Source organism: Gadus chalcogrammus, chromosome 14 (genome assembly GCF_026213295.1).
Source record: "Gadus chalcogrammus isolate NIFS_2021 chromosome 14, NIFS_Gcha_1.0, whole genome shotgun sequence".
NCBI classification, from domain to species: Eukaryota; Metazoa; Chordata; class Actinopteri; order Gadiformes; family Gadidae; genus Gadus; species Gadus chalcogrammus.
Genome location: NC_079425.1, coordinates 24,052,372 through 24,124,460, shown reverse-complemented (window position 1 = coordinate 24,124,460; position 72,089 = coordinate 24,052,372). Strand labels below are relative to the sequence as shown.

At 48.3% G+C, this 72,089-nt stretch overlaps 2 protein-coding genes across 5 annotated transcripts; both read right to left on the bottom strand.

Annotated features, from left to right (window-relative positions):
* Positions 1–1,305: 1,305 nt before the first annotated feature.
* Positions 1,306–23,779, bottom strand: cylda (cylindromatosis (turban tumor syndrome), a). Of its 3 annotated transcripts, XM_056607439.1 has the most exons (17): positions 23,126–23,779; positions 21,196–21,739; positions 18,529–18,837; positions 17,467–17,572; positions 14,647–14,748; positions 13,884–14,000; positions 11,933–12,330; positions 11,620–11,785; positions 10,764–10,905; positions 9,679–9,801; positions 6,211–6,302; positions 5,994–6,060; positions 5,288–5,420; positions 3,725–3,833; positions 3,121–3,239; positions 2,012–2,228; positions 1,306–1,490 (listed from the first exon to the last, which is right to left on the bottom strand). In XM_056607439.1, the coding sequence occupies exons 2-17, from the start codon at positions 21,685–21,687 to the stop codon at positions 1,306–1,308; spliced, it is 2,877 nt and encodes a 958-aa protein (XP_056463414.1). In that variant the 5' UTR covers positions 21,688–21,739; positions 23,126–23,779. The 3 variants fall into 3 exon arrangements, with proteins under 3 accessions (XP_056463414.1, XP_056463412.1, XP_056463413.1); XM_056607437.1 differs by lacking the exon at positions 13,884–14,000 and having other exon boundaries at positions 23,126–23,776; XM_056607438.1 differs by lacking the exons at positions 13,884–14,000; positions 14,647–14,748 and having other exon boundaries at positions 23,126–23,721.
* Positions 23,780–35,631: 11,852 nt separating this feature from the next.
* Positions 35,632–68,880, bottom strand: nkd1 (NKD inhibitor of WNT signaling pathway 1). 2 transcript variants are annotated; one of them, XM_056607441.1, is made up of 10 exons: positions 68,733–68,880; positions 68,561–68,593; positions 68,201–68,340; positions 46,939–46,996; positions 42,662–42,762; positions 42,287–42,382; positions 39,377–39,530; positions 37,825–37,906; positions 37,231–37,520; positions 35,632–36,225 (listed from the first exon to the last, which is right to left on the bottom strand). In XM_056607441.1, the coding sequence occupies exons 1-10, from the start codon at positions 68,755–68,757 to the stop codon at positions 35,663–35,665; spliced, it is 1,542 nt and encodes a 513-aa protein (XP_056463416.1). In that variant the 5' UTR covers positions 68,758–68,880; the 3' UTR covers positions 35,632–35,662. The 2 variants fall into 2 exon arrangements, with proteins under 2 accessions (XP_056463416.1, XP_056463415.1); XM_056607440.1 differs by lacking the exon at positions 68,733–68,880 and having other exon boundaries at positions 68,561–68,722.
* Positions 68,881–72,089: the final 3,209 nt, after the last annotated feature.

Sequence of the window (72,089 nt, the reverse complement as noted above, 5' to 3'; positions counted from 1 at the left end):
CCTCCACCCATATACAGCCGTAGCCATTGTAGAATAACCCCTTTTCTTGCGTTTAATAACAGAGATTTTTTGTCTCGAAAGCTACGGTGTACGATAAAACCAAACCCATATATATTAAAATACACAACTCTGAAATATCATATTTGACAAATCACAACCGCTGACTGGCGTAAAATTTAACCAATGGTCTTCTGTTCGTCCCCTCCTGAAATGCAGCATTGGATTGGTACTCATGCAATTAAGTGGGACTCATACAATGGCTACATCTGTACAATTTCAGCTGCAAAAGAAACATGTTATAAAGGACATCTACTGGGCACGATGGAAGAATGTCGTTGTCGAACATGGTCGATGCGGTTGTACAGTGGGTCCACGTTTATACTGTCGACGGCAAACATGTTACACAGTGAGAGACTTGATGCTACCAGGGAGAGTTCCCACACACTCGCACGCGGGCCGGGTGAAGGTGGTGGTTGGTGGAGTTGTTTTTGTTCTTGGAGTCCTAATGGAAAGCCCTCCCTTCCGAACAGTGATGAAGGACGGCAGGACCTCCCTTCTCCTCAAGGTAAATGAGGTGGCCCCCGGTCATCACGTCTTGTTTTTTTTCCACGTGTCTGGTCAGCAGAGATGAGCTCCACAACACCTCCCACACACACACTAATATTTATACACACACACGCACGCACACACACGCGCACACACACACACACACACACACCTCCTTCCTATTCGGAAGGACTGTGGAGTCCCCATCGGCAGAGTCCTTGCTCTTTGTCCCCCAGCGGCAGCCTGCATGTGAGGCACAGGGAGGCTGGTATGGCCTCAGCACGAAGCGGGCAGACACTTCCTCCACCTCCAGCCAGTGGCTGCTTCCCCCTCCTGCCCAGCCCTCTCTCTGCTGCTGCTGCTGCTGCTTCTTCCCCCAGCTCTGAGCGGCCCTCTGCCCCACACCAGGCCCTCTCTGCTGCTGCTTCCTCTGAGCGGCCCTCTGCCCCACACCAGGCCCTCTCTGCTGCTGCTTCCTCTGAGCGGCCCTCTCTTCTGCCTGACACACCGGAGGGAGGGAGGATGAAGGGGATCTTCGGCGGAGAGGAGAGTGAACGGAGAGAGAGAGAGAGAGAGAGAGAGAGGGCCACTCTGAACCACACCCAAACCCCCCCTACCACCCCCACACCGAAGGGGCCCGGCGGGTCTGGTTCCCTTCGGCCTTCCTCGCGTGTCTCTGGACGGGGCTCTTGTCCTCGAGGGTGGAGGGGGTCGGGGGGGGCGGTGGTGCTGGGGGGGGGGCGGGGGGGAGGTGGAGGTCTACTTGTACAGGCTCATGGTGGGGCTCTGGTACATGCACATGTAGGCGTCGCAGAGCAGCCGGCGCGCCTGGCCCTGGATGCTCTTGGGGTCCAGCGCGTGAAGCTCCTCGGGGCTCATCTTCAGGTAGGCCCCCACCTCGGGGCACGCCGACACCTGGGGGATGTTGAAGCCGTTCTGACCGCCTGGACACGCACACAGAGACAGACAGACTTAAAATATGGAAATTTGAACATTTCTGATTTCATATTGTTGTATCGGCACAGAGCAGGATGGGGATGGTTTGCTGCAAAATAACAATTAATACATTTGATCAATTCACATTTTCAAATCAATTAAAATGTTCAACCTTATTCTTCCTAAAACACTGTACTGGTAAAAATAAAAGATTAATGTAATTGATTTTAATAACTTTTTTACACATTTACCATAATACAGAGCAGTGTCAAATAATCTTCCATCTTCCAACAATATAATGTGGCCTGAATGTCCAATGTGGCTCGAGCTGCTTTTCCCTTTGCACGTCCTCAAGGTCCCCACCACCAACACCGCCACAGCCACACTCCCCTGCTCCAGGTCATGACGCCTCAAGGGGCAGCCCCCAATACACCTTCACAACCCACCACCTCCAATTCACCTTCACAACCCACCCCCCCCCCCCCCCCCCCCCCCCCCAACGCCGGCCCTACGTCACGGCCCCACGTACCGTCGCGGTCGGCCATGCTGTCGAAGAAGAGCCAGGCCGAGTCGGCGGCGCCGTACTTGACGAAGGCCACGTAGTGGCTGGTCTCGATGCACAGCACGGCGAACAGCTCCATCCGCTGGCGGGGGAAGCTGCCCTGACGCCCCAGGCCCTCCTGCAGCTCCTTGGGGAGGGACAGCTTACCGTGGCGGTGGCTCTTCCTCTTGGGGTGCAGGTGGACCTAGGACACACACACACAAAAAGTGACAGGGACAAACACACACAATTATGCAGACCAACATGCACACAACCACACAGACAAGACCACGGAGAGAGACAGACACACAATAATACAGACAGACAGACAAATAGACACACAAACACAACCACGGACAGAGACACACAATCATACAGACCGACATACACACACAACCACACACATAACCATGGACAGGATTAAATCGTGTGAGGGAAGCAAAATGGAATGCAGCCCCTTTTGTGTGTAATTTGTTTATTAATGGAATGAAATAGGTAGCAAAATGTTACTGTTCCATAATAAATAAAGAAAAATCATACATCTTAGCACATAGCGGTTTTTTTTTCATGTTGGGAATAAGGATGTTGAAGCCAAAATAGGAATGTGGAAACATTTAAAAGAGCGAAGGGATTATTAAGGGTTAATGACAGATACATCCGTCGAGATCGTCCTACAAAAAACATCCTGTGGTAAAGTGATGAGTAAATAGACTGACAATAAATAGATATAAACACAGAGGCCAGACTGTCTGTTTAGTCTGGTCCGTGGAGTAAAACTAAGTTGTTAACATCTGCAAACAAACAGAGAGCATGTTCTGTTTCAACTCTGTAAGAAGAGAATGGTGAAACGTATCGCTGTTTAAAGGTTTGTGTATTCACCTCGTAAACATCAAGAGGCACAGAAACAACAACAGCACAAGATAATCGTACACAGGACTCCGTTCGCGGACCATTGTGTGAAACTATATCGTTCGAACAAACAGCCCGTGACGTGAGACGAGTTATTCCCTGGAGTTTGGCACCACCAAGTGGCCGAGTGCGGTACATGAGCCACCTCTAATTATCTTTGCCACTGCGGCGCCCTCTGTCTCCCATACCTGGGTATTGCACTTGTCACAGAACTGTTTGATCTTCCCGGCGGTGATGTCTCCGTCTTCGTAACATTCGCGGCATTCGTGGAGGGCCAGACCTCCGCAGATACGGCACTCCCTTGGGGCTGGAGGACATAAAACACACCGGATTAGACAAGTCTGACTGGGAAACAGACAGTGTTAGACCAGTCTGGCTGTGAAACACAAAGTGTTAGGGTCAGTATGGCTGTGAAACACACACTGGTAGACCAGTCTGTCTGTGAAACACACAGTGCTAGGGACAGTCTGAATGCGGAACACACAGTGTTAGTGCAGTCTTGCTGTCACTCTAGAGGACGGCCCTTTGAAAACACTGCTGGCCCCTGTCGTCGGGGGGCTGGGAGGAGAGAGCTACCTCATCAGCTGCACTGCAACTCAATGGAGGCTTGTTGGTCAGGTAATCACCCCCCCCCACACCACAAACACACACACACACACACACACACACACACACACACATATAGGCAGACAGGGTAGAACACACACATGTATCTTCTCTCTCTCCATCTGAACTTTCCTCATCGTCAGTATGAAGCAGTGACAGCCTGAGACAGACACTGAGTGATCTTACTGTCTTCCAGTAGGTCTGTGATGTCCAGCTCCAGCGAAGGGAAGATCTTGTTGAACATTTTGAATTCCTTTCCAAAGCGGGGCATCTGGATGATAAGGCAGGAAGGGGCCTGAGAGGGGAACGAGAGAGGAGGCCTCGTTAAGAGGTCTCAGTACATAGAGAACACTTCTCACTGCATCCAGGGGAAATTAAACTCATTTTGAGGTTCAATAGGGTAAAGGGATATTTTCTGATAGAAAGTTATATCACGGTCGTAAAATAAAATGATATGATAAAAAAATGAAAACTAAAAATTTAAATACCAATGAATAAAAAAATATATATGTATCGTTTTAAGCATTCATTTCGTTGTTAAAGACCCATATTTCTCGTCCTGCGACTGATGTGGTCGTGGTCAGATGTGGTCATCTGATGCCGGAGCAACAGTGGGATGTGTGGCTGAGCACGAGGCAGCAGGCGAGAGAGTAAAGGCCAAACAATGGCAGCTAGTGTTACTGCTGAGAGTTCCCACTGGGAACGGATACAATCCCATGGCAGACATTCAGAGTAGAGGAAGAATTTATCACAATTTGGAAAAACATATCAGATGTGATGTGCGCTAAAGAGTAAAATTATGTCTGGAACTATATTTGGATACATGCAAATCATTAGCCTCATAGCAAAATTGCCTACATCATATTTTAAGGTTAATCTTGTTATAAGTGTCAAATATGAGGCAAAAGGATTACTTATGCAGGTAGTGATTATGGTATGTAAGAAGCATGCTGATTGGCTTAGGATATAGCCAATGAGGCTCAGTGAATCGGCAGGTTCGGATAGATATTACAATTTGGCCAAAATATGAATTTTGTTATGAGGCTAACAATACAGAGACATATGGAGAAGCCACGTGATAGACGAGTCTATGGCTGTTCTGAAGCTGGCTGCGTGGCTCAATCTCCTGGTGAAACTGCTAGTCAGAATCGCCCCGATATAATGAAATAAGGCTAATCCATGGACAATGCTGATTTAATAACTCCTTTTTGCTTGCAGGCCTAGCCTACTAGTACAACGTCTTGAATAGCAAGCTTATACAGGTCAGTATTAATAGCTACTCTATCACTCAAACAAGCCTAGCTGCCTTATGCTGGATTCATGAATAGGTTTAAGAATGAAACAAGACCGGGGAAGAGAGATTTTCAGATGAATGCTTCCCCCCTGTGGCAGGAGAGAGCATTGCAGCTCAAGCCATACTGGAAACAGACAAGATTTGCTATCGCTTAATTATACCAGTTGTTTTTTTGATGGTAGAACCATTAACCTCAACGTTTTTAAGAAATGTATATCGGCCAACCCTGGTGATTAAAAACAACTGCAAAACGTTTTTCACAATACACAGTATATTAACAACATCTCCATAACTACACTAGATGTGAAAAAAGGGAAGTGGAACTTCTCCAAGATGAAATTGTGTAACAGATCAGGTTTCATCCAGCCAAGAATAAGATTAAGGTTAAATCGGGGTTATTATTTTGTAACTGATCTTGCATCATCCAGTCAAGGGGAAGCCAAGACGAGCCTCACCTCGGCGAACTTGAGGTCGCTGTTGATGAAGGACCACTCCAGGAGCTGCTGGCTGGTGGGGACCCCCACCTTGTCCCTCTTGTCCATGAAGATCTGGTAGAAGTAGCAGTCCTGGACCTTCTGGCCGGCCGACCTGCAGGGCACACGTCTCCCTTTAGAGGGGTTCACCGGGAACCTCTCATGGACGTTCAGGAACCTCTCTGGAAAGGCTCTCCACTTCAATGCCCGACCCACAACAGTTTGACTAGAAACGCATGGAGGCTCTGCTTCTTTTTACGACTCATGTGAATCAAATGGAGGCGTTTCATCAAATCATGAGCACTAAAATATTTTATTTGGGATGGAAAGTTTGACCAACAGCTGGTGGCCAGTTTTTTACTTATTTATTTTATGAATTGTATGGGCTGTGTTGACTACTGTTTGCAAACTAAATTACCACTCGGGGAAAATAAAGACTATCCTATCCGTTATGAAAAAGCCTGCCACGGCCACCTGGGTATGAGTTTGCGATGGCCCAATATCCTGTTTTGTTCCCAATATATAAACACATCTGCCAAATTTGGTGCTTTCATCACAAAATGACCAACTGCTTTCTAATGTTGAGCTTTGCAGCCCCAGTACTGGGAGTGTGACGGTCAGGAGAAGGTCGGGGCCTCGGTGTCAGACACAGCCCTACCCCAACGAGACGGAGCGTCTGCCCACTGACCTCAGCTTGAGGAGGGGGTCCACCCTCAGAATGTGGTGGAAGAGGATGTTGAGGAACTCTTCCGGGTCTGAAACACATATAGGTTCAAAAATCTTTAATATGATCGACAACCACTCAACATTCAAGTCAGTTGGCCTTCGATGGATGAATGTAAAATATATATAGATGGAAAGCTGACTGATATTGGGTACTTGTAATCATTGTTTGTATCTGTCACCTTTCTCTTCCGACGTGAACCCAGACGCTGCCTCCATCTTCTCCAGGATCCTCCTCAGCTTCATCACCTTAGTGGCACACACGTACCCATGACTGAAACACACACACACAAACACTGTAAGCAACACACGTAGCCGTGTCTGAAACACACACACACACACACACACACACACACACACACACACACACACACACACACACACACACACACACACACACACACACACACACACACACACACACACACACACACACACACACACACACACACACACACACACACAGTACATTACATCTTCAGCCCTACACATAAGACATATTTTTCGGACAAGACACAAGTATTTAAGTAAGGAAATCGACACGTCTGCAAGACAAAGTTACTGTCTCACCTCTGCTGCAGTGAAAATAAGATTAAACCTTCAATCTTAAAGCTATTCTCCAGACCATTTCTTACTCAAGACATGAGGTGAGAATTATTTGCCATAATTGACATAGATGTCTGTTGGGCCAAATGCACGTCATGTGGGTTATATTAACTCATGCTACAGTAAAACACACCATATGTTATTCCCCATGACAGCAAGGAAGGCTGTTAGCCTGTAATCCACTGTGCTCCACTGGTTCACACAGGGGGAAACATGTGTGGGCCTGAATTACAATAAATCATTATTGGAGGGTCATGCAAGGACATATATACCCTTCTATCATATATATGTTTATATCATAGAGTAGTAGTTAAAAGGTTCTATAGGTGAGATTAAAGAATCATTATTTGAGGGTCATTTGTTAGAAATGCCACAGCCATCCATCAAAGTTTAGTGAGTGAAATGCCCTGACAGATTATCCACTTCAGGCGTTCTGCACCTGCCTCTGCATGAGACAATTTTGACTTTGGACCGCCACTGCGCCCTGATTGGTACAAGGCATCTCTGCCCTGATTGTTTCGGAGCCTCTCACCCCTGATTGGTTCAGGCCATCTCTGCCCTGATTGGTTCAGGTCATCTCTGCCCTGAGTGGTTCTGGGAAACTATCGTACCTGTCAATCAAATGTGTATGAACGAGAAGACTTCTAACAGCTGAGAAACATAAAGACGGAGGCAGCAGAGTGGGAGGGGATGATTTGTTGGCGGTTTGGTTCCAAAGTCTCGCTCTCCTGCTCTTCTTCTGCTCACTCTCTATCCACTCGGCTCTCCCCGACTGCAGCCTCAAGAGCCTGCTACCTACTGCAGCTTTAAGAGCCTGCTACCTACTGCAGCTTTAAGAGCCTGCTACCTACTCCAGCATTAAGAGCCTGCTACCTAATGCAGCTTTAAGAGCCTGCTACCTAATACAGCTTTAAGAGCCTGCTACCTAATACAGCTTTAAGAGCCTGCTAACTACTGCAGCTTTAAGAGCCTGCTGCCTAATGCAGCTTTAAGAGCCTGCTACCTACTGCAGCTTTAAGAGCCTGCTACCTACTGCAGCTTTAAGAGCATGCTACCTAATACAGCTTTAAGAGCCTGCTACCTAATGCAGCTTTAAGCGCCTGCTACCTAATGCAGCTTTAAGAGCCTGCTACCTAATGCAGCTTTAAGAGCCTGCTACCTAATACAGCTTTAAGAGCCTGCTAACTACTGCAGCTTTAAGAGCCTGCTGCCTAATGCAGATTTAAATTAGGGCTGTACGGTATGGACTAAAATGTATATCACGGTATGATTTGAGGCAAAGACGGCAACTGTATCAAATCACGGTATGTTGATTTTATCTTCTAATTTCGATATAAATGCTTCTGAATGGGTAAAATACTGGTTGGGCAGAAAAACTGCATAAAACTGCAGGTAGAGCCTGCTACCTACTGCAGCTTTAAGAGCCTGCTACCTACTGCAGCTTTAAGAGCCTGCTACCTAATACAGCTTTAAGAGCCTGCTATCTAATGCAGCTTTAAGAGCCTGCTACCTAATGCAGCTTTAAGAGCCTGCTACCTAATGCAGCTTTAAGAGCCTGCTACCTAATACAGCTTTAAGAGCCTGCTAACTACTGCAGCTTTAAGAGCCTGCTGCCTAATGCAGATTTAAATTAGGGCTGTACGGTATGGACTAAAATGTATATCACGGTATGATTTGAGGCAAAGACGGCAACTGTATCAAATCACGGTATGTTGATTTTATCTTCTAATTTCGATATAAATGCTTCTGAATGGGTAAAATACTGGTTGGGCAGAAAAAATGCATACAAAAATGCAAAATCTTTTCTCAAGTTACTTCCATTTCTGAAAAACATTGGCATCGCAATTTGGCTGAAGTGTGTGCGGGCAGGTAACGCGTACCTGGGATAGAGCGTTTTGACCATCTCTTTAAAGCCCTTTCTATCGACATTTTGAAAGGGAACCATGTCCTTACACAGGAAAACAGTGACCACAGGAAAATAGGTATGTCTCGTTCCACATCTGGCATTTTGTCATAAGGACTGGCTTTGGAAAATACCATGTCTTGTCTGATATGCAGAGACAGCTTCATACTACCAGCGTCTGTCTCGTACGGTGTGGAATGAGAGCTCGGGAAGGGTCTATTGCGCAAGCACGCAATAGCATGCTGAGAAGGCAGTATCGCTGTCAAATCTGTCCCTGGGAAAAGTAAAGTTGCGCCGAATTGAAACAGGAACTATGTTTTGTTACCATATTTTCAGTAGTTGCGCGTAACTTTACTTTTTACATGAAAAATAAGTTTGGTTACTGTATTTACGCGTTACACACAACAATGTCTATGGGTCACATCGGTCTCATGGTAACGTCAAAATCCATACCGTAGCGCAAATTCACACCGGTGTACTTTCTATACATACCTGGCCATGTTGTGTCAAATGACCTGTCTGATGACAAGGATATCTATAGGCAGCGTCGGACCCCGTATGCACAAGCGAACATGCTGTGTCGTAAGTTTAGTAGGTGCTCTGTACCTGTCAAAATCTCACTCTTTAGAGCGTATTGTACACCGCTGTATACTGCCCACCTGTGGTGTCGTTATAAACAAGGCAGCATTAGAAAACTTACAGTGGCTTATAATGAAAGCACGAGGCTGCTGCTGAGAGCTCCAAGAAGCTCCAGTGCCAGCCATATGTTTGTCAGTGTTGGGGTACCTACCTCCTCTGCCGTGTTATGTAACCTGATGCATAGATTTATGTGTAGGGCATCAGAGTCAGAAAACGACTTAATTGCAGTCTTGGCTAACCCTGAACGCAGTTCTGTCAGATTTACTTCCAGACTGTGGAACCATTGGCGAAGAGGTCTGTATGCTAGACACTGAATATTGTGGAAGGCTTTGTATTTTTTTTTACTCTGTGTTTGTGTTTGTTGATGTTCTTTGTACTGATATGGATCCCCCTGGGTCTGAAATAAAGAATTATATATATACCGTTTATACCGTACACCCCTTCTTTAAAGGCCTGCTACCTACTGCAGCTTAAGGGCCGGTGTTGGGGTGTGGAGACTCACATGCGTAGCGGGTTGACGATCTCGGTGCGCAGCAGCTCCTGGGTCTCGCGGTAGTACTCCACGTCAGCCTTGGAGCGCGGCCGCAGCAGCACCGTATCCAGCACCGAGCTGAAGGAGAACAGACTGGGGGGGGGGGGGGGGGGGGGGGGGGGGGGGTGACAAGGTATGTCAACACCGCCATCTTCACTGGAACATCAACAACACTGGCTAAGGAACCTTGAGCTACACAAAGAGAACACACCAGACGATTTTTGTTTGCTTCAACAGAGCCTGCATTTCCAACCTTCACTTTAATATTTCCATTTCAACTCATTTAAACTTCTCAGGAGGCACGAGGAGAAATAAAACATCAGAAATGGGAAGGGTGCTGTGTTGGGTGGGTGATGATCATTTTCAAACTACATTGAAGACACATAGCTCTAGCCCAGAGGAGCTTTCAATTACTAAAATGAAATGTGAACAAAGGAAGCACTTTTTGCTATTTTTGTTTGTTGCTTTCACAAGAGACCTCAATACGATATACCTTAAGCATTTCCCACAACACATCCTTATCACAGTCCAAATGGCCACTGATTGGACAAAGAAAACTTCCGAAGACCCCCACATCGGGAACATCGCTGTGCATTCCTGTGCATCTGTTTACAATAAACAATGGAACCCTGGTCCACTTCCTGTTTCCTCTGCTGGATTTAGACACAGATGGCCATGAGAGAGGAGAGAGAGGGGAGAGAGGTTGGATAGTCAGAAGAGGGTAAAATCCTGGTAGGAGGAGAAGAGAGAGAGGGGAGAGAGTGGAGAGAGAGGGGGGAGAGGGGGAGAGAGAGAAGAGAGAGGGGAGAAAGCAGAGAGGGGTGAGAGAAGAATGAGAGAGGAGAGAGAGGGGAAGGAGGGGAGAGAGAGGGGGAGACAGACCACAAGAGGGTGGGGTCCAGGTAGCAGGAGAGGAGGATAGAGAGGGGAGAGAGGAGAGAGAGGGGGGAGAGAAAGGAGAGAGAGAGAGGAGAGAGGGGGCACCCACCAGAAGAGGGTGGAGTCCAGATAGCAGAAGAGAGAGGGCAGAGCAAAGAGAGAGAGAGAGGACCGACCAGAAGAGTGTGGAGTCCAGGTAGCAGGAGTTGTAGTGACCCTGGATGCCCTTCTTCTTGCCCACCATGACGTCCAGGCCGTCGTGCTCGGTGCGTGGGGGCGTGTTCTCATGGACCACCTCGCTCAGGTACCCTCCGAACGCTACAGCAGGAGACGAAGGGGGTCAGCGCTCAGGAACTACAGGTTGATCGGGGGGCTAAGAACGTTGGATCATTTGGGTTATTTATTTTTTTCATGCTAATTTACTTTATTTACAGTGTTTTTATGTTGTTGTGCTCTACCCTTTAGAGCTGTTGTTTTTTTGTGAGCTACTTACTTCAAAGCGGGTTAGAACAGGAAGTTCAAGGAAGTGCAAGACACATCAAGTTTTTGCTTTTGTTATTTGGCAAAACATTTGAATGAAGATTTGCATAAATGTCAAAAAGTAAGTATGGAATTTGTTGTGTTTTCTCTCTCTAAAATATTTAGTTCTGCAAAAGTACAACCATTAAATAGTGACTTTACTGAAAATAAATGTGAAACATGTTAGAAAGAGACTGTTTTAAATTGAAAAAAAGGCGACAAATTATAAAAAATTTACTAATTACCTATACAAAAATTTAATGTCTTTCAGGCTACGTCAAGAATACATGAATGAGAACAATAGTGAGAAAGTAGGATCTGAAACACACTTGTATTTTGATTCTATTTCAGTGTACAAATGTGTTCACAGGTGCTCACACCTTCAAAAGGTGCTCACACCGTCAGTCAGCAGCCACAGTTACATTTCCGTTAAGTATTTTCTAATCTAAAACTCTTGCGAAGCATCCCGGTTTGAAAAAAAACACCATGAGACTGTCTGAGGGGACCACTCACCGATGGAGTTGCAGCGCTCAATAGGGTTGGAGGAGTGGTGCAGCGAGGGGAAGCGGGAGTCGGGCCGGCAGCACTTGAGCTTGACGAACAGGGCCTTCTTGGGGGGGCAGGTGAAGTATCGCGTGCCCTTGAAGGTCCCGTCGGTACACCCCACGCACTCTTCCTCCTGGGATGGGGGGGGGGCGACAGGTTAACTCAAACATCAACCGGATCCTGCAAATTCCCATCCCTATAACAAAACATTATTTCATGCGTGTGAGTGAATAAATAGCATTGCCTCCATTAAGTGCAGAACAGAGGGCCGCCGACTCACCAGCTCCAGGCCAGCCAGGGGCTCCAGCAGCCCGGGGGGCAGCCCCACCCAGCGGATCACCCCGCACAGAGGGGGGTTCTCCTTCACCTCCACCAGCGAGCCCACCTCCAGGCCCGGCTGGCCGCGCGGCGGCGTGGAAGGCCGCGGCGAGGAGGGCGGGGCCCCGATGGACTGCGGCGGCAGGTCGGGCTGCTCGCCCATCACCGACCCCACCGACAGGGAGTTTGGCCCCTGGCTTATGCTGCCATTGGGCCCCGGCTTGCGGTTCAGGCTGAAGGGCAGCGAGTGGAACTTGTTATCGCTGGACAGCGAGCCGGGCGGCGGCACCCTGGAGGGCGGCGAGGCCTGGCTGAAGTCCGGGGGCGTGTCCGTGAGAGACTTAGCAGGGTCCTCTCCGACTGATGGGACGGGGGGGGGGGGGGGGGGGAGAGACAACCGGGAGGAGAGTCAGACGCTCATCGTCTCAGGATCGGCTGAGGTGTATTCCCAAGACGTTTATCTAAGGTGTATGTTACAGAAAAATGAAGAGGCTTCATGGATGAGCTTCAAACATTGACACGAGACACAGCGGAGCTTCACGACACCAAGATAAGGAAACAAAAAAAAAAAAAGCACCAAATGAAAAGGAATGGCAGTGATGACGATGCGATGAGGAAACAATAAGAACCGTTAATGGGGAACCAAAGAAACAACACCAAGTGGGAAAGATGGAGCCGGTTCTTCCCCTGTAACCCCCAATTACACCCACATACACCCACACACAAACGCTACAGATGAATCCTCAGGGAGATATAGAAACACATACATTTGATCAATTGTTCAATTTTAGATGCTTGGTTTGTTACAGGGTATATATGGACCGCTTTCTTTGCATGTGCCTTTAAACAGCTCATGTAAAGAAATGTAATGCAGGTTTATGATGCACCGTATTTAGCTTGGAGTTCTCATCCGTCTCATGGTTGAGAGCGCGGCCTACATTGCAGTGTTTTCCTGCGTTTTGACCTTTACAGAAGAGAACAGCACGTCCATTTTCGCCTCTAACAAATCAGAACTCGTCCGTTGTGATTTCAATGGTGATACAGGCAACGGACAATACCAGGATAACGTTCTGCCCACACCACTTTAGACGTCAACACGAGACAAAGGCTTTTACTCATGAGATTTACAAAAAGGTTTCGTGCTCCACATTTCTAGACTTTCATTGACGTACAGCATTTCACAAATGTACAGTCTTTGGACACATACCGCTTTGCCTGAGATGCGAAGATAAAGACAGTCGTGTAAAAAGTAGCCAGACATTCTTAAAAGCCTTTGGGTGGAGATGAGGAAAGCGCCACTGGAGAAGCTCCATGCGGGTGGATGCTTACTGTGCATGGACATGAATGACTGGACCCTGATGGGAGGGTCCTGATAGCAAGCTACTGAGAACCTCACGTTGCCCAACTCATGTGTTTTCTGGTCTTTTACTGTGTAAAGTCCATTTCTCCAATACGCGTCCCAAAACTCCCAGATTTGCTGTTGTTATGTTGGGTATAGGGCTTGTACATCAGATGCATATTTATTTTGAGAGTACTCAAGTAAGTTGCGGTAATGTAAAATCCTAAATAAACTTAAATATACCGTATCCTAGGCTAATCAAACGTTTGTTAAGCTAACGTCTTGCATGAGAATCATGTCACCCATTATGACGAATAATTTCAACATTACCAATGTCATTGCAGGATGATTACAAAACAATGGCCAAAACACTAATAATACCATTAATATTCTTATGCTATGTTACGCCACGATGTACAAGCCCTTCTCCCTCTGTGATTCAGGTGAAGAGAACGCCGAACCAACCCCATGTTTATAATGTTAGCCAGATGGTGAAATCCTTTGAATGAGCAGGAGCTTGCTACCAAGACAGTGACATCACGTGGACAAGTGAACATCTCAGGTCCGGTTTTACCTTCATCAATGTACCATGTGCTTTTGGATTTGGGCTGGCAAGGGGGGTCAACAGAGCTGCCATTTAAAGTATAGTAAAACTCAGACTTGCTTCTACTGCCACACTGGTGACCTAAGCCTGCAAACAACACACGCAAATGTAGAGGAAGATAAATAAATACAGAAGTTATAAATAAAATGTGTATGCTGGTGTCACATCGGTGCAGATAACAAAATGACAGGTAAAAAAAAAGTTTAAAGGATGGAGGAGGATTAGAAGATGAAGAAAGCATCAGGGATTAACAAATGTGGATAGTTGCAATGCACTTATATTTATAACACAACCTCCCTTTCAACGATATCAATAACATAAATCAAACAGGAAATGGATTGAAGATCACAAAAAAAACAAGAAAAGGAAAAATGTACAAGTTAAAGAAAGATTTTACTGACATTACATTACAAAAGTAAAAAAATAAGTGGGAAAGAGACCGTTTGAAATTAAACTTCATGCAAAACGTAAAAAACAAGATAACTAATTAACTATACAAAATTGTAATATAGCTTTCGGGATAAGCCATATTACATACATAATTGATCAATATCAAGAAATGAGGATCCTGAACCAGACTTGTATTTTTATTCAAGTGTGCTCACACCAGTCAAGTGCTCACTTGACTGGTGTGCTCACAGCATTCAGTCAGCAGCCAAAATCGTATTTCTTTATATTTCTGTAATATTTCTGTAATATTTGTGACATTTCCGGTAAATCAGCCGTGCAGTACCTTTGCTCTTTGGTCTGCTTTGGCCAGAGGAGGACTTGTCACTGATGCTGCCTTTGGGGGCAAAACTGTGCTTTTGCAGCCTTTGGTCCTGCATGGAATATTCTGCACAGCCGAGAAACACAGCCCCATTAGGGCCTGTCCACACTGAATCAGGCGCTGCTGCGATAATACCAGTTCGACAATTCATTTGAACGGGGGGTCGTTCATTTAAGATGCGATGGTGGGGGGCGCGTGCCGTTTAAAGAAACTCAGCCGGCTTACGGCGAAACTTTGAAACAGATCAACTTCTGGAGATGTGAGCATTCCGCCGTTTACCGAGCAACTGTGACGATGGCCGCCATGTGGCCTTTCCAGAGCGGTACAACCCAGCCATGAAAGGACTGCTTTAAGTTCACAGCATGACGTCACACCAATGAGCCATGGAGTGACCCCCATACATCGTCGCAGCAGTTTGCAGTGATAGCCGCAACGCCGGATTCAGTGAATGCGCCCCATTTGAGTCAGGAAACAACCAGCGACCAATATGGTCTTACACTGCCTGTATGACCTTACAGTACCGTCCATTTTATTAACTGAACTGATATATTTACAATTAATATATCAATGTTAATTTTTATATTTAGATATATGCAGTGTGCGAAATACGGGGGGGGGGTCCAGGGGGTCTCGACCCCCTCGATTTACCCATGAGAGCTAGCCTGGCTATTGCCAGACCAAGCTCAATCGTAGATGCACGTTGGGGAAGCTGCACTGTCATTTTCCTCAGCTCAAGAGGCGTTATCATCGGGCCTAGTTCAACTGACTCTGTACACAATTGGCTGCTTGCTGCCGCATCCCTGTCGTGAATGTGATAAACCAGCCAATAGCGCGCCGGGGGGAGAAGACAGCTTGGTGTTTGGCTCCCGCAAAAAAATATCGGAAGCAGAAAGAAATGCATTGCTCTTCTCCAGACCCTTCTGCAGGGAGAATTCAAATCGTAGAATGGGCAGGGCTTGGGCTACCCAGTCTACATGAGATCCCCTGGAAGCCTCAAAAGCCAAATTTGATGGGGGTCTCAAACTTTGTCAAAAAATTACAAGATAAAGTATTTTATTGTCACTTATGGTCACTTAAATGTTTTTAAGCTCACCATGTCCAGTATTCAGACCTCAAAACATGTATTCGCAAATATGTTATTTTTTGCTGAGCCCTGTGTGTGTATGCAAATAAGCCATGTTCGCCAAACGTAATGTTGACAAGTCATACTAAAAACGGCTAGCAAGCGAAAGCTAAACCAGATTGTATCAGTCACACACTTTGGTTCTATTCCAACTTAAAGTAAGAGACTATCTTTTTTAATCTTTGCAGTGACTAAATTGTGATGATAGAACCGATTGTTGTGCATACGATGAGTGTGTGCGACTGTGCGCCTGCATGTCCTTTCCGGCTTCGGCATACTGCTCGGTTTTGATGGCCTTGTGGTTGGTTGTGGTCTCAGTGAAGCAGCCTAGCCTTGGAGTTGTATAAGTTGGAGTGATTGTTTACGTGCTTGCGAGAGCGAGAGAGAGACCGCGAGAAAGAGAGAGAGAGAGCACCTGCCGTGGTGATGTTTGGCTTGTTGTGTTAAATGTTGTCAGCATCCGCCGTGGTTGGACGAATGTGCTTTGTGTATGTGTTCTATGATGTATCTATCTGATTGTTTTTGCGGTAGATGGATGGTTAAATAATGTCACACGATCGGTCATACTGCAGGCACTCATTTGCAAGTGCACTGATTGCGTGCTAGTCTCCGATAGTCTATACCTGGCATTTTTTCAGTTGTTGATTGCTCTTCTAAGTGCGCCATTTTGGTGCCAATTATTGTTGTGTTTGCATTGTAATGCACAACTTTGCCTCTCCTTGTTGTAAAACAACGTGCATCCAAGTTTTGCTTTTCAAATAGGCTACTATAGCATTTCGGATTATAAAAAAAAAAGTGTATGTTTTGTCATGTAGGCTATAGACTGATTGCTTGCATCCATGAAATATTGTAATGTGATAAGACTACTGCGTATTGAGAAAATTTAGATCGGTATTGAGCAACAATCTGGGGATGGGGGACCCCCCCGAATATTGACGGGTATTCCGCACACTGGATATATGCATTGTTGTTTCTAGTCTTAATATAAGGGGCGCAAATATTTGAACTAGTTTAGTTTTAATAGCGATTTTGCTTCGGATGTCAAACTAAGTTTGCAGTTTTCCGCACTGTTCTCTCTTGATTAAGACACACGTACAGTCAGCTGAACACACAAGTTATATCTGTAATGATGACACTGAAGTTGGTGCAAATTGGCAAGGGTTACAAAAAATGTCAATCAAAAAATAAAATACACTCATTAAACTATAATGGAGCACTATAGTATCCACTCAGTCCCCGACCTCTTCAATAAACAAGGACAAGGGGACTTAAGGGAAGTCCAAAAAACGGCCCAAAACAAAAAGCTTTCTTTGGGTTTGATTTCCTCCTTGTGCTCCGTAAGAGAGGAGAGGCCAAGGCAAACATAAACAAATCAATACGCCAATGCAAGCAGAACAAAGAGCCTCAGAGGCGCTCTCTTGACTTAAAAAAAAAAAAAAACACACATGCCAGCGAGGGGCCATCATGGCCACAAAGGGGCCACTGTTCCCTCGCTGGCTGCGCAAACGCAAAACCCCCCGCGCCGGCGCTTGCTCCGGCCCCGGCGCCGCCGCCGTAGAGGCTCCTACCGGTGCCAAAGGCTCATGATTAGACATGTTCCATGTCAAATCACGAGCCATCGATGCCGATAGGCTGCTGATAGAAAACGCTGGTTGGCTCACCTGGCATCACGTCACAGATGGGCACCAGGAGGGTGTGCTCCAGGCTGGCGAAGTTACACAGCAGCTTCCCCTTAAACACGCCGTCCCAGTCCCCGATGGGATTGTCCTGAAACAGCATGCGACACCTTTAAGACCCGCGGCGGCCGGTCAGCATCTCGCAGGAACACCATGCCGTTTGGGTTAGATCCCAACCGGAATAACGAACAAGAAATCGACGACAAAACGACTGAATCCAACGCAGTGTAAACATAAATAACCGCAGCTGGAGCGAGCTCTGCTCTAAAACACATCCCACTGAGGTTCTCTTGTCAACGCTGCTGTGCTGTGCTGTGAGCCCTCTCTACGGTCAGGGTGGTCTAACGGAGTACGGTTGGTGGTGCCACTATCAGGCAGAGGCAGCAGGGAGAGGCTGGGAGCAGAGAGGGAGGCAGAGCAGTGGGCTACTCCTCGCCTCGCTGCTGGCCTTCTGCCACACTGTTGGGTCATAGCTAGCGCTGAGACTACACCTCACACTGCGCGTGACTCTCCTTTCTCTGGATGGCTGCGATGTAATGAGAAGGCTGCTGCTGCTGCTGCTGCTGCTGCTGCTGCTGCTGCTGCTGCTGCTGCTGCTGCTGCTGTTATTGTTGTTGCTATTGCTACGGCTCACTATCATCAGTCTCCGTCAAATGCCTCGGCGTGTGTTTGCCTCCTCCGATGGCTACGTTCCCGAGCCCTATTGGAACGGGTGACTGCAGACATTAGCAGCTCACAAACACAAACAGAAGCAGAAGAAGAGCCTAGAAGAGCGGGTTACCGCTCTTCAGAAAACTGGGATCTGTAAACAGGACAGGGGTTTCCCTGACCAACATATTTATGGATTTTTCACATTAACATATTCTACGTATATTCCGGCTTTGGTAATAAAAAAAAATCGATATCTTCCCAAAGGTCAGGAAAATCATTTTGCACAGCTGTGGGAGCCATTAAGTTGCATATTTAATTGATGGCTTCATCACTTCAGCATAACCAGCTGCATTAGCCACAACTCTTCCATCGCTTACTGCAGCTCCGCTCTCTTACCATGTCGACGCCCACATAGTAGCCCAGGCTTTCGTTGTCAGGCAACAGGTCGCAGAAGATGATGGTGCCCCTCTCGGGCCCCTCTCTGGTCTGCACCAGGACCCTGGAGTTGATGTCCAGGGGCGGGTAGTCTTGCTCCTCCTCCACCAGGGCGACGTGGTCCACCTCCAGCTCGCCATGCTCCTCCTCCTCGTCCTCCCACAGCTCCAGCTTGTCCAGGGCCACGAACACGCCGCACTCATCCTCACAGCGGAACAGCTGGCGGCCCTGGTAGGAGCCCTCCGTGAAGCCCTGGCCACGCCCTTCCTCCTGGGGCAGGGTGAACGAGGACAGGGAGGAGGGGAGGGGGAGAGGGAGAGTCGGATGCCAGGAGAGGGAGATGGGGTGGGCGGGAGAGAGGGGGAGTGAGGAAGAGAGGGAGAGAGAGAGGGAAGGGGACGCAGCCAGCCAGGAGATGTAAATATTATCGTTGTAGAAGAGCAAGAGGTCTAAGTTAGGATGCTTGGTCAGCGCTCTGCAGGAGAATCATCAGATTACAGAGGGCTTCTGATTGATTGCTGCAGTGGGCCTGTAAAAAAATATATACCTTCTGCCAATGAGTTGCAGAATCTTATATGCAAGTAATATATGCGACATGATCCAATAGTCTCATTCAGAGATGAACACAAAGATGCATTTGATAGGACAACTTAATAAAAAGCTTGCTTGCTGATGAGGGAATAACATAACTCGATATTTAATATATTTTTAAGCGCTACACTGAGGGGCTACTGAGACTGGATGCACCAAACACTGAAGGAATGTACACCGAGTGACGGTCAGAATGTCTGTCCCCGGTCGGTCAGTATTGGCAGCCCACGGTGGGGACTGTGGATAAATGCAGCGTTGTGTTGTGAATGAGAAGCCCTTTGTGTGTGACTATGTTCCCCACGTTGTCACAGAAGATGCTGCATGGCAGAGGACAACCGCAAGACGGGTAGGTGGGCTGGCATTTGAGTTTACGACGTAATTACCCAACGGCGGGCTGTTCTACTTATCGTGTCAGGGGGGACACCAGTATGGAAGCATATATGTAGCAAAATTCAAATGGCAATGCAATTTGCAATTTGCAATTCAATAAGTAATTACGTTATGCAATTGACAATGCATTATGCAATTTCATAATGTAATTTGTAAATACGTTATTCAAAGTGTATTTTAATATGCAAAGTGAAAATGCAATCCTCAATTAAATTATTTGCAAAAGTTATAACAATAAAATGTTGTCAAATTCTTTGAGTTCCTTTATTCAAATTGAAAAGCTATAGCGTCCCCGTGATTGCAATCCACTTCGCCACGCTCCGTGTGTTGCGATATTCAAATGACATTTCAATCCGCAAAACGAACGCTTTGCAAAAGATTTGGCAAAACGGAATCCAAAGAGGAATCGAAAAAGTCAATATGCAAAGTGGCAAACGTATCAGCCAATCAGCGTCTGGGCGGGAACTACGTCACTTTCTATTGTCTCCAAGGGTATCTGTTTTATGTGTGGGGGGAGGGAGTTCCAGAGCCTGGGTGCTGAAAAGTTGAATGACCGGGCACCCATTCGTAATGAGTCGTGATGTGGGGATAATACATACAGTAGTCCAGAGGTTGAGCGGAGGGAGCGGGAGGGAGTGTATTCTTGGAGGAGGTCGCAGAGGTAACTAGGGGCTAGGTTGTGGAGAGCTTTGTAGGTGAGGAGTGGGTGGAGACGGTGGGTCTCCCGACCCTATGTTTCGCACCCAGTGCCTGTAGCACTTGGGAAGTGACTGGCGTCAAAACGTACAAGTGAGGATAAGTCGTCTATCCTATCTCCCAGAACACGCACTCTATCTACTGCATCTGTGTCTTCAACACGATTGTTCTCCACATCATCGGCCAAACTTCGGAGCGTATCAATAATCTCCATTGGTGACCATGGACCTGACACATACGAACTAGAAGTGAACAAGGAAATTACGAGCAAGTGACGTAGTTCCCGCCCAGACGCTGATTGGCTGATACGTTTGCCACTTTGCATATTGACTTTTTGGATTCCTCTTTGGATTCCGTTTTGGATTCCGTTTTGCGGATTGAAATGTCATTTGAATATCGCAACACACGGAGCGTGGCGAAGTGTATTGCAATCACGGGGACGCTATAGCTTTTCAATTTGTATAAAGGAACTCAAAGAATTTGACAAAATGTTATTCTATTTGTATTGTTATAACTTTTGCACATTTAATTGAGGATTGCATTGTCACTTTGCATGTTAAAATACACTTTGAATAACGTATTTACAAATTACATTATAAAATTGCATAATGAATTGTCAAATGCATAATGTAATTCCAAATTGCATTGCCATTTGAATTTTGCTACATATATGCTTCCATACACCAGTGCCTGGTTGAAGTCGTTATTTTGTATCTCTAGTTATAGTCAAAATCATAAAAATAAATAAAAAAGGATATACATAAAATGATTTAATATATTAAATCATTTTATTCTAATTCTAATATTATTTTAGAAAGGACGTTTGTAAAATGTCTGTCTGATTTGAAAACCTAAAAGGTTTTGGTGGGTGTGGAGTCCCTTCCGTTGGAACCCAAACACTGAATAGGCCGCCCTCGGACCGACCACCCCCAGACGTCGCCCCGTTCTCACCAGCAGCTCCACTCCGAACCAGACCCCCGAGATGGCGCGGTCGGGCAGCAGCGAGCCCTTGAAGCGCACCACCCCGGGCAGCGGCTCGTCGCCGGAGCGCAGCAGAACGTGCACCTTCGAGCCGCAGTCAATGATGCGGGCGCGCTCCAGCCGTGGGTTGTTGCACAGCAGGGCGTAGCGCTCCTCGCAGTTGGTGATGGGGAACAGCATCTCGGCCAGCTTCTCGTCCAGCTCCAGGACGTCCCGCTCGTCCAGGCTGAGCACCACGTTGGTCTGGTCCAAGATGCGCAGGCTCCTCTTGCCCTTGCTGGGGGGTAGCGTGCGGCCCAGGTTGTTGCGCTCCTGGCAGGCCTGCCCCAGGCTGCCGCGGGGGATGCGCAGGGTCTTCTGCGGAGGCTTCTCCACCACGCACTCCGTCACCACCATGTAGAAGCGCCAGTCCTCCCTGAAGCCCGCGCTGGGCTTCTCCTGGCTCCACAGGGCAGAGCTCATGGCTGCATGCTCCACGTCGGGTCTAACGCCGTGGGCGAGCCTGGCCGGGGGTCTGCAGGAAGGGGAAACCCTTTAGACCGACCGCTCTGGCAGAGGACATCGGTCGTAAACTTTACTGGCGTTTTTTGGCTTTTGTTTTGTTTGTAAAGGCTTCAGGCCAAAGCACACAATACCCTACATCAACACTAGGATTGTTGTTGGACTAATATTTAAATCACTTTTGATAAAAAAAATGGTCTGCTAAATAACAGAATGCAACGGTAGGCAACTTAATTAAGTAGGTGCACAGTGAGCAGCAGCAGATGTATTGCCATGCCTACTCTACTGCCCAGACTAGCGTTAATACACTGAGACTTTCAGTCCCAAGCTGTTGTCTTCCTTCTACCTGGAGCTCAATCGATACCCACATCCTATCAGCCATTTGCCGATTACCTACCTGTTACATATCTATCTTTTTATCCCCTTTTGCCAGAACAGCACTGAACATTAACTGCCACGTTAAACATTAAAAACATTGTATGGTCATTGTCATCGTTAATTCCAAAACAAGAAAAGTATCTTTGTTGTAACCATGACCTCCAGCATAAGGTCATTAAGGAACTGCAGCTGCAACACTAACAAATGAAATAATTTATTTAGCACTAGGCCTATATCCAATGACAGGATGAGGGACAAAAGAATGAAGGTCTCGATGCTTGCTTCCACTTCCAGAATGTACTATCACTGCATAAAAAAGGACCACTACATAGGCGTATATTTGGCATGTACATCAGGGGGGAATCTCCCTCAGATATGATGAGTATGCTTGTTTTCATGAACACTATTTTGACTTGTATGCTGTGTTTGTATTCTGTTATCTCTTTCTCAAATTACCTCGGGATACGACAGCAATAGCAAAGGCAACTATCTTCCCCGGGATCAATAAAGAATTGTGAGTGATACCTCGGATACAGGTTGCTGTGGTGACGGTGGTGATGGGACCACCCCTATGATGACATAGGTTATATGGGTACAATCTAAACACACACAGCTTGCTTGGTTTCGGTATGAAAATATAAGGGCAGGGACCAGATATTGAGGTAAACAATTACCTTGTTCGACCAGCCATACCAAGAACGATAGTGGTGTAAATAAACACACACACACACACACACACACACACACACACACACACACACACACACACAGATATACAGTATCAAAGCTGGGTCAATGGCTGCCCCAAAGTGAGGGGAGACGGTCCACCATTTACATTATAATGAGCCTTCAGCGCCTCAGCTCAACAACGAACATGCAAAAGGTGTCAACGTCCCCACTGACAGCCATCACAACAATGTCATCTGCTGCAGGATGCCAGCTGTGGCCTTCCAGGGCATAAGGGCAGCTAGCTAAACATTAACACGTTATGACACTCACGTCAGAGCCGCATCTCACTCACCTTACGCGGGGTTCAGTTCAGACACACGTCAGGAGCCGCCGCAGTGTGCATGGTGCGTGGATCATCCCCGCCGGTGTCACGCCGAACAACCCGTCTCACTTTAGATGGTGCTGATGGTTAGCTGACAGGCTAGCTAGCAGCTACACTTGTACAAAGTAGCAATAGTAGGCTAGCGACAGGCTAGCGAACGGCTAATACACACACACAAACTGTAGCAGGCTAGCTCCGGCGGGTTAGCTCCAGTAGGCTAGCTCCGGAACGGTATCTCCAGTAGGCTAGCTTCAGCCGCCTAGCTCCAGCAGGCTAGCACCAGACTGGCGGATCCGCCGTATGCGGGCAGGCTCGCCTCCCGATAGAGACACATATGACCCCACATCAGGCAGAACGTGCACCAAACGACATGTGGATCGATCCACGGTGGACGGGGTACAGAGGACGACCTGACAGGACCTCAGAGGGACGTTGTGGGGCTCGTCACTCACGCCTCTGTGCTGTGCCCGGGCTGGCCGTCGGAGCGCGTCTGACTACGCACCACCACGGGGGTTTCCCAGGCTGCGCTGAGATGGCGAGCTGGTTGAGTGCGTTAAACGTCAACGCCGGGGCTTTTTAGGCATTGATCACATGTTTTGCATGTGCCATACTGGTGTGATATGGGAACTCCATCACCAGTTCCACTGTATTTGTAGGCGCATTATGTGTGTGAAGGGAAAAGTGAAGTGTACTTTTCAGTGTGTGTGTTCGAGTCACTTGTCGGCGGAACAATGTGTTGATTGGTAGGCCTAGTATTGATCATACTGGGGTCATGAATGCTATCTAATGTGTCAACAAACAACTCTGTCATGGAGGTTCAAGAATTTGAATCTTATTGTAGAAACTCCTGGTAATACTCTATGGCCTGTGTGATACTACGTAACGGAGATGGGTATATGATGGAAAAACACAGGGTTTCATCACTAGAAGCCCTGCACCGTCTTCTCGCGCTTTCTGAAATGTAAAGCGCACACTAGGAGGACCAGTGATGCGGTTGCCAGGAGCAACGCGGTGGTCCAGCTGGGATCTCTGCTCTGCTGCCTCCCCTCCGGGGTTATTGTAAAAGCAGCAAGGGAGAAAGACTAAACTAAGTTGTATTTATTGATTATTGTATCAGATGTCTCAACGTCCTAGCTTGTGCTGTTATCTCGGTCTATGTGCAACCGTCAGCGCTTACGTTTTACCCTGGCCTGTTGGTGAAAATGTAATATCGGTCTAATGGCAGAAAATGCCTATGGCCAAAAGGCTGCAGTTCTGAGGCACAACCACTAGATAGAGCTATTGCCTTAACGCAGGGTGAGATATTGGCGTCAGATTAAGGGAACATAAAACATCTATTAAAAAACATTAGGACCTTATTATTTAAAACCAATACATTTTGTTAAGTAGTTTAAATGTGTAGCTTTGCTGAAACATCATACTTACAAGTGATTAAAGGACCCCTCAAGACCTGTTGCGGTGGTTTGGCTGAGAGAGTGTAGTCTTAAGACCTTGGCTTGCTTGACTAAGAACCTTATTTTCTTATTTTGCCTTAACCTTTATTTTTGAAGTATTTGGTTTACTCTGTTATGGAACCAGGGTTGTTAATAGATTAAGATATTGTTATTTGTTCATCTCATCTGGACGTTCCGTTTTCTCAACTTATAAAAGCGTCTAATATATACAGCCCAGGGGTGATTCACACCAAGAAACAATGGACATCGTGGTCACTAAATTTTGGTAAAACCTAACCAGAGTGCATTCTACTATTGGAGTGAGCTGACCTGAGACCTCTTCCGGAGTGAACTCCAGAATCAATACTAGAAAGTTCTCGAAGGAAGAGGACTCAGACCGGGACACCATGCAGCAGATTAGGGCGTGGACGTATGAGACGGAGAACCCCTGGAGCGCGCGCGTCCTCGTGGCACTGCGGCACAACGTTTGGGCATGCGTGCGCGTGTCGTCTGCCCGCGTTTCATGGAGAGGAAGATTAAAGCGTACCTCGGAGGGTCCCCTCCTGTGTTTGGGGGAGCGGCAAGGTCCTCTGAAGGGGCCTGCTCTCCAGCGGCGCCCCAGGGGGTCCAGGGTGCCGCGCTCTAGGTTGGCGCTGGAAGGCCCCCCTGCTGAGCAGGGCGCAGACTGAGATGGGTCCTACTTGTTGGACATTCATTATCAAACTCTGTTTGCTCCTTTCATCTGCGGCTCGCTGCAGCCCTAGACGTAAACTACAGAGGCACCTTGCAGCTTGACATCTCTTCATTCACTCTGTACCTTAAACAGCATGCTGCCACATCAAAGAGCCCGGGCTGTCTTTGATGTTACAAAAAGAAAAGGGCGCCAATGATCTGCTAAAAACCCATGCAACTTTCAGGAGCTGGCTCGGAGTCCTTCGCCGTCTCCAGAAGTCCGCACACAGCTTCCAGAAGTCCAGCCCACAGGTAAGCATGGGGAAGTTTAACTGGTTCAGACGATTCTTAGGACCAGAACTCCCGACTCTGGATCCCTGGTTTTGCGTGGAACGGATGAGTCTTCCACCCTTAAATCAGGAGTGTGTCGTCTGTGAAACAAAATTATCAAATGTGAAATGACCTCTTCCGTCCTAGCTAAGACTGTAAATGCTTGCAGCCCTGATTGATTGAAGATCATACCCATTAACTAAGGCCCGACCACAAACATTCAAGCGATAGTTCACGCATGTTTTAAGCATGGCTTATCGCTATTCACACTACTTTCTAATGTTTTCCGCGTAGCCATAACTGTCCGATGGCTCGTCCAATGACCTTGTCTACAATTAATGAATTATGATTTTCCTGTTACCAAAGTGCAGCCAGGGACGGTTGCCTATACCATTCATGCTTTCGCCATATTGAAGTAAACTACTGTAGCATGATGGCTATGGCTATGGGAATACTGTTTATCACTGTAAATAATTGAGGGTATAGCACATGGAAAAACTATTTAACAGCTGTCTCTTTAACACCGGTATACAGACATATGGAATACAACACAAAAACATACACACACACACACACACAAATGTCTGTGCAAGAGCCCATCTGGCATCAATCTAAACCAGTTGTTTCTGCTTTTATCCAATGTTGCAGCAATTTGCGTTGTTCCTCTCTTTCTGTTTCATGTGTCTTTGGCATTCCTGCTTGCGGCAAATGTTAACAGCAAGTCTTGTGCATTAGGCAAGGAATTAAAATGGATTGTTTTCGGGGGAACGCTGATGCTGCGCTTAGTCCTAAACATCACAGGACTGGTGACGCACTGGAGTGTCGACAAACTCCCTCTGATCAAGTGTGAAATGATGATGATGACACAAACAGAAACCGTTTTTTTAACAGAGACCAATGATTCATAGAAATGTTACTATCAACGAAGTAGATGGAGGAATCTATTTAATGCTTCTTGATCCAAACTATTTTCCTTTTTTTGGGGGTTGTATCTGGGTACTTTCAGTCGTGATGGCATGTAGGCAGCAACGGGACCTTCTGGCCGAGCCAAAACATTGCCGGCCTTGAGCTGTTGACTGCTTTCCCATAGTAAACACCAGTTCACCACAGGGAGCCCGTTTGCCTACAGTGCATACAGTATCATGTCCGCGTGGCAAAAGGCAAGGCATCATGTCCGCGTGGCAAAAGGCATCTGCAAGCAAACATAGCTGTGGAATAGCTGACATTTGACATCACAACACCTGCGGGTGCCATCGGAGGGGTGAGCAAGCTAATGATAGCTCTATCATCGCAGGGTTCACCTGACTCTAATGCCAACTGACTTGTAAGAGAGTCCTGTGTGAGGGTACATGAGAGGGAGGGAGAGGGGGTGGGCGGGTGTGGGGGGGGGGGGGGGGGGGGGGGGGGTTATGTGGGGGGCGCAGGAAGTTGAGGCAGGATGGCTCCCTAATTATTGGTGCTCCCTCACAGCTGAACTCGAGGCCTAGTGCTTTATCCTGATATCACTAGTACTGGCTCAAGTATCTTTGAAATAGTTTATCATAAGCCAGAGGCACTTCACCGTACCCTAAACTTTAAGCATAGAACAAACGCAAAGAAGGAGATACTCTTCAAAGATTTTCAAATATCAAACATTAATTGCAAAAACGTGTCTGGTGTGTGTTTACATATTGTTGTTGTTTGAAGGAATGTTCATCTATTATTCATTTCCTAGTCTAGTGCTATGTCTATTTATATATTATTGCACAATAAATTGTAGTGGCTTTGATTATGTTTAGAGTTATAAGATGTGTTTCATTTGGAAAAGTAATAACACAGATTGTGTTGTTCTGCTCTAATTGTGTGACGTTAAAAGTATGTCAACATTTAAACATAATGAGAATATGTTTGCAATTTCTGCACAGATATGAGGAAATATGTTCTAATAGTCTAACAAACTAGGATAGGTTCAGTTTTAACAGTAATCCGAGCACTGAACACATTCTGTTTATGATGTGCAACTTTAGTTCACGTTTTTTTGGTCCACCAAAGAAGAGAGTCATAGTCCAAAATAAAGCAACTTGTTAACTCAACAAATAAATAAAATACAATGTCAAATAAATACATACAAAACTGCAAAAAACATACAAAAAGACATTACCCAGCCCTTGATGTGAAGGGCCTGTTTCAGGCTGTGTTTTATGATCCCGATGATAGGGAAAGGGCAAATGGGCTGAATCGCTATAAACTTCACCGCAGCAGTTTAATGTGATTGAGAGATTGTCCATGACAAGTCAATCCTAAACAATTGTCAATTTACCAGATATACTAAGTGAGTGGAGAGCAAATGTCGACAGAGGAAAGTGACATTTACTGCGAATGATTACTAGGTCAGCCGTATTGAACTCAAGCACTTTTGTCAGCTTGTTTCCAAATTCAGTGGACTTGACAATAATTGGAGTGCTTTATTTTTATCCTTTTCCCCACACATAAAAGACCGCCATGCCCAATTAGCTCTAATGGTCTTTTTTCTCTGTCTCTTCATGCTCTTGTAGGCACAAGCCGGCACATTCGGATCATTTGCATTATCCAAAGTGAATCGGCTTTGAAGTTCTGAGAGACTGTAAGGAAAAGGAACCCTGCTTATCCTGCATGAAAACATTTTCAAAGCCCATCAATTCCCTGGAACAGATGTACATTATCATTGGATTTGCTTCTTCTTCCTCCCCTCCTGCTCCTGTATTTGTAATAGACTACCTCATGTCCTTCTCATCAACAGCGTTTAGCATCTCGTCACTACAGAGGATCGCCCCCTGCTGGGCCAGCCCTGTACTTCAAAGCGCTCTGCCTATCTGCCCAAAACAAAGCCGAAATACCACGTTACGCCAGCCTTTAATTTCCCCGTATTTATATCAATATCGGTGAGAACGCGCTTTATTCATCATCAACAGGAGGAATGGTCTGTAACCCACCCTGTTATCCCAATAACGCAACATACAGTATTGAGGCCTGCCGAAGCCTTTGAAGAAGAATCTCTTATCAATCTGATCAACACATGAATCACTTCCAAGGAAAATTAACCCCTCGTCCCTGACTTCTCCTGAAGATTACATTTACATTCAGGGCATTAATGGCAGACGCTTCTATCCAAAGTGACTTACAATAAGTATATTTTTCAGAAGAAAGAGAAACAACAATATACCGCTGTCGGTACGGTAAAATTATGTTCATAGAACCAAGTGCCAAGCAGCACTAACAATCGCTAGGTCAACCCATTCCCTGATCCCATCACTACCTCGAGTCAACGATATACCCCGCTCTTTCAAACCTAAGTGATGCAGGTTTGCAGCAACAAATTGACCTCATTTACATGCTTCTACTTAGCCAGACACAACATCCACAACAACCGTGTGTTTACTAAAGAGCATAATTGTGAGTAATTAAAACAGCCTTCAGCTGATAGAAAACGACCCTCAACACCCCCCCCCCCACCCCCCTGAGTGATGCAACCCTAGACTGAGTTGTTACCAACCATTCTGTCCCATGCCACACTACAGCCACACCACAACCTTCACCTCTCCTCCAGTCTATCCTCTGAAAGCCCGCTAATCATTTACCCCTAGGTACTCAAAGATTTCCTATAGATCCCAGCGGAAATAGAAAATGCATCAATTACTCTTCAGCACACAGTGAAGGATGTTAACTGTAAGTAAAGGAGAAGCACGGCATATTTTATCCCTAAGTACCGCTGTGCTGTGTGCTAGCGTGGCTCCCATGGCTTGGCTGCCCGCTAGTTCTTTTTAGTGTAATGTGCGTGCAGGGTCTCTGAAGGCCCGTCGCACAGTAATTGCTCATTGTAATTGCTGTAAAACAGTGGGAAGTGTTCTCTCATAAATAATGCATTCTCAGCTGGCACAGCAACTTACTAACCCACTGGCCACCACAGATTCCCCACTCCTGGACAGCAGCAGCGAAATTAATCAAGACCTCAGCGGTGGAGCAGGTGGTGCTGCTGAGAGAGGTGTTTTGGGAAAGCAGGATGGATGGAGGAAAGGACTTTGGTCTCTTTGGTCTTTTAACCTTGTTTACTTTATTCAAGCTCATATCGTATCACGGTTTAACAAATACTTAACATACATGTGTGGACGGACAGATGGAAGAACGGACGGCCGGTCAGACAACAATCTGCCTACTTTTAGTAGTCATGGGGGCCAGAGATTATGGTTGTTAAGACAGTCATTTAAAAGCAACGATCAAACGAGTATTGTCCATTTCTTAAAGTTAGTCGTAATGTTACGATGCTTAGTCGCAAACCAGACAAACCCAGGCGAGCGTTTGAAGTACGGCTCGCTACTTTTCTGGGTCCTGATGTGAGCCCACCGGGGTGTCGCGGCGTGACGGAAGCTTCCACAAGCTCAAAACGAATGAAGAGAAGCGGACACAATAACCGCCAGATGCCACATGTGCACGAGATGAGGCGGCTTGTCACGGCGATCGCGGTATCACTGGCTTCCCGGGCACTTCTATTTAAAAATGCTGCATCTGAGACGGCCGGGGAGGAGACCACTCTGGGCTCTGGCCCGGACCCAGATAAGCTTCTGAGCCCAGGATGAAAGAGGGTGTGCATGTAGAGTGTGGCGTCGAGGAACAGCTGTGGGCAGGGAGATTCGGGAAGCTTTGGGGCTCCGTAGGTAGGAGGGATAGAATCTCAAATGCACACACACAATTCACATGCACACACACACACATGCACACACACATGCACGCACCCACACACACACTCTCATGCACGCGCATACACACAGAGATGCAGTTATCACACCAGGTCTCTTTGCATCATTGCCTAATTTGCAGATTACCTCATGGAAGGGACTCTCACAAAGCCCCATCGTTTGAATGAGCAGACTTTTATTTTCAGCTCCATTATGCTGCACAAACGCACAAGGCAGAGATAGTCGTGGAGCTTTGTCGTTTTGTCATGTATCCTTGGTTAGGGTGACACAGTCACACACTCACACACATAGACCTACAGCAGACATACACAATTAAATTAGTATCCATTACATTTGACATACAAATTTATACGTTAATATATTTGTATGAAGGCCGATTTCTAATTGAAATGGCTGAGTATATATGGCTGAATCCTTAGAGCGATTTAGTGGGTGGACGGGCTTTCCACCTCAACATCAGCTATCGATTATGACCCAAACGTCATGGTCCACCACACCACCAAGAGATCAAACTCTGTGTGTGACACATATAAACGACAAAGAGGATCGTCGAGGGAAAGTGAAGCAGCAGCACTAACGAGATCAAAACAATAACCAAAGGAAAGGGAAGTCAACACTCTACTGGCGGTTTGAATCGACTGACGCTGCAGAGAGGAGCACGTCGTTGAACCGGGACCACCCTGAGAGACCGGGCAGCCCTCCAAGTCCTCGTCTGTCTTCTAATTTATCCCCGCGACCGTTTCCGTGATCCCGGGTCAGGCGTGGGTGTCGACACCCAGGAGGCTTCGTGGGTGGGGGTGAAAAACGTTGACAAAAAGAGTTATAGTGCTGCGGAGCAGACGGAGAAACCGACGTAAAAGCGGTGTGCGTGGGGAAGGCTGCGGTATGTGAGGTGCAGCTGTGTTGCGGGGATACCCCCCCCCCCCCCGGGGAAGGGGGCCGCTGGTTGACGGGGTCCCATGGGACGTCCCGTCTGCCTGGTGCCTCTGGATAAAAGACTGCAGCCTGCAGCTGTGAGCCCGCACCGCAGGGGGGGAGATCCAGGACAGGCCTGGCATTCACTGCATTCCCTGTGGGTCCAGAACACGCGGAATCCCACTAAACTGCCAGGCCGCACTAACCTCTAATGTGGTATGTTCAGTTTGGACCGCCATGAGCGACTCGTTGTTGTTTTACTGCGGACCCCAGTAGTGCTCAGGAATTCATTCCAACCGAATTTGTTTGGTACCGATCTGTAATTCACTCGTAATGGTTTGTTATTGGGCTTCTTAGACCGATTCTTTCCGTCCCTCGGGTAGCTGAGGGCCAACGCTGGCAGCGCTAGAGACAAATACATCTTGTTGTGTAATGTGTGCGACGGAGGCCATGTGAAGCAGGGAGAAAGCAGTATGTGTGTACCTCCAGAAAACGGAATCTTTCCGATAACTTCCGAAGGCACAAGAAAGCACCAGGGTTCCACCGTGGTGTCGACACACCTGTGGTCACCGTTACACCACCTACACCCCCGGGCCTTTCACATCCGCACCCACACCACAGCCAGCCTCGGCCAGCCTATATATATATAGAGAGCGAGAGAGAGAGTTTATCTATGCAGTTTGACCTCACATCGGGTCGCAGGAAGCCTCAAATCTCTCGTCAGGAACACAAGGATGTTGGCGGTGGTCGTATTCGACGGAGGAAAGACGCGGACGGAACTGGGCACGCTATCCAAGGAAGGGAGAAGCACGGGCAGAGAAGGGGGTAGAGACCGGGGAGAGACAGGTGAGGGGGAGAGGGGGGTAGTGATGTTGGCATAGACTGGGGTAGAGACAGGGAGAGAGACAGGGGCATAGAGGGGGAATATATACAGGGACAGAGACAGAGACAGAGAGGAGGGGGAGACAGGTAGAGAGGGGGATAGCGACAGGGGAGGGACGGGAGAGAGGGGGGTAGAGACAGAGGTAGATACAGCGCCAGAAACAGGGGGAAGAGACAGAGACAGGGGAGTGAGTTATGGGTCTGGTGGTTGTGGGGAGGAGGCCACTACCGGTCACCCAGCACCAGCGGAGGAATGACAGCTGAAAGCCTCTGGTCCCCTCCAGGCGGTCCAAGTCACAGACACACAGGCTGGTCGGCTGGGCGCTGGGGGGGGACACATGCTGCGCTGATAGAGCCCCTGACAGCTGGGGGACACGGCGGGTCCCACCGGGAGACACAGGTCATCTGAAGCCGGATGACAGCAGTGGGCCGAGAGGAGTGGGGCGGGGCCACAGAGGGGCAGGAGGCCCAGCTCGCTCTGATAGGTCGGTTGGCCGAGGCGCACGACCAATCGTGGCGTCTGGAATAGGTCTTTCGTTTCAACGACGTGGGTTTGTTTTGGATGGTTGCTGGCGGTCAAGCTGGTGTTTTCATTGTTTTTTAGCTGGGTTTTACACACGTTTTATTTTTTTATTGGGCAGAGACGGTAAAGAATACGACCCGACATTTATTGGTTGTCCACAAGACCGTTTTGAGGGTGTAGATTTGCGTTCTACGGACCCTTTTAGATTTTTTCTATATTAAAAATGTCAATATCATTAATATTCAATCCTTAATAACTTTTTAATTAAATAAAACTGTCAAACAGTTTATCAGAATACATAATAGAGGCAAGAACTAACCACTGAGATCTTTAAAGAACAAAGTAATGAGTCTTATTTTCCAAGAATTAAATCCCTTTTTTTTCGAATTTACTTTTTTTACTTTATCCTATGCTTATACTTTACTTTATGTTAGAGGAACTACACGTTAGCCTCTACAGTGAACCACCTATAAGCCGTTAATGGAACAACACGTTAGTCTACACACTGCGTAGACTAACTTGTAGTTCCACTAACGGCTTTTAGGTGGGTCACTGTCTGAAGTTCCACCATAAGCCGTTAGAGGAACTACATGTTAGTCCCTTCTTGTCTCATTTATCTTTAAACTCATAGATAGGAACATTGAGTTTTTAATAAATAAATTGCTTGAACACAGAATCTTCAAAATAAGTATTTTGTTAGAAGCGGTTTTACACTGTTCTAAACATGGCAAAAAACAGGCCATCGTTTTAAACGTTTAGTCACAGATTCTCACTAAAGATGGAAACGCACACACAATGAACACAGATTTCAGAGTTGGGAGGCAGACCATATATTATTAAGTATTATAAGGCTATTCATCATGAATCCTAATGCAGAACACAAAGCCTAGCACATAACATCTTATATAAATAACCAGATTATAATACAAACATGTTTGATATATGCCTTTTGAAATATGCACTGCCAATGACACCCATGTATTTCACAAGGTGCTTTCCTTGTACTTAGCTTCCCTGTTCTTAGAATAAAAGTGCCATTGGTACAGAGTCCTGCTGTTACATAGAGAGCTGAACATTTGGGTATCATTACCGGCAGGCTGCGAAGTTAGTTCTAGTATAGCCATTGGACCATTTCTAGTCTGTAGTGGTCAGATTTTACTGTATCTACAACAATGACGATCATATGATGTGTTTTACAATATTCTTTTCAAAACAACACTGCTAGTGGTCTTACAAAATGTGACCTGTGTGAGAAATGAAAGCATAAAATTGTGAATACAAAAATGTTTCAATATTGTCACACTGTCAATAAAGCTTATCCATTTTTATAACAACTGTACATAACATATGTACAAAATATGTCAGCTACCAAATTAAAGGAACTTTTTAGCACTTATATACTGCAGATTGAGCTTGGCATTTCATCTTTACAAAAAAAAGTCATTTCAAAAGGAACATGTCGACATGGATTCAATGTCACCATAAAATTACAATTAGAGGTAGCAGCAGATTTGGGATTTCTCAAACAAAGAAAAAACTTTCATTTTCTGTTTCATTTTTGCTTTTCGGGGAATCTGGAGTCTTATGTATATAGTTTAGCTTTAACTCCTGTCTGACACACATCAAATACTACTGCACCTTTAAACTGGCTTCAAGTGGTTTTTCAACAGTGGCACAGGTATCAGCACACGCAAACAGATTCCTTCACCTCATACATGCACACACATACTCTCACAGCCACACACACACACACACACACACACACACAGCCACACACACACACACACACACACACACACACACACACACACACACACACACACACACACACACACACACACACACACACACACACACACACACACACACACACAAACCCTTACAAATAATTGTGCCCGCCAACATGCACACCAGCAGTCATAATGTCACACACAACACTCAAGACACACTGTGCCCATGTTCACTTAGTATATTCCTTCATATTAGTTATTCCTATATACAGTACATCAGTCTCTTCTTCATCTTCTCCTCCTCTTCCTCCTATTATTCCATCCGTTTCACACAACTTGACTCCTGGGTCAGAAATGATCATGTGTCTGTGCTCGAAGCGAACCGGGTCAGAACCAGATTGGGATCTGGTTCTGAACCAGACCTGGTTCTGGTTCTAAACCAGATTGGGATCTGGTTCTAGATTGGGATCTGGTTCTGGGCAGAGGAACGGGAGCCGTAAGGTCAGACGGTCTGCCAGGGTTCAGACTCTCAGTAGACCACCGAAGTGCGATCCTCGGCCCCCTTCCATTGGCAGTGAAAATGGTGTGAAATAATTACATATAAATATGCCCAAAGTCCACAGTGGACTTAACACTTAAAATGCACGTGTTGAAGATGAATTGTTTGATGGGTCGTATTGAAGCTTTGTGAGCTGCACGACCGAAACGTACCATCTAGCTTAGCTTCTCAGCATCGACTCTCGGCTTCGATGAAGGAAGCACGTCTGCACCGAGTTTGTTAGAAAATAAATGTTTCAAAATATATATTATGTTGACAAAAACATATCACTTTCCACCCTGTAGCGTTCGACACAGTTTGAGATATATTACAAAATTATTTAGAAACCGGAACAATACGACAAATCGGACAAAAATCATGAAACCGGAACGGATCCAGTAGACCTGAACGGGCCGTGACAGCGCTTCGGTGGTCTCCCCTTCCCAGCCTCCGCCCCCCCTGATAGGCTGCCTGAAGTGCCGCGCCCCTGTCCGCGTGAGGTCCAGACCACCCCCCCCTCCCCAACACTGGATACCAGCATCCCCCGTCCCTGAGACCAGTCTGACCTCCCCAGGGCTCCGGCTGGTCTCCCTCCCCGACGGCGGCTCCAAGGCTCCACCTCCGCGGGGCCACTTGCTACAGTCCTGGCTGTCTATCACCGGACCCCTGGAGTCCCAGTCCGCGTCACCCCCCCCCCCCCCCCCCCCCCCCTCCCCCCCACAGGGTGGGGAGCTCCGCCAGGCCTCCGAGGGCGAGTGGCGACGACGAGGCCTCAGGACTGGTAGAAGTGGTGGTAGTGGTGGTGGTGTTCGTGGTGGTGGTGGTGCTCGTGCCGCTGCACCACCTGCCCCGGCCCCCCGTCGTAGAGCAGCACGCCGGGCACCTCCCTCGTCGGCTCCTTGTCCGGCGCGGTGGTGGCCCCCGGGGGGACCCCCGGCGCGCCGGGGCCCAGCGCGCGGTAGCCCTGGCTCTCCTTGGCCCGCTGCTTGTGCTTGCGGTAGGGGGCGGCGGCCTGGTGGGGCGGGGCCAGGCCGGACAGCGCCGGGGCGGGGGGCGTGCCGCGGCTCCTCAGGGCCCGCCCCCCAGCGCCGGGCTGGGCGGGGGGCGTGCGGCCCTGGGTCTTGGGGGAGCGGGGGCCGCCGTGCTTCCCCGGGTCCGGGCCCCGGAGCCGGGCGGGGCAGGGGCTCTCTGGGATGGCGGGCTCGGCGGCGGTCTGCGAGCGCCGGTGGTGGGGGGGGTAGGAGTGGCCGTTCTGGGGCTCGTGGGAGCGGGAGCGGGCCTGGTTGGTGGGCCGCGTCTGGGTGGGCTCGGGTTTGGGGGGCTCGGTGCTGGTGGCTGAGGAGGAGGAGATACAGGCGTTAGACTAAAACGCTTCTATCACTATTATTAAAGGTGACATATTATACCACCAGGTGTGAGTGTGATTAGCCGTTATCCGTCACACATCTAAGTGGACACACCCACCTATGATGTCAGATTTTCTAAACGGCTTGTAACGGCTAAGACTCTCACACCTGGTGGTATAATAGTCACCTTTAAATGCAGTTCGTTGTACGAAACCAAAATCAAGTACAGTAAGAAACGGATGATCAGGCTCCAGTTTAGATACCTACAATCTACCGTTCCCTCTTTCTGTGGACACTACAGTTATTCAAATCTACAGCGAGCAAACCACAATAAAAAATACCCTCAGAACACTATTACGTAAGAACCACTGGTTCCAACTGCTCGCTAATAACCCTCGGCTGGAAAGCCCCGTGGTGCCGCTGGCAGGCCCGTGCCCACGGCCACCTCGTGTGTGAGCGCACACCCTTAACTCTTGCAGACAAGACGAGCAGGTCTCTGTTAGCACCGGACCAACAGGGGCACGCATTCAAATAATCACCCTGTCATCGCTGACAGGCGGATCAAGGCGGCTCCTTACAGAGAGCCGGCACTGTGGAGCGGCGTAGCCTGGAACACTTGACGTATTGTGGCTGCCCGGGCCCAGATGTTGGTTCTGGCCCGCCTCACAATGGGCTCGCAGTTCAGCCATTGGCTCTAGACAGGTGCTGCAGTAATTAGGGACCCTGGAGGATCATCAAAGAGCAGGCGGACTCTCTCTCTCTCTCTCTCTCTCTCTCTCTCTCTCTCTCTCTCTCTCTCTCTCTCTCTCTCTCTCTCTCTCTCTCTCTCTCTCTCTCTCTCTCTCACTCTCTCTCTCTCTCTCTCTCTCTCTCTCTCTCTCTTCTCTCTCTCTCTCTCTCTCTCTCTCTCTCCTCTCTCTCTCTCTCTCTCTCTCTCTCTCTCTCTCTCTCTCTCTCTCTCTCTCTCTCTCTCTCAGCCTAGGGATCCACTCACCGGTCCCGAAGCGTGAGGTGTAGTTCTCGATGCCAGCCAGGTCCAGGTAGTGGTTCCTCCGCTCCAGGTTCTCGTCCACGCTGTGCGGCTGGCAGGGCGCCCGGCCGGGCTGGGCTGCCGGGGCGGCGGGCTGGGCATGGTGGTCCGAGTGCTTGCGCCTGTGGGCGTTGAGGGGCGCGGCGGTTCTGGTGAGGCGGCAACGCTGGCCGGCCGTGTGCTCGCTGAGCCGCACGATGAGCGCACCGGGGAGGGACGGGCGGGCGCAGCAGCCGCCGCCCGTGACGGCCCGTCTGTGGGACGAAGAGGGCGAGAACGTCAGGATTTGTCGTTTTTATTTTTTTAAGCGGAAAAAAAACAAGCCTTGGAATCAAAGGGGGGATTTCATTTCATTTTATGAGCGCAGAGTTCTCTTAAATGTGTTAGGGGTTGGTTTCCAGTAATGACTGTAACTCTTTCTTGTTTAAACGACTCCCTCGTGCTTCGTAATCGATTTGATTACACGTACGTTCCCAGTGCTCGAGGAACATGAGGCCTCGTGGAGGTCATGTCCTTTGGACCTCCACTCTGAGTGGATCACGCTGAAGGAGAACTTGCCTTATGAGAGCTCTGGACTTCTTGTCTTCACTCTTGGGGTCTTCTATACACTTGTCGCTTTTCGGTCGTGTGTGGGACATTTCTGTGTGTGTGAGGAGGAGAGAGAGAGAGGGAGTGAGAGAGAGAAGGGGGTTGAGGGAGAGAGCGGGAGAGAGAGAAGGCCATTATCAAAGAGTGCTCCACAGAGCAGCCACACTGAACACATTAACACAGTCTCACAAGCCTCACAAGAACCTTTGTTCTTGGGCTTTTACTTTGAAGATCTATAGGCGAGGAAAAAACAACAATGCTTCATTTATTCTATTTTCCACTCCAGGTCTCGCATGACACTGGAGTGAGAAAGAATGAGAAAGTGAGAGTAAGAAAACCGAGCCACAGCAACACAAATAGTTTATTAAGCGTGCGAGATCTGAGGTGGTTTGAAATTAGCATGAAGAGATCCAGACGCATTTCAAAGCCAGCGCCGTTTGAATCAGTGTGTGGATATGAATAGCCAAAACAAAAGAAGGCAAACCCGCCAATATACTCCTATTAAAAAAGAAAACCCGTAAAAAATAAAATATATATATAACGTTTATATATAACCCCTTTTTACCCCCTTGTTTACCGAGCCTTCAGTTTGAAAGCTTAAGTTGAACATAAGCTATATTTCGCTGACAGCTCCGAGCGAGAGGGTGGTGGGGCGGGCGAGAAGAGGGTGAGGAACGGCAACTTTGGTGAAAAGAAAAGTGGCTGTTATCAGAAAAGACTCGAGTCATCTCTCAAGGTTTCTTTCTGCGTTTTTGAAGACGAGAGTTGTGGGGGGTGGTGGCGGGGTTCGGTGTGTGTGTGTGTGTGTGAGTGTGTGTGAGAGTGAGTGTGAGTGAGTGTGAGTGTGTGTGTGGAAAGGGGGTGGGGGGGTGGGGGGTGTCTCTCACGGCACTGTCACTCCCGCCATCATTAAAAATGAACCCCATTGAGCGGCAGGAAGGAGGCGGTAGCGGCGTCGAAGAAAGCCCTTGACGGGCCTAAAGCAGCCGCCTTCATGCGTGACAATAAACACAACTAAGGGCTGGGCTGACGGCGGCTGACACACGGGAGGGAAGCTCTCACCGCGCTCCCTCCTATTCTGTCTCATCCCTTCCTCCCCTGTCATCCCTCCCTTCTCATCCCCCTCATCACTCCCTTCTCTCATCCCTCCCCTCCTCTCTCATCCCTTCCCCCCCTCTCTCATCCGTCCCCCCCCCCCCCTCTCATCTGTCCCCTCTCATCCCTCCCCTCTCATCCCTCCCCTCCTCTCATCCGTCCCCTCTCCTTCCTCCCCTCCTTCCTCATCCCTCCCCCCCTCTCTCATCTGTCCCCTCTCATCCCTCCCCCTCTCTCATCCGTACCCTCTCATCTGTCCCCTCCCCTGTCATCCCTTCCCCCCCTCTCTCATCCGTCCCCCCCCTCTCTCATCTGTCCCCTCTCATCCCTCCCCCTTCCCAACCGATGCTGCTTCTGAACCTGCCACACCCTCTCCCTCTACCCTGGCCCCACCCGGCCCCACCCGGCCACGCCTGGCTCTGCCCACCTTTAACTGTACCAGCCTGCCCACAGCTCCTCCAGCGCTGGCTGGGGTCCGGGGCCACGGACAGCTTGACCCGCAGGGTCTTGCTGCTGCTGGGGGAGTGGTTGACCGATGAGTCCACCACCTCGTAGATGGTGTGAAGCAGGCTGGTGATGTCCTGGAGAGAGAGAGAGAGAGAGAGAGAGAGAGGGAGAGGGAGAGGGAGAGAGACAGAGACAGAGAGAGAGAGAGAGAGAGTGTGAGAGAGACAAAGACAGAGCAGACAGGGAGAGACGGAGAGAGAGAGAGAGAGAGAGAGAGAGAGAGACAGAGAGACAGAGAGAGAGACAGAGCAGACAGGGAGACAGGGAGAGAGGGAGAGCATAGAGAGTCAGAAATGGAAGCTGAATTAAACGAAGACTTCACCGACAGCATGCTACTGAAGTAGGAGGTAACCGGTCTCTTTGAGGTTCATTTTAGTGTTTTTCGAGTTTGTTTTAACAACTTTTTTCCATTTAATTGAGTGTTTTTATATATTTTGATACTGCTATTGAGAAGTTTTTCCGGAAAGTAGTCCTGCGATAAGAACTCCTAGGGTGTGATCTCCTTCCAGACATTGACAGGATATCCACCCTTACACACATATGGAACACAAATAGATAAATGAACCCGGCATCCTTCATCTTTGCTGTTTCAGGAGAACAGACTGAACAGACAAAACTTGGGTATTCCCGCTCTCTCCCCCCCCCCCCCCCCCCCCCCCCAGCCACCCAGCCCCCCCCCCCAAGTTTTAAGTGTGAGTGATCAGATCCCCCCACATTTTGTCACTGAACTCGCTCCTGCTATGACTCTACAACCCAGTCGTTCAGGACTCCAGTGAACAACAAACCCACGTCAGCCTTGTAAGTTTGTCGTTCCGAGAGCGCAGATCAGAAGGGGCTGGTAAAGGGAAGTTATGAATTCATAAAAGCAAATGTCTTGGAGGGAACAGAGGGGATGAGGCAGATGTCAGGCGGGCTCTGTTAACGCTGCCTCTTTGTGTTCAGACCCATCACTCAAAAAGGCACACACACACACACACACACACACACACACACACACACAGATACAAATAAATCCTATAATATATATCTTATGTGCCTAGAGATCCCCCCCAGGAAGAGCAGCAGGAAGTTGCCATAGAAAGGGGGAGCCCTGATTGGCCGACCACCCCGCCACCATCCTCCCCCCTGTAACCCCGATTCTGGGGGAGCGGGGAAAGAGCAGGAATGGATGGGTCTCAGAGCTATGCATGCGCGCGATGACCATCCGCACTCGCGAAGAGTGAAAAAAGGCAAGCGCACACATGTGCACCGACATTCCCTTCCACGGTTCAGTGTGGAAGGGCCTGTTGCTTGGGGCCATGGTTAGGGCCTCTAGCCTGGGGCCAGCACAGGGGAGGGAGAAGGGAGCAGACAGAGGACAGACGAGATGAATCAGGGCCGGGGGGGGACGCGGTGGTAAAAGTGGGAGACACACCGTTTAATTTAACGGACGCTGGGGGAAACCGCAGCGGCAGACCCACGGATGGACGACACGGTATGTGCGTTTAAGAGGAGGAAACAGAGGCACCGAGGGGAGGGTGGAACTCAGACGAGCAGGGCTCCAACTCGGCAGACGTGGAGGGGAAATGTGAGTTGAGGAATGAGACCGAAATGAACAAAAGACTGTCAGAGGTATTTTTACATTTAAATGGCAAATTCAAGTAGGTCATATATTCATGCCACAAAGCACTAGCTATAGGCATTGGCTGGGTATGAATTGTTTAGCATGAGTGTACAATTACATTTTGTTCAAGTTTGGTTCTGTACAATATCAAACATTGGATGTGATTCATTTAGCCTCACACAAATTACAATATGATTGGTTTGATGGGCTGGTACAGGCAGTTACAATATGAGTGCAATTCACAAGTAAACGTCTGTCGTTAGGGTTTTTCCACATCGGACGGTAGCAAAAGTGATTCCACAAGAGCTCTTTTTACGGCAAAAAAAACCCTTCACTCACAAAATCACCCCCAAAATCTTTCTGGAATTAGCTTGAGCTGTTTTCTTTACATTCTTTCTTCCGAGGCCAAAGATAAACATTCAAACGCGTAATTTCCTGTGTGTGCTATTCTGGATCCGAACATAAAGGATGATTATGTGTTCTCCTGGGACTAGTGCCACATGCCGTTTTCAGACATGTATGTCGCGTAAAAAAGAAACATACTTTCTGGCTCATTTTCCCCCACCTCCCACCGCCCGAGTGTCTGAAGTTATGATTTTTTTTTTGTTATTCTGTGCATCAAGCTTCCTGGTTTACTTTGGAGCCCCGGGTATACAAAGGAAAGAACGCTGGCAGAACCCTAGCAGACTGAGGGCCGCTCACATCTCTTAACTGCTCTAGAAGTAAGCGCTTTAGAAAGGTCTCAGATTGCTACCCTGTCTGACGAACCACCAGGGAACCATTATGTCTTTAGTCCCAACAAACCAGAAGGAAACCATTATGTATTTAGTCCCAACAAACCAGAAGGAAACCATTGTGACTATAGTCCCCACAAACCAGAAGGAAACCATTTTGACTATAGTCCCCAGAAACCAGAAGGAAACCGTTATGACTATAGTCCCCACAAACCAGCAGGTAACATTCAGATCTATGGTCCCCACAAACCACAAGGAAACCATTATGTCTTTAGTCCTCACAAACCACCAGGTAACATTATGTCTATAGTCCTCACAAACCATCAGATAACCATTATGTCTAGTCCCCACAAACCAGCAGTTATCCCTCAAATCAATATTTAATTCATCACTTGACTGCTTGCCTAGTTTAAGTTGGACATTAAAGATATTAATTATAATAAAGACCTCATTGTGTGAAGTGAAGTTGGCCTGAAAGTGGGATGTTTCTTACCTCTCTGGTGACCTTGCCATTGTTGTCAAAGTCGTACAGGGTGAAGGTCCACTCCTGCCTGCTGTCCTCCTCAACGGACACAGCACACTCCAACTCCTACACACAAACAAGATTATCAACACTAGGGAGTGTGTGTGTGTGTCTCTGTGTGTGTGTGTGTGTGTGTGTGTGTGTGTGTGTGTGTGTGTGTGTGTGTGTGTGTGTGTGTGTGTGTGTGTGTGTGTGTGTGTGTGTGTGTGTGTGTGTGTGTGTACATGCGTGTGTACATGTCTGTCTGTCTGTCTGTCTGTCTGTCTGTCTGTCTGTCTTTGTGAGATGGGGGTGGCGGGGGGAGGGGGTAAGGTAGTAAGTGTCATCATCTAAGTCGACTCTCACTTCAAACTGGAGCTGTTTGTGGGGCCCAGCGGGGGGGCGGCTGTCCTTCTCCTGAATCTTCTCCACACAGCAGCTGTCTGGCTTCTCCGGGGGTAGAGCCACTGCACACAGAAACACACACACACACACACACACACACACACACACACACACACACACACACACACACACACACACACACACACACACACACACACACACACACACACACACACACACACACACACACACACACACATGCACATGCAGGAACACATGCACACACACACACACATACAGCAACACACACACACACACACACAAACACAGGAACACACACACACACACACACACACACACACACAGGGTAAGATAAAAGGGAGAGCCTCAGGATGAATGCGGTCGTGACCTGGGGACGTTACTTAACTTAAAGTGCTCTTTGTAGTGCTGCGCTTAGATGTTTCAAACCATCATTATCATCTTCTCTCGGTGTCATTACATTAGTTTGAATCTTTCTCTCACCAATTTAGGACCATTCGTGGCTTTCCCTTTTATGACTTGTGACTAACACTTATGAAACATATTAAAGTCTGTTTATGTCTTTCGCTTATTTAAAGTATGCAGGGAGGATTACCATAAACTACAGATTAGTGAGGATGTATTTAAAATAAGGGATCTGTTTAGCGATTCAAACAAATGCATACAAATTGAAAGGGACTATTATTGAATCAACAGTTTTAACAGGAAAAACATTGTCTACCCACATCTCAATTCATACACAAACTTTATTCCCCAAGAAGAATTATGTTCCAATAACACAATATCAACTTTATTCATCTTTTCAGTTCAGCCCAAGAACACAAATGTGTCGTAAAATACAAACTAATGAAACAGTCATGCTATGTTTTGGGTCGCTATCCACATTACAGGCGCTGCAGGGTTGAAAGGGCGAAGAATAATGTCAAACATTGAGCAGAATGACATAACATGCAAACACCATGACAGGATATTAAATGCCACTCCAGGAAAAATGGCTTTGCGGGGCCGGGCGAGCCGACATCAAAGGCCTCACGCCTGGCCCCTCAGTCTGGGCCCCGCTGCAGCTGAACCCATAACCGTGATGAATGGCCCTCTCTCACTCACCTACCTCTCTACCACAAAGCAACAGACGGGAGAGGAAGCCCTGGGCTTGTTCCTCGGCACCTCTGTGAACCGCAGAAACCACATGCACTGCTTTTAAAAAATAACACGCATGCTAATCGATGGCTCCCCTGGTAAAACTGAAGGATTGCCCTGTGCGGTGGTGGTTGTCAACCGTGGACACAGAGTCTCTTTGAATTCACGTGTGTTTGTGGAAGACCCCCCTAGAGTGGCTGCCGGGGTAGGGGAGGGGCCGGCACCACAAGTTCCGAGCACTGACCTAGTTGCCGTTAAGATTGCGATCAGCCCTGAGGTCCCCCTGTAAACTCTGTTCAGCGACGCAAAACAATACGAGACCGCCTACCGAGCCAGACCCTCCACACGCACCTCTTCCTACTTCGGTTTAGTCCAAGACCCAAGGGGGGTTAGGGATGAGGGAGGTGGGGTTCTGATTTGGTACGGTAGCTACCAGCAGGCTTGAAACACACCGCAGACGATGTCAGGTTTCTTTCAGTACACCGCAAGTCTGTCTGCCTCTCCAATCACAAGAACCACCCTCGCCTCATCGGTGGAGACCAGAGGGGGTTGAGTGTGCGAGCAAAATGGGGTTTGCATGGTGATATGTGTGCACCAACACACACCCGAGCCCAGCCTCCACCCCCACCCAACCCACCACCCAAACCCCCTCCCGCTACACTTTGAAGTCTAATTCTCAAACCTTTTGGAAGAGGATCAGACCGGCTGTAAAACAGAATCGCTAATTAATTAAGCCAAGTCAAATCCGAAACACTGTTTGTTGTGCTCGCCAACTGAGCAGACACAACAGCCCCAATTTCTTTCCTCCTGATCCAAAACAGATCAAAGCAGACCTGTCCTATCCCTGGGTGGAGGCAAATGCCAGAAAATGAAAGGCCCCGTCCCAGGGAGCTTTTACCAACTTTTTGGATCGCACCGTTGAACGGGACCCCGTCGTTTGATCATCACTGGAGGCGCTCAGAGGAGGACAGCGTGTGCGTGTGTGCGTGTGTGTGTGTGTGTGTGTGTGTGTGTGTGTGTGTGTGTGTGTGTGTCCTGTAGCATGCTCAATATGCTAGTGAGATGCCTATCGCCAGGGCTAATGAAATGCCGGGAGGAGAAACAGTAATCTAGCATCTCCCTCCTCCCCCTGTCTGCTGACATTCCCATCACAGACATAAGCCCGCTTTATGAGAGGAACCGCCGCCAGGGGATTGGCTGGATTTCAGATCTGAAGGGAGGTGGGGGCGGGGCCAGGCAGGGGCGGGGCCAGCAATAGCCAGCTCATGGTGTGTGAGCGGAGGCTGTTCCAATAGGGCCTCATTGAGACCAGCAGGCGAGTAGATGAGACACACACACACACACACACACACACACAGATACACGCATGCACGCACACACATACGCACACACATACTCGCACTCACACACAAAGGCCATCATAATGAACGGCGGCCAAGCTCTTTGATATGCTTAAGGCAGAGACACAGACCAGATCAAGAACAATGGTCTGTTTCAATTCCAGAAATAACTAGACTGATAACTACATTGGAAACGATATGAGGTAATTAATCTGTCTACTCACGTAGCCAGAGAGAACTCGCCACTTTGTGGTAAGATTTAACGTCTGAAGACAGACCGTTAAAATTCCCTTTCTGGATCCGGCGACCAGATCGGCGTCTAGCCTGCTGATTGGATGGTTTCACCTCCCAGAACCCGCCCACCACATTCTCCAGCCAATGCAACGCCTGGTGTAGAACCAGGAAGCAAGGCACCTCTGGCATTTTATTGCTTCACTACAGAACTGAAATGCTTCCAGCCAACCGCGTCTGCAGCTTTATTAGGCAATGTTAACATTTATAGCATGATGGAGGTTGAAGGAAAACATTCCTTTCTGGGGAATCTGAGAAATGGAGTCAATTTAACAGCTTAATGACCTTGTTTGAAGTATTGGCAAGGTTGCCAGCAGAATTTGGCAAACGTTATCATTTTGTTTAGATGTCCGTGGTGTTATGTACACATTGAAAGATTCATGTGTAAGGTTCATGTTAAAAGTTTACGATGGTAACTCTAAAAGGCGTGTGGATGTTTTGGTCTCTTTATCTAGTGATAAAAAATGTTCACGAGTTTAGCCAGAAAAGGTCTTGGTTGTACCTGGTTATCCAGTTTAGGAGAATATTAAGCTTAATATCAAACTGAATTTAATTGAGGGTCATATGATACATGAAAGCGATGGGGAGAGTCAAGCATCTGGAGAAAAAAAACAAGTAATTTGATGTTCATTTCTGCTTTTTTTACGCTTTTTTAATCCTCACAAACTTCCTTTGGAACTTCCCCTGAAGCCCTTTAGGAAGGCTTTTATGTGCACTCGGTCATGTAATATATCGCTCCACTCACCCTCTCTGTTTTCTCAATTTTTTTAATGCTCTCTTTTCTAGATCTAAAAAAAACTATGGAATGTTTAACCGCACTGCACTGCATTGTATTGAGATCGTTAGCAGACCAGCATCTATTTGTGACATGAGTTATTGATTCATGTGTCAGAGGAAATGATAGATGATACAAATGCCTGGTGTAAAGATATATCCATTTCAAATAAAGAGGTGTAGCGCTGGGGAGTGGGTGGGAGGGAGAGAGGGAAGGAATGAGAGAGGGAGGGAGGGAGGGAGGGGGAGATTAAGAAAGAGGTTATGGAGGGGGGGAGGGATGGAGAGGTTGGGAGGGACAGACAGACAGGGAGGTTGGGAGAGAGAGAGAGAGAGAGAGAGAGAGAGAGAGAGAGAGAGAGAGAGAGAGAGAGAGAGAGAGAGAGAGAGAGAGAGAGAGAGAGAGAGAGAGAGAGAGGAAGAAATAAGAGACATAAGGAGAAGGAGAGCAAGAGCAAGAGAGACAGAGGGAGAGAGTTGAGAGGGGAGGTTGGGAAACAGGGGGGGAGGCTGGCTGGATGGGAGTGAGCAAGAGGGAGGGAGTGAGCGGTAGGGAAACGGCCTAACCACCACGGTACAGGTCTGGGCTGAGGTACAGGAGGTGGGGCTGATGCAGCGCGTGAGGTTGGGCTGCCTGATAAACTCTCTGGGTCGGTCCCAGCCCACGAGTGTTTGGAGTACACTATCTGTGGTTCAAGAGCTGCGCAGGCGGCTTACCTTCTAAACGGTAGTGTTCATCGCTGATCCCTTCTGCACAGGACTCATCCATAGAGTCCTGGAGGGAGGAGAGGAGAGGAGAAGGGAGGGGAGGGGAAGGGAGAGGGGTGAGGGAGAGGTGAGAGAGGGAGGCAAAAAGTATGAGTCAGCCATACAGTGAGGAAACACTTGGATGAATGACATAGAGACGAGAAACTTTGTTGGGTGGAAACTGGAGGTGCGATCCGACGTTAGTAGGAGAGGTTTGTAACCATCACCATGAGTAGTTTAAATATGTATAACACGCCGTGGAAAGTTGAAGATAAAATGAGTTTCTGAGACAGAAACGGAGAGGGTGAAACTTGGATAACGGAAAATAAGGATCTGCCCCCCAACGGAAGAACCCCCTCCATTCTGCTCGTCAGTTTCTGTCTCATCGCAGGCGAGTACCGACTCATTGATAGGCTTTCCTTTCCCTGCTGTGCTCACCCAAGCACACACACACACACACACACACACACACACACACACGCACGCACGCACAGGAAGATATAAACACACACACACACACACAATCACACTCACACACTTACACACACGCAAACACTCACACACACACAGGCACTTAGACACGTTTATACACACAGGCACACTCACAGACACACACATTCCTACACACACTAATCACACACACACGCACACACACATGCAGACGCACACTCTCATTCACATGCACTCACACTTACACATGCGCACACTTACACATTTTCACTGTCACACACACAGACACTCTCATACACACGCACACACTCCCACACACACACACTTGGCAGCCGTGCCTCCAAGTGAATACCACACAGGGGGGGGGGGGGGGGGGGGATACGGGGGGAGCCACGGAGCTCCGGGCTCGTCGGTGGAAAAGTGGGTCTCAGGTATCACTCTGGCACCACATCACGAGGACCCGTAACCATTACTCTCAGGCACACAGAGAGGCACCTGCACGCACGGCCGCAACGGGCCCCGGACAGCCACACACCCGATGGTCGCGCACACACACGCAGTCACAAGGAAATGTGCGCACATAAACACCCCACCACACTAGCATAAAATACAGACCGCTGAACGGGTTTGACAACGAGAGCGGAGATGTAACAGCCAATCAGCCGGAGTGATGCTTGACTGCTTCGCAATGTTTCCTCTCGTTACAGATTCAGACTTCGCTGGCTCACTGACCGACTGACTGACTGCTTCGCTGGCTGACTTACTGACCTTCTGGCTGACTGGCTGGCTAGCTGGCTGAGTGATTGACAGACTGGCTGACTGGCTGACTGGCTTGCTGGCTGGCTGACTAGCTGGCTGACTAGCTGGCTGACTAGCTGGCTGTCTGACTGACCTCCTGGCTGGCTGGCTGGCCGACTGATTGATCTATATGTTGGTTTCAATCAAATCCCCACCACAGTGCTTTGATGTGTCATGTGAAAGCTGTGCATGCTAAGTGTGACGTAAGCCTGACTCAAAGAGATACATGGAGCTGAGAATCCAGAGCCTAGTGGGTACCATGCAGCCTGTGTAGTCCTGATTTACTGCTGAACCAACCATTTGTTGTTATTTGTTTGGCTCTATGGAAGTATTAGAAGCGTGCATAATGAAGTATACTGTGAAACAAACAGTCCACAAGGCATTGAATTTATATTTGCTGTTTTTTGTAATGTACACACTATACAAAGATGGAAACGGAGCCTGAGCTGAAGCTAAATTAACCAGAACTTATTTTCTACAACTTCAAACTCATTTAAACTGCACATTGCATCTTCATCCATTCTCATAAAAAACAATTAACTCTGTTATATAGTTTGCTTCAGTTGATGATTCCTGATTCTTAATTTTAAAATAGATTAGCTGAATATAAAGAGTACTGTGTTAATCCGTCTGTACGGGAAAGAGACTGTCAAAGAGTGGCAGAAAGACAAGAAAGATAGATAAAAGATAATGGATAAAGTGTTATGCCGGTATTTCTGAACACTTGAGACACCATAACACCATAGGGCACAACTAGCAGAGCATCTAGGTTGTTTTGAGTCTGGTAAAACCGCAGAAAACAGCATAGCTTAACGTCAAGGCGAATAACTGTCACTCTGAATATGTTTGAGGCTACAGGAAGCTTGCCAATATCTTGAAGCCATGTGATTGACATACCAAAGCAGGAACGCCATAAGCAGAGCACGGTAACAAAAGCAACCGCGGCCCCTGACTGCTGAGAAAGAAAGCCTCACAAACAACCATCGCCCACGAACAACATTCCCCTGATGGGCAAGATGGCCGACCGATTGGCAGGCCACAATCAGGGGAATCTGAGCTGAACATTCAGCCTTGCTTTCCCGCTCTGAAACTCTCGCGACTCGGACCCCCAAGGGCAAGGATACAGGATAGGAGACACTAATGCCCATTCCACCCCCCGCAAACACAAAAGCACACAAATGTTCGCACACACATACACAATCTTTGTGTGTGTTTTCGTTGTATTTTGATGTAAGACCCTGAGTCATTGCGTGGGTGGACCAATACATGAGAATAGGGGAGAGAGGAATGTGCTAATTGGTTGTTGTCTCTGTTGATGGATGGCAGCTGTATTATTAGCGTGCCGAGGTTAGGGTTGAGGCTAGCCCTGGCTAATGTTAACGGCGAAGGAAAACATCCAAAAAAGCGAAATGTGTTGAAAAACGGCCAACTTGAAGACATTCTCCCCGACCCCTGACCTCCCCTCCTCATTCTCAGCGAAGGCTCCAGACCCCTGAATGTCGGCTGGTATGTCGGGGAGAAGACCAACAAAGGGGAGGACTAGCTGGGAACGCTCTGCGATGGGCGGTCACACATCCTTTGTAGCGGTGATCTCCAGGGAAAATGACCGCAAATTCATATTCTTAAACAGATGAGGCACCAGCTTTTATGAAGCCACTCAAGCAGGGATTATAAAACATACGAGGGTATTTATGTTGACACAAGAATAAAGATGAACCGAACACTGTGTTCGAACTGCAGGGACGGCACAAGACACAAATGAGTCTGTGTGTGAGACAAGTGACATCATCGCTTGGTGCAATTTCATCCAAACAGGAATACCAGCTGCAATAGCCATTTGTCACCAGAGAGAGTGCTGTCCCTCAGGTTCGATTTTTATCTTTGGCATTGCATAGGAATAAAATCAAAATTTCCCAACCACTTCAATGCCGAATGTGGGAAACAGCTATTTCAACTATCTGCAGGCACGCTTTGGTTTTCAAAAGAAGAAAAATCTTCTCTGTAGCAATTTGGGAATGACTCGGTAACTGGGGCTCTTCTGGTAACATGTTGACCACATTTAACGGGGAATATACTGCAGATAGAATCCTCTTTCTCCGTTTCTTTAGTCATTAATGTAACGTTTTCCTCCGTTCTATTTTAACTTCGGTATTATGCCATGCTACAAGACGTGTACACTCATCGACCAGACAGTTAGTAGTCACCGGGCGATTCCTAAAATACAATACAAACCAGAAACCAACCGACTTTAAACTAGGGACTGCCGCTGTTTGTCTATCAGCAAAGTATGTGCCTGTCTCCCACCCCCCCCTCCTCCCCCTCAAAGGGAACAATGGGGACGGGCCCTTTGTCCCTCTGAGGGCCCGCCGCTTGGCAGGAACGGGAGGCTTCCACAGCCACAGGAAGAATATTTGCCTGGCCGCAGGTTTTCTGGGGTCGGGCTGCGGAGCCCCATTCAGGCCAGTGAAAAAGAGGCTTATCCCCCTCGGCCCCACAGTGACTCCGGGGACACAGTCCAACCCGGGGCCAATCCCGGGTCACGCCCTCCCCGGGGATCAATGGTCACGGAGGTCCGGACGCGCCGCGCTCAAAGCTTTTGACTGGCTCTTTTTAGACACCAGTGGCACGCACAGGATGTGTGAAGAACGGCAGCCAGGTGTGTGCGTGTCAGAGTGTGTGTGTGTGTGTGAGTGTTGGTGTCTGAGTGCGTGTCTAAGTGTGTGTGTTTGTTTGTGTGTGTGTGTGTGTGTGTGTGTGTGTGTGTGTGTCTAAGTGTGTGTGTGTGTGTGTGTCTAAGTGTGTGTGTGTGTGTGCGTCTATGTGTGTGTGTGTGTGTGTGTGTCTAAGTGTGTGTGTGTGCGTGTGTCTAAGTGTGTGTTTGTGTGTGTGTGCGCGTGTGCGTGTGCGTGTGTGTGTGTGTGTCTGAGTGTGTGTGTGTGTGTGTGTGTGTGTGTGTGTGTGTGTGTGTGTGTGTGTGTGTGTGTGTGTGTGTGTGTGTGTGTGTGTGTGTGTCTGAGCGTGTCTGAGTGTGTGTGTGTGTGTTTTGGGACGGAGGGGCGTTTAAGATGACACATGGTCATTCAGTGTCAGACAGGCCCACTTAGGCAGAGCACATGGTGGTGGAAACACACCGCTGTGGAAGACATGATGGACTAATGGGGATGGGCTCGTCTTCTTCTTCCTACAAAGTAAAAGCGGGGAAAGTCAAAAACTAAATGCAGTTGGCCGGAGGGCTGAGCTGTTATGCGTGGGGAGAGGGAATCTTCACCCCATAGCTGAGGAGGTCAGAGCTGCACTGGAAGGGAGTGTGTGGACGCAAACCTCTGAGATATTTAGCCAGGATAAGCAGTGAAAAGCACACAACTCTCTCGCTTATTGTTGCAAAGAGTGGAATCTCATACCTAGGCCATATTTGGTCTGTGTTAAAAGGGTATGACTAGAGACTTGGGTGAAGAAGATTATATATAGTTATCATCGTTGTATCATCATGTTGCCTTTGCGCTTCAGTGACGACAAATAAATAGGGATTCCTCCAGCATAGCAACCAACAGACACAAAAAATAAGTAAAAAAAGAAATGTTTGTTAGTGGATGAACAGGAAAAATGTGGGTTTTTTTACATCTTTATGATCTATAAAGAGCCACATATAGCTCACCTTAGGGTTGTGAGATTGATTAAGAAGATCAAAGCATCCTCTATTCTGAAAGGTCAACAAGTGAATGAGACAATCAAGCACTCGATGCCATGGGGGGGCTTTTAAGTCGCTGAGGGGTCAGAGTTCAATTCTCTTTATTTTTAGCACAGCAGACTGGACAGCCCACTCCACTGTGTTCGTCACGTCGTCGGAAGAAGTCATAAAGAGTGGTAGTAATAGTCAGCCACGCCAACAGGATTTAGTGAATATCCCCACTTGCTAGCCTGCATGACCAAATTGAAGCAGAGAATCAACATTTGCTATTCTCTGGTGATTATTGCCTTACAATTCGCTCATGTTTACGTCACAGCTTATGCTCCACGCTCCAAATAAATACTATAAAGTATTTATAAAAGTTAGCGTATAAGTTGTTTACAATAGTTAACGTGCAAGATATTAACGAAAGTTAGCGTTTAAGATATTTACGATAGTAAGCGTGCAAGATATTTCCAAAAGTTAGCGTGTAAGATATCTACGATAGTACCATGTAAGTATTTTTTAAAGTTAGCGTGAGAGAAGCAGACGAGTCCGCTGCGATCCTCCAAACACCCAGAAAGGCCTTTGGTACATAAACAAGTGTCTTTGTTCAACACTCTGGAAAACAAACTTCCCAGACGTGATGTTTAATGTGCGCTGGGAACCAGAGCATAATGTGTGCCTCTTTCAACCCCGGCCAGCTCCCTCCACAGGCTCTTTGGGGGACGCAGGGACTGAGCAATGATGGATGGGACGTCCCAACTGTGTTTATTTCCAGGCTGTTCACGTGTGGACAAAGTGCCCGCTGCAGTGTCCCGTGTACAGGCCTGTTTCTGCTAGGGAACTGTTTATTTTGGGACGTTAAATGAACACGGCCCAGAACGGACACATGTCAGTCGTCTGTTGTCATAGCTTCATGTTTAATGAATGTGTACTTTCTACTTGAAATGCTAAACTCAAGTCAAACAATGCCATAACAGTAGACAATGATATTGTTTACTATGGATGGTAGCAGTTTGAATTGTAGCTATCCATGAACAACTGATATGATATGTATGGATTTAACTCTATCTACTAACACCTACAACAGGCATCTATGACTCCCATTCAACAACCTACTCACTTGAGCTTTCTGTGGATAATATTTAAACCACTACTGAACCCGTTGAGCCTGTATTATCACCAAACAGGCTCTAATTCAAGTGTCATAATCCATTGGCTCCTACAAAAGAGACGATGAACAAGATGAAAGGCAACGTGAGCAGAACGTGATTATTTCTGGCAATGTTGCACTCTGGTGTCAAGCACCATATTAACCCTGGCAGCGAATACACGTATGATTGGGCCAAGTGATTTCTATCTTCCTCTCTTTCGGTATGTACCGACAGAGAGAGAGAGAGAGAGAGAGAGAGAGAGAGAGAGAGAGAGAGAGAGAGAGAGAGAGAGAGAGAGAGAGAGAGAGAGAGAGAGAGAGAGAGAGAGAGAGAGAGAGAGAGAGAGAGAGAGAGAGAGAGAGAGAGAGAGAGAGAGAGAGAGAGAGAGAGAGAGAGAGAGAGAGAGAGAGAGAGAGAGAGAGACGTGTTTGTTGGAGTGCAAGGGATCTGTGTTTATGCGTGGCTGTGGTCAACTCCCACAAGGGTTTGACCCATGCTGTCTGTCTCTGCCACACCACACCACACAGGCAGTTAACATGGCCGACTACAGCTCCCCGTGGCCCCCGGCCAGGGAACGAGGCAAAGCAGGCCGCAGGAGTAATGGCTACATAACTGTCTCTAACCCAGTCTTCATCCAACCTCTGGGGGCGGGACTCTGCTCATCAGGTCACACACAGACACACAAGACACAGAGACACAGACACATAAACAGACACAACTACAGAGAAAGAGAAAGGCAGAGAAAGACTGAGTCACAGACAGAGAGAAACAGTCACAGACACAGTGAGAGAAAGACAGACAGACAGACAGACAGACAGACAGACAGACAGACAGACAGACAGACAGACAGACAGACAGACAGACAGACAGACAGACAGACAGACAGACAGACAGACAGACAGACAGACAGACCGACAGAGACACGGTGAGAGTTCAGAGGGAGGGAAATGCTGGCTCTCCTTCTGCTCCACACAACCTCCTAGTTTAAAAGCTCAAGTATCAAGAACTCCAAATGCCCTTTTTGTCTTCATGTAATGCCTGCAGTCAATGATAGAATAGAATAGAACAGAGTAGAATAGAGGAGGACTTTTTTGCCCAGCATGGGCTGGAAATTTTATTTTTGGCCTCACATCAGAGGCTTTAAAACCGTATACACTCACACTCAATGACACATGTCACATATAGGTCATTCACTTCCAGCTTTATACTGGAGAGCTTACGTGAAATACTTTGTGGCAGGGTTAAAAGAAAATACCTAAATGGGGCATTGTCTTCTCCCTATTATCATTGGTTCTTAGAAGTTTCCCACCTGAAGGAATTATTAATGGGCAACCCTCCAAGCCCCGGCATATATATTATACTCCAGGGTTGGCAAACACACTGAAAGCCAAGGAGTCAAACAACAACAAAGAAGAAAAGCTATTTGCTCTGGAGCTGCAAATTAGCGTCTAGGTGTCGTGTTGCTCACTGAGGCCTCCCCCCGAACGTAAGCCGAGACGCTCAGGAGGCCGACTCAAACAGCCAACGGGCCGCCACGGAGCCGGAGCCTGGGGGATCCCTGCAGGATAAGGGATCGCCCAGGCTTCCGCCCGCTGACCCCCGCGCCCGGAAGGGCCTGGGTCTAGACGACATTTATAGAGAGAGAGGGAGGAAGATCTTATGTTTCAACAACCTCACTTATAAGACTGAAGAGGAAATCCAAATTTAGGATTATTTTTGTGTATTTGTTAGGGATATCGGGCCAGAAATATTCTGCATGTATCGGTATTCGAATTCGGAGACTTTATATTCTGTGCTCTGTTTATCGTTTGGATTCGAATCCCCATAGACTCAAATCAGCCTGCGTTGAGAATCAGACTGTCTTCCCGTCTAAACATCTGAATCACGCAAGATCAAGTGTCTCTATGAGTCGAGGACGGTTCCCCAAAAGCAGCAGACCTCTTCGAGGCGTGAGGTTTCACAGTGACAGCAGGCCCCGTGGACATCTTCTCTACAGGTTACGGTCGAGGTATAGATTTGGGGGGTTGGGGTGAATTACGTTGGTGTCCTTGGCTCCGGTGGGGCGCCGGTGGTTCTCTTTCAACGCTGTGCTGTCTGTGTGAAGGAGCTGAGGCGATCGGGAAGCCGCCCGTCTAGAAGGGCTGACCCTCTTAGCCCTGCTCCGCCGCACACGTCAGCCCGATGCATGCATGCTTGTGTGTGTGTACACTGCCACACACACACACACACACACACACACACACACACACACACACACACACACACACACACACACACACACACACACACACACACACACACACACACACACACACACACACACACACACACACACACAAATCGACACACACACACACACATACATACAGATGGACACACACACAACCACATACACGAACACTTACTTGTATACATACAAAAACACACACACACATATTCAGATGGACACATACACACACCCCTACATGCACGCACATGCACAAATAAACAGACAGACAGACAGGCAGACAGACAGACTACAAGACTATGTGATGTATTCAGGATTTGTAAATCTCATCTACGGCTTGCTCGGAGTGAATTTGTTTTCGGCTTATCACAGTTCTCCAAGGGACAACAAAAAAAAGCCCATTTTAGCGCCGCATACACGTGCGAGCGGGCGCGGCTCGGCGTGCTTCAGATGTTTGATTCCACAGCCGCTGCGAGCCGCCGTGTGATTGGCTGCCGTCCTTTTGTAGTCCGTTTGTGTGCAGCCACCAATCATTTCTGCTCTCCGGATTAACACAGCAAACACGACTGGTCACATTACCTCACCAACATCAAAGGCCGGCTCTGAAAAGGCTCAGTGAAACATTAGCAGAGATTTACAGCTCTCTCGTCTCCACTCGTCAGCTCCACGCTGCTGCAACGCCGCCGCCGCCGCCCCCCCCCCCAACCCCCTACCCCCCCTTCCCCCCCTTCCCCTTTGCTGCCCTTTTTTCTCCTGCGCTTCATGTGGGAAGTTGGCCGACGCTTTAATGACCCATTTACTCAACTTTTACACCTGCAAAGATAAGCCCTAACGGCCCTGGCCGCTCGCCTCGGGCGCCCTCCGTCTCTCAAGGCTCCTGCCGTTTATTAGCTTTGAAAAATATGTAACCTGAGCAATTAGCATTTATCAGCGTGTTTATCAAAGCTTTCCCCCAGCCCGGAGACGAGAGGAGGGCCGTACATCAAGGCCTGACATCCTGAGAACCAGACCGGCTCTGGCACGTTTGTTTTCATTGACCAGAGAGGCGTTTTGCTCGTGTCAATCTCCGTTTGCCTCCAAACCGGCTTGTCAGGAGATGGGAGAACATCTGAGTGACTGGTTCTTGTGTAGCTTAACTTTAGGTAACCTTGTACACCAGTTTCAACACGGAGTCAACGAAACGCACACAACAACTGTGGCTTTGAATTCCTGCTGCCGCTGCCTGGTAGAGAATACAAAATACAGCCTGCCAAGATCTACAAACGAACATGAATATAACTCTTCTTTTACGAGATAGAACAGGAATGAAAGAGTTGGTGATGCAGAACAGCACCAAGGGCGTGTGAGGTGAGCCAGTTAAGGTTTTCTAACCAAGGAAGAAGATGGTAGTTCATGATGACAGAACTGGCCCTTGCGCGTGTGTGTGTGTGTGTGTGTGTGTGTGTGTGTGTGTGTGTGTGTGTGTGTGTGTGTGTGTGTGTGTGTGTGTGTGTGTGTGTGTGTGTGTGTGTGTGTGTGTGTGTGTGTGTGTGCGCGCGCGTGCGTTTGGTAGCATGTCTGTGTGTGTGTGTGTGCGGCTACTGGCTCGTTAATAAGGCAGTGGTATCATTAAAGAACAGTGTGACTGGATGGTTTCACGGCTTGGGCAGCCTGTCTCCCCAGTGCAGCAGAGCCTGACAGGAACCAGGCTGGTCGCCTGACTACCCCGCACCAGATAGTGAGCCCACGTGTTGACGCTTAGTATAAACAGTGTTTCCACCTTTCATCACAGCCAGAGAGCATTACTGAAACATTTGGTAAATAGGTGCCTCTGTCTTTAAAATGACCCAGACACATCTTGCTCCCAAAGCGTTTAACCATCACTAGGATAATTTAACCAACATTAACAGCATTTAACCACTACTAGGAGAATCAAACCATCACTAGCATTAGGAGCGTTTTACTGGGATGAAGGGCTGTGCCATTGAAATCGACCTGAAAATCGACATGATCTCTAAATAAAACAGTCACAAGATCAAACTGTAGCGATGAAGATTCCATTGACAAGTGTGACGGTACAGTGTGCAGGCAGTGAGGGCGACCCGTCGACACCAGCCGACCGCCGCTTTTGTCTTCATTCAGAACCACTTGCCCAGACCCGTCACTCTGGCTGACAGCTCCACTCCCTGTGTGTGTGTGTGTGTGTGTGTGTGTGTGTGTGTGTGTGTGTGTGTGTGTGTGTGTGTGTGTGTGTGTGTGTGTGTGTGTGTGTGTGTGTGTGTGTGTGTGTGTGTGTGTGTGTGTGTGCGCGCGCGTGTGGAAAAGCTCAGACGTGTGCGTACTGCGTAGCAACAGCTTCTCTACAGCTGGAAAGTCTGCCTGGACACCAAGTTGGCTGTGCTCACCCCCCCCCCCCCACACACACACACACACAAACACAAAATTTAAAAGCCCACTCACACATTAACACACACACACACACACACACATATTTACAAACCCAAATACAGCTCATACACCCAAATAACCTCCACATAAACTCAGAACACACACGCTCACACACTAGCACCCTTCTACACACACACACACAATTTACACACACACAGACACAGACAAATACAGCCCATACACACATATACGCCCGTAAACTCTGAAACACAAACTCCTGCACAAGTACCCTTCCACACATACCCACACCCTCCCAAATACAGTTCATGCACAAATATATCCCCCACATAAACTCAGAAACACATGCGCAAGAACCCCTCCACACACATTCGCACATACACATCTCTTCTTTTCACACACACACACACACACACACACACACACACACACACACACACACACACACACACACACACACACACACACACACACACACACACACACACACACACACACACAGTCCTTTTCACACACACACTCACAGAATGGCCGGGGAGAAGACCATTTCCAGCCACAAGCCACCACCTCTAAACATACCATACATCTGACCTTTTTAACTTCTGACTTAAAGACTCTGTAATTACAGACAACTTTTCAACTAAGCGAGTAAACAAGTCGGTAGAAATAGACACTTCAACTACTGTACACAAGCGCCCCGGTGCCAGTGGTATGCGTCTATTCATAGCCGGCTGGAATTAGAGGCTTGTGTCTCGGCGCATCGTTAAGAACTCACAGTAGGGGGAGTTACTCACACTTGTGCGAACGTACGCTGGCAATGTGGTGCGCACATGGCCTGCGTGCGCCTCCACTTGCACACGCATTTACACCACACACAACACGATGAAGGCAGAATACCGACCCGACCGACCCGGGACCAGAAGCAGGGCCTGCCAATGTGTGACATGTTTATACATGACATGCAGCCACTACGACAGGACGAACTGTTGAAGGCAGTTGTGTGCTAATTGGTTGTTTTTCGTTGGTAATGTTTCCCCTGCCATGGATGGCGAGTGCTTCCTTGTGTGTCCGAATGCGTGTGTGTGCGTGTCTGACTGTGTGTACGTGCGTATGTACGTGTGTGCGTTTTATTGTGAAATGTTCAGTACAACCCATGGTCATTCTGCCTAATTAAATTCTTATAACAAGATAGGAATTTGACCGCTGTGTAGAGATTTGTTTTTCTTCAAGGTAGTAAAAACTACAAACAAAGTATGAACAAACGTGAGCATGCGTCCGGGTGTGTCTGTGCGTGCGCCTGTGTGTCTGTGCGTGCGTGCGTGCGTGCGTGCGTGCGTGCGTGCGTGCGTGCGTGCGTGCGTGCGTGCGTGCGTGCGTGCGTGCGTGTGTGTGTGTGTGTGTGTGTGAGGTGTGCATGTGTGTGAGGTTGACAGGCAGACCACACCGCCCTGCTGGGCTCCTGGGCTCCTGGACTCCATTCAGGCCCCTCCTGGGTGAGCTCCTCTCTGGCCCCGGGCCCCTGTGGAGCATAAACACACCGAGGGGGCGGGGGCCTTTTCCTTTCAGCACAGCCGCCCCTCTGTTTGGCTTTCCCTCCACCGAAAACATCCCCTAGCAGACAATCCAGACCTGCCTGGCCCCGCGGGCGCCAGGGGAAGAGCCCTGGGTCTCTCTGTCTGGACCTGGAACAATACGCTCCCCCTCTGTTTACCTAAAGACCACATCCTCCGCTCCGCCTTCCTCAGGTGGCGCTGGGGGCCCCCCGGGCCCGGCGGGGGGCCACCTCTCTCCCCGGGTGGATAAACACAACGCGGGGCCCGTGGGGGCGGCAGAGGAGACGGCCGCCGGTCTCAGGGTGTCCCCCAAAGTCCCGGGGTCCTTTGAACCGAGTCAATAAATACAGAGGAGAGGGAGAGGAGAGGGGGAGGGGAGGGGGAGGGGAGGGAGAGTCGTGCTGGGTCTCTGTGCCCGTCAGGCCTGGTTCTGATCAACACATCCGTGTGTGTGTGTGTGGACGCATGCGTGTGTATGCTTGTGCGTGAGGTATTTGAGAGCATGTGTGTGTCCCTTATGTGTGTGAGGATATGCAAGTGCCTTGCTTGTGTGTGTGTGTGTGTGTGTGTGTGTGTGTGTGTGTGTGTGTGTGTGTGTGTGTGTGTGTGTGTGTGTGTGTGTGTGTGTGTGTGTGTGTGTGTGTGTGTGTGTGTGTGTGTGTGTGTGTGTGTGTGTGTGTGTGTATCGGTCTGTGTGATTATGTGTCTAACTCTTTGTCCGTGGCTGTGTGTGTGTGTGCGTTTCGGTTTGTGTGATTATGTGTCTATCTCTCTGTCCATGGTTGTGTGTGTGCATGTGTCTGTCTGCGTGCGTGTGCGTGTGTGTGCGTGCGTGTGTGGTCTTTGCATGCATGTGTTCTCTTGAGATTCTGCTGTAACAGCTTTATGCAGATGCTGATCTGATGCAATTTACAAGAGCCACTTTGCATGCTCGGTCGAATTATTCAGCGCTTACTGCACGGGCCAAAGCACAGCCCGCAGGGGGAGCCGATAAACAAACAAGAGAGAATGATTCAGGGTTCTAAACACTTAAACACCCACTTCAGCATAGCCTTTCAAGTGGCTGATTAAAGCGGGCTCAGGGCCGCCATGGGAGCCTGAGCTGGCTCCAGAATCGCCCCTGGAGGACTGACCCTCCTACCCCCAGACACAGGCGCTGCTCTGGGCTGCACTGGTACGATTCTAGGGACCTCATACATTGATGAAATGGGGTATTGGGATCGGAGAATGACCCCAATTACGATCACGCATGATAGTAGAATTGCTTTGCAACCATGACACCCACGATTTCGGGTGACTCCAAAAAACGTCTGTGGACGTGAATTCCAGAGCTTGATCAGTAGCAGAAGTGGAATCAGTCCAACGCTAGAACTGGACCCTCTCACTGTTTCCCTCCCCTGTTAAGCCTACAGGCTATCTTCCATTTGATAAACAGACCAGACATTTGGAGGAAATCACTGCCGTCTCCTTTGGGATTAAGGTCTGCATCGCGATTTTATAAAGAAACGACACACGTAAAAACATCGGGCTCATCCCTGAACCAACGTCAACCTTCAATAGAGATTCCGAATTTTGCATTTCGCACGCTACCACAACATTTCCCCGACGTCAAACCCCGGCACTCACTCAGAGGCAGCCTGAGAAACCCGGCGAAGAGCCGGAGAGAGGAGAGGAGAGGAGAGCGGGCGCTTTGAAACCATCGGTGGACAGTGAGCAGATAACCGGGGGAAACAAAGCGCAATCCTCCGCCGCTAGTCCCTCGGGATTCCAAACACATTCCCGCAGACGCCTTTGATCTCCGGAGTGCATCCGGACTACCGACGCTAGACGCACAGCACTCACTCACACACACTTACTCACACACACACACACGCTCACACACACACACACACGCTCACCACACACACACACACACGCTCACACACACACACACACGCTCACCACACACACACACACACGCTCACACACACACACACACACACACGCTCACACACACGCTCATAAACACACACACACACACACACGCTCATAAACACACACACAAACGCTCACGTACACACTTACTCACATGCTAACACACACACGTAGACTTACTCACTCAAGCACACTTACACTTACGCACACTTACACTAACTCACACACACGCTTTTACACACACACACGCTCCTACAGACACTCTCGTATACGTTTGTGTGTGCGTGCTGTAAGGCCGGCTCCACTCCAAACCCCATGGCCACATGCCCATACCTCGCGTGCCCGCTGACTATATTTAACCAAGCATGCATATAAAACAAAGTGAGAGTTTGTTTCCAAATTGAGACGTCTAAAAAAGTGACAACTGCATTTGCGAAACGCCTGCCGGATAAAAAAATCCACACCACATCACACAACAAGTGATAAATAACCCGGACAAATTACCTACTTACATTAAGAAGGAATAAATTATAATTTACCAAGAAACAAATATTCATATTGACTAACTTCCCTCGACCTAGAAGTGCTCGACCAATCATAGAAATAAAGGTGAGGAGAAGATCGGATAGCAGGAAAAAAATAACAAAGTCAACATGGCCGACAAAACAGAGTGCATGTTCTGTCTCAGACCAGGGTCTACCGCTCAGACTTTTGCTTCAGAGTGAGGGTGGATGTGGACTGTGTGTCAGCTAGGGCTGTCAACGAATATTCGTTCGAAATGTATCCCAAAACACGAATTTGAACGTGAAAATTAATATTTGAATGTGAAAAAACACTCCCGCGGTACAAGCGCCTCTATCTGCTTTGTGAATGAGCCTCTGTCTGTTCGCGATGTCCCTCATAATATTCGAATGTGAAAAAACACTCCCGCGGTACAAGTGTAACAGACTAGTATTGCGAAGAGCGAATGTATTTTATCCCCTCGGGGTTTCCGTACTTGGATATAGGTATTCCAGCTCTCACGCTGTGACTGGGTGACTTCTGATATGTACCAAGTAAACGAGACTATTTTCCCTTCCACGCTTGTGTCATATGCTGGTGGGCCGCCGCCCACCAGCACTCTCAACGAGACGGCAAACATATTCGAAGTTCGAATATTCGTTCGAAATGTATCCAAAAACGCGATATTCGAATAGTTCGAATTCGTGATTTTTTTCAAAACGAACATTCGAATGTCATTTTTGAGCAATTTTGACAGCCCTAGTGTCAGCCCATCACACTTTTTGTTCAAGAGACACTCTGCCACGCCCCCAGTCTCAGCCAATGAGCTTCATCAGACAGCCCTGGTAGGAAGGAACATGCCATGTTTGATTCCTTTATTTTGTGCGGGGTACCACCAAAGTGAAAGGACACAGAGACTCTGCTGAAGCACCACCCAACCCCACCACTAAAAGCCCCCCGGTACAACGTCCACACAGAGAGAGAGAGAGAGAGAGAGAGAGAGAGAGAGAGAGAGAGAGAGAGAGAGAGAGAGAGAGAGAGAGAGAGAGAGAGAGAGAGAGAGAGAGAGAGAGAGAGAGAGAGAGAGAGAGAGAGAGAGAGAGAGAGAGAGAGAGAGAGAGAGAGAGAGAGAGAGAGAGAGAGAGAGAGAGAGAGAGAGAGAGAGAGAGAGAGAGAGAGAGAGAGAGACACCCTCACGGCACATTCACAGACGGGGCTGCCAGAAGGCACCGTTCCCTGCAAACCCCTGACGTGTTGATTCCTGGCCCGCATTGTGTTCCCTTCGCTGTAGAAGCACCGCAGCTCGGAGCACGCTGGCGTCACACTCGATCCGTGGCGTGACGCGGCCGCCGCCCACGTGCCCTTGAACCTCCCCGTCCTCGCGGCGACGGTCCCGGGCATGACCTCCGGAGACGCGCCGGAGACGGCATCCTTCCCGTCTCCTCATGGGAAAGCGGAGAGACGGGAACACGCGAGAACCTTTCTGGAGCCAGGTGCTGCCCCCCCCCCCCCTACCCACCCCCACCAGCCCCAACTCACCCCCACGGCCCTACACACCCCCACAAGCCCCAACTCACCCCCACAAGCCCTGACCGACTCCCATAAGCCCCTACCCCCCCTACGAGCCTCAACTCGACACCGTAAGCCTCACCCACCCTCCAAGCCTCTACCCACCCAACAAGCCCCGACTCACCCCCAGAAGCCCTACCTACCTCCACAAGCCTCACCCATCCCCACAAGTCTCACCCGCCCCTTGAAGTCCTGCCCACCCCTATGAGCCCCTAACCACCCCCACAAGCCGCTACCCACCCCCACAATCCCCTAACCACCCCCAGAATCCCCTACCCAGCCCCAAAGGCCCGACCCACCCCCAGTGCACAAAAGGCCAAGGCTTTTCTTTTCTTTGGAGTGTGGCCCCAAACTCTCCCCACCCCCACCTCCTCCACCCCCCCACCTCCTCCACCCCCCCCAAGCCTCTTCAAAAAAGCAGCAGCAGGCATGCGGCCCCCAGAGGTCCCACATGGGGGAGGGCCCGGTGGGAGAAGGGTTGGGGGGGGGCAACATGAAGCACGCATAAGGGGGCCAGGCGGGGGAGAGAGAGTGCACCGCAGAGAGAGGAGACGGCGGAGAGAGAGAGAGAGAGAGAGAGAGAGAGAGAGAGAGAGAGAGAGAGAGAGAGAGAGAGAGAGAGAGAGAGAGAGAGAGAGAGAGAGAGAGAGAGAGAGAGAGAGAGAGAGAGAGAGAGAGAGAGAGAGAGAGAGAGAGAGAGAGAGAGAGAGAGAGAGAGAGAGAGAGAGAGATTTCAGCTCCGAGACAGGGGCTCTTAGCTTAAAGGAGCGAGAGAGGCACGACAGCGAAGGCGAGAAATGAATGAAGCGCGAGGCCTGCCGTGTCTTTTATCAGCCTCAGCGTTTGAGGAACAATGTGTTTAAAAGCTTTAGGCCTACTTCCATAAAAGCAAGAGAAACTTTCTAGTCACAGGGAAATATCAGAGCGGCGGTCCCCTACTGTGAAACAAGGGGGTTGGGGGACGGGGACGTGCCTCGCCGTCAGATGAACGCTGGCCTTGTTGTCTAGGAGACTGTATCTGTTTAGATGGAAGCTCTTTGAGAGGAGAAACAGCCAGGAAATAAGAAAGCCCTGCGATGCAAGGCAGCCCTTTTTTAAGGTTGGGGGTTTGGCTTTTCAACTGGAAGCGGAGGAGGAAGTGGGGGGGGGGGGTGGCTACGTCAGCAGGGTGGAGGAGGAGGAGGGGTAGCCCTGGGGGGTCACAGCTCACACCTCTCTGCACGGCAGGAACCACTCGAAGTGTTCCCCTCGTTTCTTCGGCCGCAGACGACCGCAAAGTCAACCCAAGAACCAGATGGAGTCCAGGAAGGGAGCGAGGAGGACCAAAGGAGAGAGGAAAGAGGCAGGAAAGGGGGGATGGGGGGGTACGCACGCTTTTAATAGTAGAAAGGAAGGAGAACTTTGCTAGGGAGAAAGACGAAAGAAAAGCCAAATCACCTAATAGATCGCGTGACTTTTGGCGCGGTACAGACAAACCAAGGCTATCACATGATGGAGCAAGCGATATATCTCGGGTACGGAATATACACCAGCCCCCGTCAGACAGGAGCGTCCGAGAGACGCAGCGAGAAGAACAAAGTGTCAGGAGATCGCTGCCAAAACGGCCGACCAGAAATTCAAACTGCAAGATCACAGATGGTTGAAGCGTTTGATGCCGTCCGCGTCTCTCACGGCAACATGTGAGATGTATTTCCAGCAGAGGTGTAGACAACGCGGTGTGGACCGGAGGGAAAGTGTATCTGCTCACATGGCCTGCGGCACCCCACCTGCCCCCAGCCGTCAGTGTCCGTAACCTCCCAGGCCTGTCGCCATACTGCTCATATCACTAGTACACTGTCACGATTACAGGAGATAAACAAAGCTAACTTAGCACCCTTCAGACTTAAATTCGTAAAAGATTAACTATCTCTATCTCTCCTTCTTCGACTGACCCTTTTTTTAGCTAACAACCTGTGTCAAACCAGGAGTATTGAATTGACCGAACTTCACTTTGGTCACACTAAAGGTAAAACGTTCTGTCTTGGTTCTTACATCTATGGCTCTGATGTGGGCCTACAATTGTGGGTTGATGTACCAGATAGCTAGTCCAGCACATCTTTTGTTAAAGAGAAGCGATGCCACGCCTCCAGACCCAAAACCACAAGGTCTGTTATTTAAAAAACATAATTAAAAAAGCACCCTAAATCTTTGCCGCTTCTTAGCAAAGTGTCCCACCTTCCCTCCCTGTGAATGACATAGTTCAGAGAACACACGTTGACCGTTTGCAAACAATGAAAACATATTTTCTTTCCCAGGCTAATGCTTCGGTGTCAAAAGGGGCCTTAGTTTTAACCTTTGAGGATTTGGCCTATTCTCATCACCTGCTGGCACTCAGGAGGAGTTGCAGATTGAGAGCATCCAACAAGCCCCGAGCATGCTTCGGTTAACGAAACACACCACATTATAATAACAAGTAATAATAAATAATAATTTAAGAGTAATTCCCCAATATAGCAGTATACATATCATGATGAGGAATAGATTTACGTGATTTATGCGTTGATGTGTAGATTTCTCTCTACACAGATTCTGCTGAATCCAAATCTTGGAGAGGAACGACACAACCTAACCCTGTATCTCCTACAAATTGATCTATATGTTGTTCAAAGTTGGTAAGAACAACATGTATACATAACTATCTAACCCTGAATCTTCTACAAATAGATCTATATGTTGCTTATATGGGGTAAGAACCACATACATACGTAACTGAAGGCAGAACGCTTCTAGGGCTAACAACTCTGACCTCCCTGGCTTTTGCTTTCCTGTGTCGTTGTTTGGGCGGAGCTTAGTGCGGTACTCGTGTGGTGGTAAATTATGAAGGCAAAAGAAAACTAGGGATGGACTGAAATCTGAAACAAGCATTTTACAGCTAGTTGCCGGTATTTAAGTCATCTTATTTGGGAGGGACTGATTTATTCAGTTGCACATGGCAAAGTAATATTGTGGAGTAGCTTACATGTGTTGGGGAGTATGTGAGCCAATGAGCTAATGCAAAAAAAAACTGCCATACTTCTTCGTGCTATTTACTGAACTAGAATCTAGCCGACAGGACGCAACAGAAGAAAAACATCCAAATAAATATTGATATTGGAAAAAATATCTTTCCTCTTCTTTTATGTCGACTCCCCCTTGGCTATGGAATCCATTAGACACACCAATTTGAATTATTTATGCCATAGAACTGCACATAAATCTTAATTGTGAATAGGGAAAACCATCAAGCCCTTCAGTCGGGATTGTTTTTAAACCAGAGCCAAGATTCTCTTCACACCCTCTTGGAAACAAAAACAAGGCTGCTATTGGAGAGGGGGGGGGGGGGTAAACATCTGGATAAATAACACTGTTTTTCAACAAGCGAGAGAAAAAAGAATTCCTACAGATGTGTTTTCAAACTTCCACACTCGTGAATCTGAACCGGGACGCGGTTGCTATTCCCCACGACCACCTTGGCGTCGAGTGACAAAAACAACAGCCGAGAGACTGAGACCGACGATAATCCGCACTTCCAGCAACAATATGGAACTTGAAATACATTTTTCCCAAATGTTTCCCATGGCGCTTTCCACGGCGCACACTGACACCGCGCCTTTCCGTGCGCGGGGGGCTCCGGTTACACGATGTTTATGAGTGGACCGGACACATGTCAGGTTTTAGCGACTTGGACAGCGTCGCTGGGGGGTCGTTGCTGGCTTTGCGCTGATGCACGCACACGCTGAGCGACTCTCGCTTGCTCGCACGTCACCTCCAACCGGAGCGGCTAGAAAGTAGCCACTGTCGGTCATGTCCCACACTGACGGCCAGAGCAGATTCTAGCACTCCCCCTCCCCGGGGCACAACTATTAGGACCACACTGCAGCAGCAGCGGCCAAATACTTTGGACCTCGACTTGGACCCTGATCAGGGGAGATTTGGCTGCGCATAAAATACGTCAGTGTCACTACCAGTAAGGTTCCAGTGAGCACCTTATATTCCCCGATGCTGTTTCTTAATTAGTCGTGCTGAACTACTTTACTTCTCGTCCAGTTTGCGGACACACTTGTATCGTTGCTCTCTACCTCTGCGCTGCGTTGCCATTGGCCCTTCCACTGATTAACAGTGGATCTGTGGATCAGGGGTTGATCCAAATGATTTTTTTCTTTTTTCAAAATAGAAGAGGATTTCGTTAATTTTGGTCAGAATGCAATTAGGACACTGGAGTTGTGGAAAAGGGATTAGCTATCAGATGATTTATTTATTAATTTGCCTTGGTTCTTCAAACGTGGTGCGTTTGAGGAAAGCGTTGTAGCCAAAGCGGCTTAGGGACACTCTGAAGTGATTCCAGAGGATTTTCGAAGCAGACAACAACATCAGAATGCCCTAATACAAAATAGACATGACCTTCAACTCGGAGCTATTCACAATGCACCACAGATTTTTTATCAAATAATACTTTTTATCCGACATAATGTGCAGTGTAAAATAGTACTTTTCATTCGGTTGGAGCGTTTTCAAGTTTATGGATGAGTAGTGAGTTTTGAAGGCATGTTAGTCAGGTTAATTGATTATTTTTAGAGAGAGAGAGAATGACTGATTATTTTTAGTCAGTCATTCACCTAAAGAGAAGACATGACGACATCACCGATTGTCAAATAAACATATTCTGTGATTAAATCGTAGGCCTACCAATAAAAACTAAAACAAGCTTAAAGCGTTACATTGTATCTTCAAAGGCTTATTCATCTTCAAAGCGTCGTCCGTGAGTCCTTCGGGCGAAGCCTAAATCCGCTACTTTACGATAACACCTATATCCATGATGGATCAAACATCCAAACATCTCGATCAACTCAACTAGCAGAAAGTTGACAAACGGACACGATCCAGTACATCACACGATGGCCCAGCAGATGGCTCTCTCCAAAACCCGGGTCCACTATAACGTTTCACTGACCTCACATCAGTGAGTAAGTCCTCATAAAACTCCTGCCCTTACCCGAGGAGTGGAGCCGCAGGTCTTCTTGTGGTGACAGTCGTGCTCCAGGCGCGACGACCCGGTGCAGTAGTACTGCTGCTTCACCAGCCAGTCGTCGATGCCTTTCCTCGCCAAGCACGCATTCACTACGAAACTGTCGCCTGGAAACAAAAGAGTGACTCGTGTTAATATCCACGTTGTTTTACGCGTCTGTATAAGTATAACACCGATATTTTCTTTACGCACAGCTTCGTTGTGAGTTAGTAACATAGGTGGCTGCTCTGTTTCAACCACTGGAGCTCTGAACTAAAGTGCCGTTTCGATTGCCCGAATTCTCAAATAATAACTGATACAGTAACTGATATATGTCGTATCGCTTACCTTCCGGACTCTCCCTCGGTTTACAAACGGCAGCTTTTCGAAGAAAACCCCAAAGTAAGGGGGAAAGGGAGAAGACAGTAAAAAAGGTTAACTCCAAAGTACCGCCGCGCTCCGGCGTGCTCCGACCCACTACAGATGGCATTTCTCCAAAGATTTATTTTGTTAAACTTACCATGTTTCGAATGCAGTTTACCCATTTCTATTCATCTGGTTGTGATTCAAAGAGCAACGGAAGAATATAATCCAAAAGCGGCGATATTTCCAAACACAGACGCCGTCCGTCCAGAGAGCAAGTCTGCGCTCAGCGGTACATCCTACGGCGAGAGAGCCAGAGAGTCTTTGATCGAGGCCCCCTCCCCCCTGCATCCCCCCTCCCTTCCCCCTGTTCTCTCTTCCAAGCGGACAGGAGGCGGTTACCAAAACCCGCACTTCAACCGCTCAAACAACATGATTGACACTTCGCCCAAGATTACACGAGGTGCTGGCAGTTCTCTGCTTTATTGGGCCGACGCAGCACATGAAAGTAAAACCAAATTCCTTGAAGTCTCAAAACTTTAAGAAAAAAAGAGCAGCCTGAGCGCACTATGAGCCTGTAGCCTGACTGCTTCGTGGAGCTTCAATGGCTAATCTGAATATCAGAGGAAAAACGGTGCCTCATCACAAATTGTTGTAAATTAGATGAAACTATAGGTAAGCATAAGATACAGGGGGTAATGCTTGATTTGTGTTCTGCACAACAAAAATTACACAACTTACACGTTGTAAAGACAAAGACTCCAAACGAACTTCAGTTTCACTCCAAAATGAAACTAATTAATTAATGAATAATGCGTTATCTATCTATCAATGGCTGGCTATTGTTACATTTTGTGGCACAACTGAATGCCCATGATACACTATTGTTGACACAAATTGACAGTACATTTTCAATTTACTGTACTGTACCCGTGGGGCAATTTTCCTGCTGTTTGTATCGTTTGCTCGATAAAGAGAAGTCGGAACTCTCAAAATGCAAACCTTTACTCTGTACAGCAGTGAAATCATTTGGGGGGTAAAATACAGTGACAAAAACCATCTGCCAGCTACAGTAGAGAGTGTTCATCCGGTAAATACTTGCTATACTCCTCAGCACCACTCCTCCTTCCACTGGAACAATAAACCTAAAGGCAGGAGAGTCCCAGACCCTAACCCTAACCGGGTTATAGGGTACAATGACTGCTTGTCATTCCCTACTGACGCACTCGGAACAGGGAGGGTTGAATGTATAGATCAAGAATGGTTACGTTTCTGTTCAACATCCTAATTGAGTTTAGTTATTAAATTAAGGGGTCAGGGAAGGAAAGTGAAGGAATCATGAGATCATGGGAATTGTTGTTAAGTTGTGTTGCATTACACGTTACATATTATAGTACCATAATATATATATATAAATTATCATTATGGACATATTTCACATACAATGTCGGAAAAACCAGACAAGAAGCTCAAAATAAGTGAATTTTTTTTTAATTCGATGGCAAAATAAATTCGGTGGTTAAGTCCAGACTGGAGATGGCGACTCTGACTACAGATGTATAGAACTGGGCCTACTGGAGTGGATGGCTCAGTCATGGCTCCCGAGTCGTTTGGGGCTTCTTTACAGTGAAGGCCATGTTAAAGTTTACAGGCCTGGTTTACATCTCATGGGCCTACCAAACGCAAGGGACACACACGCACACACACACACACACACACGCATGCACACACAGACACAGACACAGACACACACACACACGCGCACGCACGCACGCACGCACGCACGCACGCACACACGCACGCACGCACGCACGCACGCACGCACGCACGCACGCACGCACACACACACACACACACACACACACACACACACACAGAATCACACACAGACACACACACACAAAGACACACACCCACACAACCCACATTGGAAGGAGGGCCTGCCGACGTGTTACATGTTTATACAGAACTGACCCAGTAGTAGAAGTAGGCTCCCTTTAGTAACCTGTCTGTACCGTTGCAGCAGCAGCTGAACTACCTGACCTGTATACCGCATGCAGCACTGAGTATTCCACAAGCGCAGTCCGTCTGCTAAAGTCCTGCACCGAGTAACCAAGACACCGATTTACATATAAAACAGTTCCCGGTGTACTGCGCCCATGTTGTTCCACCAGGTATTTCGGCGCACGTGACAACATTACAGCGGACTGGACACCCGTCTCTGGAAAGCCCTCCGCGCGCATCTGCGCTAAACAGAGGTTTCCGCATCCTGAGCCTTTCATCACATGTCGCACTGGCAGGAATCGGGCTCCCCTTTGAACCGCCGTGCCACAGACACGCAGATGAGCTTGTTATTATAGCCGCTCGGCTGACTACGCTGGGGAAGAAGGGCCTGTCCCTCTGACACACTTCCTGTCCTTTGAAGAGGCCAACGGAGAGATGGCTTCGCGGGCCCCGACTCCGCAGCCTTCCCTTTGAAGCGCCTGAGAGAGGAGGAGGCGGCGCGGCTGCTGCTTGTTGGTCGGGTAGGGGGCTGGGAGGGTGGAAAGCCACAATTCCAATCTCTTGCCCACGGACCCCAGAACCTCCAGCCAAACAATCCCGCTCCCCGGGGATGATAGAGGCGCACCCTGAGAACGCGAGACATTTCATCAAACCCAACAAGGAGGCGAGCCACAACAATAAACAGAGGGCACTGCTGGCATAGCAGATCAGTGAGGCTCTGTCTGCCTTTTTATTCCCATCTGACTCCGAGGGATCGGCACTCCAACACCTGCCTGATGGATGATCCGGTATTAACCGGCCCTGGCGGAAATCCTACCTTGGTGGCCAGGCGTGGGTCTACTCCACCATACACCCCCCCCTGCTGTACTCTCCCTGGAAACGTGCATCACAGGGCGCTTTCAGCCAGCCAGATTCAGCCAGGGGAGGGGGGGGGGGGGGTCCAATGTTTTGTCTGTGTTTATGTCCTTGTAACAATGTTAAGGGCCGATGCCTGGGGACCCCACCATGGCGGGGGGGGTGGGAGGTACGGCACGGAGTGGAGGACGGCTGGGGGGGGTTGGCCTGTAGGAACACAGCTGCTAGGCGCTTAAAGCACACACGTGACGGTTGCCTTTATCTGCATGAACAAAAGGCCCTGCGTGTTGTAAAGGGCTGAAGACAATCGTGATTGAAGTACCGGGTTGATTCCTGCAGCAGCGGTGACTCAGGGCTGTTCCCGGCCCAGGGTGTAATGCGTTGGGCCGGGGAAGTTCTGGCTGGCAATCACGCACCGATGAATATTATAAAGGCCTGAGTTCAACTTTGAAGTCAAACATGTGTCATGAGCGCAATTTCGAATTCCACTCGTTGCAATTGAATGTGTACTGGGTGTTCATATTTTTGTAGTTTGCTGAGTTTAATATCAATCCGCTAGTTTAAACACTGCTCGAAATGTGAGTGAGACACTTCACAGACTGCATTCCGGCGGCATTCAACTACACTTACACAGCGAAGAGAACACTGTGTAAGT

Bases quoted from the DNA above. Each gene is read 5' to 3' on its own strand.
- cylda (XM_056607439.1), bottom strand. From the start codon at position 21,687: ATGAGCTCTGCCCTGTGGAGCCAGGAGAAGCCCAGCGCGGGCTTCAGG. The intron at 18,838-21,195 runs GTGAGAACGGGG...ACCCTGCCCCAG, and splicing joins GGTTCGGAGTGGAGCTGCTG to GAGGAAGGGCGTGGCCAGGG. The intron at 2,229-3,120 runs GTATGGGAGACA...TGTGTGTCCTAG, and splicing joins GTGACAAGTGCAATACCCAG to GTCCACCTGCACCCCAAGAG.
- nkd1 (XM_056607440.1), bottom strand. From the start codon at position 68,702: ATGCCATCTGTAGTGGGTCGGAGCACGCCGGAGCGCGGCGGTACTTTG. The intron at 46,997-68,200 runs GTAAGGGCAGGA...TCCTCCCTCCAG, and splicing joins CCTGCGGCTCCACTCCTCGG to GACTCTATGGATGAGTCCTG. The intron at 42,763-46,938 runs GTAAGCCGCCTG...TTCTGTGTGCAG, and splicing joins TGAACACTACCGTTTAGAAG to TGGCTCTACCCCCGGAGAAG.